Raw genomic sequence first — 59,633 nt, 5'->3', positions numbered from 1 at the left:
GGAAGTTTACTCTTTAATGTTACATGTTGACACAGTTGAATTAATATCTTTGATCAAGTACGCTTGTATGCCGACAGATTAGTGGTTGAGTCAGAATGTTATATCCACCTTCCTGACAGGTATATACCTCACAGAACCTCTTATGAAATGTTCTTTAAACTAACAGAAAAAGGATCCAAGCACGCAGTTCACAACTTCATTATCCACCACGGTAAGAGATCACGAGTGCAGCACCTGGCCAAACTCCTTTTAATGCACCTAGAAAGCCGAATTTCAAATCTTATGCATCACTTGCCAATAATGCACTACAGATACCTTCAGAAGCTAACAGGTATCTGAAACCTGGCAAACCAACAGCATACAGAGACAGAGAGAAATAAACCATATTGAGCTAGAGCATCAGATATTAACCTGCACATTTAAGCAGTGTATCATTAACGATGCCTAAGGGGCACTGGGTATTACACAGAGCACACCTAAGCAGCAGCCAGGTAATCTGAACATCAAAGAGACCTGTACTCTATTGCCCAAAGCCTCCAATCACCCTCAACAGAGACGGCACACAACAAATCCCCTGCATTCTTAATCCACCTGCCTGCATCATCGACTCCTAGCTCTACCGGCAGTCGTCATGGATATTGTTATAGTCATTATTAGCGTCCACCAAGCATATGTTGGCTGTGTGCATGCGCCTGTAGGGTTTAAACTGCAGTCCAAGTGGTTGAGAGACCAATTTGCACAATAGGGGGGCAAGACAATGAGACAAAAGGTCGAGAGAGTGAGATAATGAGGGACAACAGAGAAGCTAAGACAATGAGACAAAGAGAACTCAAGATAATTATGAGACAAAAGGTACCGAAGGTGAGACAATGAGGCAAAGGGGACAATGAGACAAAAGAGAACCTTAGGACAATGCAACAAAACCCAGCTCAGTATTATGGAGAATACTTGTATGAATAGAGAACTAGGCTGTATTTACATATTGGAACGGGAGAAGGGCAGGGTTGGAGAGACTAATGAACTGCAAATGAACATAATTCCCCAACATTTAATTTCACATATTTAAGAGTACTTTTAGCGTGATTTCGGCACCTTTTCAGTGAGGTTTTGATTGAGACTGGTTGGGTTGAAGAATTTCAGGGCTTCACAAAAAGTGTAGGTTTAGCAGCTTATACATAGAATAATGCCCTCCGAATAAAACACCTTGCAAAACATACAAAAATGATGTGTTGTAATTCTTCATCTCTTGTCTGATGGCAACGAGATTACTAACACATATTCTGAAGGCATTGTTCTTTACAGACTGCTAAAAAATTACACTTTTTGTGAAGCACTGACATTGTCCAATCCAACCAATGTAGTTTTGTCTCCAAAATCAAGTTAAATTTCTGTATACATTGCACTGAAATTTGCTCCTTCATATGGAAAAAGGTTGAGGAAATAGGTTAACATTCTAATTCAACAGCTCAGAGAAAATGTATTGGTGGTCGGTGCAAACAAAAATTGATCGTAGATGCCGAGTATTGATGGTTGGATTCGAGATTTGTCCCGGCACTGATCGATCTAACCACAAAAAACACATGATATGCATGTATCATTGTACAAGCCCTACAAGTCACAAGAAAATTAATTTTGAACTACATCAAATTTATATGTGTATCCATACGAAATAAGATATTCCATGCATATTCGTCTGGTTTAGAACTGACAACTGGCTGCTTATCAAACCTTTATGATTTAATGTACCTGTAAATGTATATATAAACACACGGTCCCGGTTGTTTAAAACTTGTTTAAGACTTGATACCAGATTTAACTTCATGCCAAGTCTTGAATTTCATATTTAGCCTACCAAATATTGTGTAACCTTACATTAAATATGAACCAAAACTGCTGCTCTTATACTTTGACTTCGGAGAACTACCAAATATTGTGAAACAGTATATTAAATATGAACTAAAACTGCTGCTGTTATACTTTGACTTCGGAGAACTACCAAATATTGTGTAACATTATATTAAATATGAACTAAAACTGCTGCTGTTATACTTTGACTTCGGAGAACTACCAAATATTGTGTAACATTATATTAAATATGAACCAAAACTGCTGCTCTTATACTTTGACTTCGGAGAACTACCAAATATTGTGTAACATTATATTAAATATGAACCAAAACTGTTGCACTTATACTTTGACTTCGGAGAACTACCAAATATTGTGTAACAGTATATTAAATATGAACTAAAACTGCTGCTCCTATACTTTAACTTCGGAGAACTACCAAATATTGTGTAACATTATATTAAATATGAACCAAAACTGTTGCACTTATACTTTGACTTCGGAAACTACCAAATATTGTGTAACATTATATTAAATATAAACTAAAACTGCTGCTCTTATACTTTGACTTCGGAGAACTACCAAATATTGTGTAACATTATATTAAATATGAACTAAAACTGCTGCTCTTATACTTTGACTTCGGAGAACTACCAAATATTGTGTAACATTATATTAAACATGAACTAAAACTGCTGCTCTTATACTTTGACTTCGGAGAAACTACCAAATATTGTGTAACATTATATTAAATATGAACTAAAACTGCTGCTCTTATACTTTGACTTCGGAGAACTACCAAATATTGTGTAACATTCTATTAAATATGAACTAAAACTGCTGCTTCCTATACTTTGACTTCGGAGACCTGCACTGGCTGGAGAGTTTGGCCAAAAACTTAAATATTAAATACGACTTGATACCAGTATTATATAGCTGATACACTTTTGAACAACTGGGCCCAGGTGGTTTGGATGGAAAAATGACTAAACAGAGACACATATCATTCTGCTGAAGGAGTCATCCATGTACTGTGTGCAAAGCTGCTAAAGGTTGTCAATTAAAACCAGGTGTGGATGCATGTAAAGATCAAATTATACACACAGGTAATGCAAAAGATAAAGCCTGGCATGGCCGTCAAATTCCGGGTAATCAATGCATGGAGTAGAGATTGTATAGCTGATATATACCCTCAGTATCCAGTGTCCTCTCCCCACCCTCACCCCGTGTTTGGTTAGCACCCAAAGTCAGCCTGTGCTAAAACCACATTTCCCCAATCAATGAGCATATATCAATACAACAACAACAACTTAACCTCAGCACGCCTGTCTTAATACACCACAGGCAGAGCAAGAGGGAGGGGCGTCAAGGAAATTGGCGAACTCAATTTGAAAAGGATCGACATATAGGTGTTAATTTTTTTGTGTTTGGACGAGCAGATTTTTGTTAGTTTATAGAAATGTGTTGAAGGATGGCAGCCATTTGAAAAACCAATCCTGAAGCTGTTTTTTGAGTACAAGCCAACATATATTAGGCTTTATTTGTCTGCTAGCCAACATATATTAGCCTTTATTTGTCTGCTACACAAAAATGCCTGTGCACTGCAGCCTCAACATTGTGAAATTCTTGCACCTGTACATATTCTGAACTTGAAAATATATAGACAAATCTACTGGATCCATTTACAGGCTTAAAATAGAGATTTAAGGTGCTATGATGAAGATTAGTGTCACAATAGTGACATCCTGCGAACTTCTGCACATAGCAGACATCTTTTCATCAAGGACAAAACTTTTCAGAAAAGTTTGAAAGCAAGCGATATTGTAAAGTGATAGCAAAATACTATCAACTGATTTGGAAAAGTCATTACATAACTGTGCAATGTCAGCAACGAAATCATCAACAAAAAATGGAAGGTAAGTATTAAGAAAGAGTTATAAGCATTATTAGAAGGTAACTTTATTCATAATAGGAATGTTCATTTATTTTATTGGTGTTTTACTCCGTACTCATGAATATTTCACTTACATGACAGCAGTAGGAATATTTATTTTTTAAAAAAAAGGAGAAAAAAGTTTTGGTTATCAAACAGCCAAACATGCTCCAAATTTCTAGAACATTTCAGTCATTAAAAAACCCAAATACGACATGCGAATGAAAACTGTTACACCATGTGACTAACTGAGTGAAAAATTTTACACATTCAACAACAAGAAAAAGCATGCTGGGAATTCTAAATACATGTACAGGATAAAAATACAGATCTGGGATACTGTGCCTCCAAAGACTCACAAATTCTCAGAAATTCAGTGAGCAACTATCTTCACATGAAAAAAAAGAGTCATTTACTACTCAGAACAGAGTTTTAAATTCCCAGAATGCCAGCTAAAACACAGTCAGACCAATTGTATTCGAGAGAGAGCACATTCTCAGATGGTTGTGTCAATTTACCTGGAAATATATGCCTCATTAAACTCTGTCCATTTCAGTTTTCAAGGCAGAGCGTCAATACTTAACCTGCGGAAAGTTTGCGGCCGAGTTTTTTCTGCAGGGAAGGTTTTTATGTGCTGTTGAAACAATGTTGTATTTGTTGCAGTAGGGCTCCACGTGTGTTCCGTGATTTTGTCTGTGTGGTTTTTGTCCGTTTTAACCACTGACTCAACATGAGGTTGGGGACAACGTCAACCCCGGCCACGAGGTGGACCTTTCCTGGCCAGTCTGGTCAACCGCTCACCTATACACAGCCTTGCCCTGCTAATTAATCAAGGCCAGGCAGGAACAACAGTTTCACAGGAAAACCAACATCACCTCACAAACAACTATTGTTTTCTGACCATGAAAAAGCAACCGTCCCTAATTTTTGGCACCATTTTTGTGAACAACTTGTTAAAGGATTAAGAATGAAAAAGGCTGGGTCAAAAAGCCTAAAAGCCTTTAAACGCTCATCTAAAAGTCATTAACTTACATGCCTAATGAAATTTAAGAGTTGTTCAAATAGCGTTTGGCAGTTGAGCAGACGAGTTCAAAGTGCTGTTATTGTAGATTATATAGATGACATAAGCAGCTACTGTATTCCACGTATAAAGCAACAAAATGTCAGTTACATTTCAGCAAACATAAAATTTATTTATTAATTTGATTGGTGTTTCATGATGTTTTCATGAATATATCAGTTAATTATATGACGGCAGCCAGTGTTATGGCGAGAGGAAGCCGGGCAGAGCCTGGAGGAAACCACTGACCATCCGCAGATTGCTGAATGTAAGAAATTTCTTTTCTGCCTATGTGTTAAATGTGTAATGTTTTACCCTAATTCTTCAACCTTTTTGCACATGAAAGAGCAACTTTCAATGCACTTGTAATTTGATTTTGAGGACAAAACTGCATCAGTTGGAATGGTCAATTTCAATTCTTCACAAAAAGTATAGTTTTACCAGTCAACACAGAATAATGAATTCAAAATATACTTGAATAAACACCTTGCAGACATGCAATAAGTTTGAAGTATTACAGTCATTCATTTAACCAAGATCCTTGTGCTGAAATTAATAGATATGAACAAAAATGAATGGGGTCAATGGTCTGAGGAAAGCACTCAAATGATGGCAATACTGGTTATCTCACAACCACGACAACATGAAGGTAGATGTATACCAGTACTTGAGCACTAGCCAGTACAGAAGATGTTTCCATGGAAACGATCCTGAACAATTACATTCCCTAAAAATCTATGGATTATATACTGCTTAAGGCTCCTTGTTGTACCTGAGTCCAATAATAATAATACTGATAAAGCCGAGACATCACCACGTATTAAATGTTTAAGGTTTCACAATCTTTTGATCCACACGCTGTTAAGTCACTTGATAATGATCCCGGCATGTGAAAGCTTGTGAAACCTTTACATTTAATATGTGGTGATGCCTTGACTTCATTATTAATCTATGGGTTATATTTTTTTTTATAATCAGAAACAACACGGACACAACAGAATAACAAAAATTGTAAGCATCTGTTTACATTTCTAAGAAAAGGTGAATTAAATGTCCCATCCTGATAATTAAAATCTGTCTTGTCTTAAGAATTGTTTTTACACAAAAGAGTCATTTCTCAAACAACTAAAAACGCATCTGGCTCAGGTCCTTGAAACTGCTTATGATTGTCTTCTCTCTGACTCAAGATACTTAATTAATTAATTTAAATGAAAAAAATTTTTTTTTTTAAATTGTACTCCACTTTGTGATATACTGTAACAAAGGTAGACATTTACAAAGGTAGACGTTTAACAAACCTACAAATTTCAACTGTTTATTGGCCTACATGTCTGGGCATCACTTCACAGGCCTGTGGCAAGCCCACATATGTGATTTCAAAACTGTCACCATTTTTGCATCATGCAGCGACAGATTCACAGAGCTCACATATATGTCTCTGTCTTCACCACAACACATGCAAACAGTTATATCGGGATCGCATAACAATAGGGGTAACTGATGCAATCAGTCAGCATGTTCCTCCACATATAAATCATTCTTAAGACAAAGCAGATTTCATCATCATGTAGACTTAAATTCCTCAACCTTTTCACAGATGAAAGAAGAACAGTTTTCACTGCTATTTGTGCACATTTTTTAATCTGATTTTGCAGATAAAACAATGTTGGCTGAATTAGCCAGGTTCGGTGCTTCACAAAAAGTATACCGTTAATATTATCTGTCAACCCAGAATAATGCCTTCGGAATATGCTTGAATAAACACCTTGCGAACATGCGAAAAGGTTGAACAATTACAGTTAAAGGTGTCACATCCACTCGGTAGTTGTACAGGTCCAGGAACATGCAATCACGATTTATGCAATTTATACAATTTGTACAATTGAGAACATGTCTTTACACATGCTGATATCTTGCACTGAATTTTGTTTTTCAAATATCGGGATGTCGGATGTTCATGTGACCTGTTAATGGTATTTTCACTGAATTCCGGTCGTTATCACAGATTTCAGAAGATTCAGCGTATAATCTCTATGAAATCAAACCAGCATTGTGTCCATGTAATTTCATGCTTATTTAACAATACAAATTATACACCTGTATAATAATTAATTCAGGTATGTTATTTTACATTTTGTACCTTCAATTTTACATCATGTGATGAAAGTCCAATAACACTTACAACTCAATTAAAAAAAATTCTCTTTTGTTACAACAACGTCAGAAATTCATAAAGGTTTGTTCTAAATTAGAAAAGAACTAAATACACGTAAAGGGAAAAAACACAGACATAAAGGCGGTGACGATGTAACTCTCAAAAGGAAGTGGGGGTTCTCATTGTTAGAGAACAGAGTTGACAGACCCCAGAGGGGCAAACCAATCCCGGGTGTCTGGTGCAAATTGGCTGCGTTTAGCGCCCTCAGGGAATGGTGGACGTGCGACATGTAGAAAGCCCCATTCATCACTCTTGTCATCTACAGCCTGCGGTGTACAGCAGAGGTACAGGGAGTTGATTTCAACAGTCAGGTGAACTACACAACAACACAACTATTATGCAGACAACAATGGCTTGTCTAAATGGTTCTGTAAAAACCCATTTGTTTTTCCTACTGGCAGTAACATGCTGTGTCCAGGCTTTTGTACTGCATCAACTGATTTGCTGCACAGATGCGCCGGATTCTGGCATATTGCAGAAAAAGTACAGTTAAAAAGACTAATATTTGATTCGAATTAAGATATCTTGCCTAAATGACAACAGCTGGATCAACAAAATGAGTTCTTGCATATTACACTGTATGAACCGTTTGTCATAATTCTTTAGTTACATAAGGTAACAAAACATGATTAACCCCCAATGACTGACAAAAAAAATCATTTGCAACTTTAACTGTATGGGACAAATAACATCCTTGAAAACATGCCCTTTATCGTGAAACTATTACAGGAACATTCATGTCCCAAAAAGGGTAACAATAGTGGGAAAAAAATCAGAAAGACAATGTGACACCCCAAGCTTATAAATAAACAATAACCAGTTGAGCTTAACTGTTATACCTGATTACCAATTCAGACATAATGTAATCTAATTTAATGTACATTACATTAACACAATAAATGAGTAAACAAGGGTAAATTAACATACATATATGTGCAAATGAAAGTAAGTGTGTGTGCATGTATGTATGTATGTATGTTTGGGGTTTATTATCGTACTCAACAATTTTTTCAGTCATATGATGATGAGGATTTGTTATAAAGTTTGTGTACACATATTATGTCTTAATTCTTTTGGCAGGGTGAGTCCATGCTGGCAAAGTGCTGCCGCCACTGAAGTATCATGCCAAAGACACCAGACAGGACATCCCATACAGTCAAATTATACTGATACTGGTTCAGTGTGTGATGCTTCCTTGCTCCAACCTCTCAGTGCTGAGCACCAAGTGAGGCAGCAACAAGTACCAGTTTTAAAGTCTTTGGTGCGACCTGGGCTGGGTTTGCTACCAGGGCCTCTCAACTTTGAGGCAGACGCTCTAACCATTAGGTCACCAGAGAAGAGGAACTCTTCCAAAGCCAAGTAAAAAGTTACAGGCATAAATTTGTAAATGTAGTCTTTATATAACATAAGCTGATAACTTGCAGAAAACACCTATAAAAGTCAACTCAAATTTATTTATGTGATTAAAGTTTTATGCTATACTCAGGAAGAGGCCAGCCAGATGGGAGGAAACTAGGCAGAGTGGAAAACTCCTCGACTGACCATCTGCCCATTGCTGGTAGGCCTTCTCATGTCCTACCAGAGAGGAAGCCAACATAAGCTGGACAGGAGCTCACAGTGATCACAATGGTGAGAGGCTCCTGGGTCATTGTGCTGGACTAGAACGCTAACCACAAGGCCATGGAGGCCCCTGACTTCAGTTTTATAGCCCAGGCACATAAACTACTGTAGATTTCAAGCACCGGGCCCATACTTTGTAATTAAGCACTGGGCCCATACTTGGTAATCAAGCACTGGTCCCATACTATGTAATCAAGCACTGGGCCCATACTTTGTAATCAAGCACTGGGCCCATACTATGTAATCAAACACTGGGCCCGTACTTGGTAATCAAGCACTGGGCCCATACATTGTAATCAAGCACTGGGCCCATACTTGGTAATCAAGCACTGGGCCCATACTGTGTAATCAAGCACTGGGCCCATACTTTGTAATCAAGCACTGGTCCCATACTATGTAATCAAGCACTAGTCCCATACTGTGTAATCAAGCACTGGGCCCATACTTTGTAATCAAGCATTGGGCCCATACTTTGTAATCAAGCACTGGGCCCATACTATGTAATCAAGCACTGGGCCCATACTTGGTAATCAAGCACTGGGCCCATACATTGTAATCAAGCACTGGGCCCATACTTGGTGATCAAGCACTGGGCCCATACTTGGCAATCAAGCCCTGGGCCCGTACTTTGTAATCAAGCACTGGGCCCATACGTTGTAATCAGGCACTGGACCCATACTTCGTAATCAAGTACTGGGCCTATACTTTGTAATCAAGTACTAGACCCCTACTTTGTAATCAAGCACTGGGCCCTAACTTTGTAATTAAGCACTGGGCCCATACTTTGTAATCAAGCACTGGGCCCATACTCTTTAATCAAGCACTCGGGCCATACTTTGTAATCAAGCATGGGGCCCATACTTTGTAATCAAGCACTGGGCCTTAAAGATGTTTTGAGGTTTGCTTGGAACATGGGGTAATATTGTACTGGAAAATTGGATTGATTTGATTTGATGGGAGGAAACCAGGGTAATATACAACTGGAAAATTGGAAATTTCAACACCAAATATTTAGTGACATTTACTGGCCTCCAGAAATACACTTTTGTGGGTGAAATTTAGTTCATTTAGGCTACCTGCACGATGCCGGTGACATGCCAGTGACATTCAGTGACGTGTGTGCAATGTACATTTATTATGTACATGCACCCGAACTTCAGTCATATAGACAATTATATTTGCATGTCATGATAGATAATAATTATAAACTACAAATTAGGCATGTAGTTACTGCTACATGCCTGAATGCTGAATAATGAATGAATGAATGATCACGGCTTAATGCCACCTCTGTAATATTTTAGCCATGTCGTGGAGACCCTTTAAAGGTTGAAGAAATCCTACCTGTATTTGCAACTTCTGCAACTATTTTTCTTTCCATAACACATAAAAAGTCATCTGCTGACAGGTAACTGTTCGATATCACATCTAATGGTCAACGTCAGTTTTTGAAACAGTACGTTTTAAGATCATAAGCATGTAAGCTGATGTAATAGCCATGTTATTCTCTTAATAGTTGGAAATCGGCGGGGCAGGATCAAGATGACCATGAGAGTTATCCCCCTTGAACATCACTGAACCGGGATAAGGGCTGCTACGAACTGATAGTGATTTGTTAAACATTCAGTGAAATGGTTTTCAACCACAGACTAAAATCCCATATTAAATCTGATCTGCTAACAAGGTAAATATCAAAGCTGTTATAAATATAATCCAAATAGTTTGAAACCAACAGAGGAAAAATATTAATAAACACATTCTCCAGCGGTCTCAAATAACATTTTTAAAAGGCTAGGATAATTTTTCTTTAACTTTTTGCAGTTATAAGCCACTCTAAACCTGAACTGTTTTAACACTTTAATTTGCGATTTAGTGTGAATTTTGATTTGCCTTTATTCTGTTTTGTAACTGATGTCAAACTTACCCACACAATACATTTGCCTTAAAATATCATTCTAGTCACCACAAGCCTTAACAAATCTGAAGTAGACCTTCTCGGTCAGTAGGTTTATGTACCTGTGCCACTTAGCTCTTCAGGTGTGGTCAGAAATTCCAGGTGAGTTTATGATGGAACACCTGAGCAGGTGGGTTATAACACCTGAATAGAACCAGTCAACTGGGTAATGAGGACAATAAAAGAGTCAGCGCCCTGGGTAATCACAGAATCTACAGACCGGATAAAAAGCTTTCCTGCTTCTAACCCCCCTTTATGCGAAGCCCAGCTCCAAGATGCGCTTCAAGTAGTCTTCAAACTCACACAATGGGTATAAAGCTCAATTGCTCTTAACCTAATTCTTCAATATGTTCATTCTTACTACCAAAATTAAAGTGTAAATGAATGGATACTTTGAAATTTTCCTTTAAAATGCGCTAAAAAGAAAAATATGTCTGAATGCAGCAATTTGGTCACGTACACACACATGTACAGGTACATGTGATGACACGTAAAAACATGTGAAGAGCTAAACTTGAAATATAAATGTTATCTTTTTAGACAGGCTAAAATTGACTTTCTAAACTTATCTATATAGTTATAACTGCTAAAATAAGCCAGATGGGAAAATCTGCGAGTAATAAAAGAAAACAACTATTCTGCATTTAAGTTATAAGCACTGAACTTGCAGAACAGCAAGAATAATTCATACGCATTAAATACATAACTTCATATATAGAAATATTTTCATACAGAAAATGCTTTTTTTCTTTAAATTTATTTCTTTTTATTCCTGCCTTTTACAGTTAATTTATTTATTTGATTCGTGTTTTAGTATTTCACTTATATGACGACGGCCAGCATTATGGTGAGAGAAAACCAGGCTCTCATCCGCAGGTTGCTGGCAGACCTTCCCACTTATTGTCCTGCCTTTTACTAATTCCTTTCCCATTTATTCCCTTTGAACTACTCCTAATACTTGTATTTTTAAACTATAGCAAGTTTTTTTTATAAGAAATAAATGTCAGTATTGTTCAAATGCACAGTAAATATGTAACACATTATTCATGTGCCTTGATTTAGCTGTTTACAAAACTAAGGAAACCAAAAACATCGCTATCATCCAGCATCTTTGAAAACAAAGCCTTCTTAATTAACCTATTTCATCAGTCTGTCCATTTTACTATCAAAATGCAGGTGTAAATGTATGGATGCTTGATGTTATTTTTTATTTATTTGTTTGGTATTTTACGCGGTACAGAGGCCAGCATTATGATGGGAGGAAACCTGGGGAAACCCATGACCATCTGCATTTGCTGGCAGACCTTCTCACATACAGCTGGACATGAAGCCAGCACAAGCTGGACTTCAACTCACAGCGACCGCTATGAATGCTTGAACTTCATACTCCTACATGTACATGTACCATTCCTTTCTCAGTTAAAATGCACTGAGAGAAAAGTCAGTCTGAATGCAGTAATTTGTTGACGGCCCACCCTTCATGGTGCATCAATGTAATTAAAATAGCCAACAGCTACATGTACAAGTACGACTGAAATGTGAGGGGCCTCTGTGACCAAGGTGGTAAATGTGCCAGTGAAGTATAATGACCCAGAAGACTTAGCTCATGCTGACTTCCTCCCCGACTGTACGTGAAAATGTCTGCCAGCAACTTGTGGATGGTCGTGGCTTTCCTCCCGGCTCCGGAGGGCTATCTATTGCTGGCTGCGTCGTGTAAGTAAAACATTCTTGAGTATGGCATGAAACACCAATCAAATATGGATGCTCTTTCTGTAATATTTGTTTATTTATTTGATTGGTGTTTCACGCCGTGCTCAACAATATTTCACTTATACGATGGCAGCCAGCATTATGGTGGGTGGAAACCGGGCACAGCCGGGGGAAACCCACGACCATCCGCAGGTTGCTGGCAGACCTTCCCACGTACAGCCGGAGAGAAAGCCAGCATGAACTGGACTTGAACGCACACCGACCGCATTGGTGAGAGACTCCTGAGTCATTACGCTGCGCTAGCGCGCTAACCGACTGAGCCACGGAGGCCCCCTTCCTGTAATATAACTGTATTCAACAGTTTGAAGTTGATATTTCTAAATTTGTGTGTAACATGTTTATATGTACATGAAGCTAGAACTTCTCACCTAGACGAAAATAGCTGCAGGTAAAGCTATTCTGACTTGACATGAATAAAAATAACCGCTGTGCATGCATTTAACTTAATTGCAAAACAGCAAAAACAATTACATTTTCCCACACCTTAAATACACACACAAGAACTGGATATAGAAATAGTTTAATACAGGAAATACGTTTTTCTTTTTTTTTGGGGGGGGGGGGGGGCATTGTTTTTTGTTCCTTTCATTGTGAAAAATTAATTCCTTTTGTTTAATTAATTACCCCTGTTTATTTACTCTCTCAACTTAATTGCACATTTTTGTTGTTTTACTTAAGAAATGGATCTCTGGAGTATTCAAGATCTACAGTTACTATGTAGTAGATGGCCAAGTGCTAATGTTTACACATTTTCAAAACTAAGGATACCAAACCACTGTTAACCAGCGTCTTTGAAAATGATTAGAGCTGATGAAATTCTTTTTTTTGACGTAATATTTAAACTTGTACACATCAATGCACAAGTGTATCAAGTCCCAAAACCTCTCAGGCCTCTAACTAAGCCTTGAAAAGAAATTTATTTATTTATTTGGTTGGTGTTTTACACTGTACTCCAGAATATTTCCCTTATACAGGGGCCAGCATTATAGTGGTAGAGCCCGGAGGAAACCCATGATCATCAGCAGGTCGATGACAGACCTGTTTATGAGAATTATGCACTTTGTGTATGCCCACTGAAGCAGCATGTATGTGTTACTTGCACATTATATGCTGTATGCAGGTAATAAAAAGATCATTGGAACAGTTAAGAATGTAAAATCCAAACAGCACCACCACTTTCTCCTTCACGATATCTAAAAAAAAGAACTGTCTATTCATTTCTGATTTTAGCTTACATGTGTAATGGTTGAAGGATTTCACTACGTGTGTCACACAAGGATTTGAACTCGGGTCTCTGCAGCCGTAGTTCAGCACTCTACCAGCTAAAGGGAAATTCCCCGCTAGCCACTGTTAGTTTAAGCACTGGAAAGCTGCTCCTGTTACACATGAATACATATAGTGATGCATTAATGAATGTTTTATTTCATGTTTCAAAGAACAGATTTTTATATATACTGTTTGTACTTGTTTGTGTATTGTTAAAGAGGGCTTCTTGGAAGAGCAAACTGTACAATTTGACAGAGTTATAATACAGATATAAATAAAGACTTCATTCATTCATTCATTTTCTGGAATTCCCACCCAGCATTTCATCATAGGCTCAAGGTTAAGATGTATACAGTACCCTGTTGTTAAAAACCGAGGAGACATACGTTTAGAAGTTTTACACCTTGAGTCACAGGTGAGTTGCTGTCACTTAACCCCCAGGGTCAGAGAGCTTAGGGTTCTCTCAGGTAGAAAGAGGTCCCTCAAGCGAAAGGTAATGCTGCCATTGACAAGAGCTTGTTTGATAGCGACACCAAATCTACCAGCAGACATCCAAACCCACTCTCAACTACAGTATACAGTTAGTGTCCCAGCGCTTTAATTACAACGTGTCACCTCGCATTTGTCAACTCATGTCTAACAGCTGTTTTCACCTAAGAAACTAACCCGCAGATAGGTCAGAAAAAAAAAAAGAAAAGATAAGAATAAAACAACTCTCATAAATAATAAACATTTACATTCATGTATCAGATATGCAAGGATTAGATATCATCCTAAAAGAAAAAAAACCCCAAAAATATGTGTATGCTGTTTATTTTTTAAGGTAACAAATCTTTCTCTCGAATTGAATCAAGTTTTTATGTACTCCATGGTATAATAGGGCTCACAGGTCACAATCTTATCACTATTATAAAGCTCGATCTCTACTGTTACATATCACCTTACCTGTACAGGTATTTATAATAACATAAAGGTTAAGACCACAAACAGGTACACCGGTGTACATTTTCACCTCCTGGTCTAGACTTGTCCAACCTTGCTCGTGCAAACTGCACACTTTTCAAAATTAATTGCATAATTTTCAAATTAACTGCACAAGTTTCAAATTAATGCCTAAGCTGGATGTACACGTATTTATATGTATGTGACAATTAATATTTCGAGTAATATTACTTATTTGCTTATTACAATAGTATATCATAGTCTGTCTGTTCTACCGACATTTTATATCACATTTTATATCACATGTTACGAAGACTGTCTCAGGAATTTTCCACCAGAGCAATGAAAGCCCCTGTCCAATTTTAATATCTGGGAAAGCAAACATTTGAAGTGCTTGGGCAGTGCTGGGTGTAATGTTATTTAATTGGTGTTTGATGTCGTACTCAAGAATATTTCACTAAAACGACAGCGGCCAGCAATAGATGGGAGGAAACCAGGCAGAGCCCATGGGAAACCCACAACCCTCCGAACGGTGTAATTTAGAGAAGCACCTGTACCTATAAGTAGCCAGGTATGAGTGCTATATGTAAGTACTTAAAACTGACCTATATATATAGCAATTGTCAAACATATGAAAAGAATGCTGAAATTAACCATGTCTGGCCAATCAAATGAGTATCTCTGTATGGGTCTATTCTGTAGGTTTTGTAGTGCCTCAGACGGCTGTATGTTGTGTGTGTAAGGAGAGAAGAGACCTAACACAACTTCCTATACCTCTATCTATTATAACAGGTAACTCCGCCATCAGGTGAAAAATGGAGACCTAAAGGTATTAAAGCACGGCAGATCAGCCAGGCGAGGGTACCACATATCTTGATCTTATCACACACCCAGGGGGGTAGTTTGGTCAGGTAAGTATCGCAGGACACTTCTGTCTTTTGTGCAGGTAACTCTTTTTACCTGTCAGGTAAGCTGTATTCTAATAGCCAGGTGTTAGAATCAACAGGGGACAAGCACAAGCTGGGAATGAAGGTGTCCTTATATATCACACAGGAAAATCCCTCACCCATTGCCCTAGCCTGCGCAGGTACGCATTCTCCAGCAAAGGTTAACGATGCAATTACACCTGGGCAAAAAAAAAACAACACCACGGGCAGATGTAGGCTATGAGAAATTCTTTCAGCATCTGCATCAATAGATCCCATTGTGTTTTAAGAGAGGAAATGAGCATGTTTGTGTTGATCTGGTGATATAGAGCAGCTGCTCAAAGAATGTGCACTGTGAGTAAGTAATCTATTAATGTCCACAATGAATCAGGTAAATCATATAAAAAAAAAACCCAAAAGAACAAAACTCAGAAACTTTACATATCTCCCACACAAGCAATTCAGGTTAACTGTTGACTTTTGCACTTGTGGTTTTCTCAGACCGCTCTAATCAATAAGTGATTGATCATCTTGACAATCTATACATCATGTGTCCATCGTCCACCTGAGGATTTTCAGTGAAGTTAACAGTGACTGTTTGTCATCTAAAGTTTAGCATCTTTCAAGTGGCATATTATGCCTGTTCTTGACAAATTCATCGACCCTTTTGTGGGGCAACTCGAAAACATTTTTGTAAAAAGTCTGATTGATTTATTATCAGGTAAACTTAACCTTCAATGCATCATTTTCAGGCCTTTCCATGCATCTGAAAATACATTTTACATGTACATACTGTAACGGCATGTTATATCGTAATGATGAGCGCTCTTTGAGTTATCGCCCTTTTGGTGGACTTCTAGCCCTTCTGTGTGCTCTGTTGTTTCTTACACTATCAGAAGAAGGAACAGTGTATTTCAGCATCACAAAGTTCGAAAGTTTCCAAAACTGTACTGGAACACAATAGAAATACATGTACCTTGACACATGTATAAAAATCCATAACCTATGTACTGTCGTTGAGCTACACTGAAATAAGAATCTAAAAATTATTATCTGGTGTTGAGCTACACTGAAATAAGAATCTAAAAAACTAATAACTGGTGTTGAGCTATACTGAAATAAGAATCTAAAAAACTAGTAACTAGTGTTGAGCTATACTGAAATAAGAATCTAAAAACTAGTAACTGGTGTTGAGCTATACTGAAATAAGAATCTAAAAACTAGTAACTAGTGTTGAGCTACACTGAAATAAGAATCTAAAAACTAGTGTTTTAAAAAGTGAAAAACTTCCAATGATATGTATAGAATCTGTTCATGGTATATTTCTCCCAACAACCTTGTCTGTCACCTTCAATGTCAAACTACAGATTAAATCAAACAGATCACCTGACCTCACCACCCATTCAACAACAAGCAGCACTATTCCCAACACGTCTCACACAAACTTCCCAAAAGGCTTTTATTCTGGCCCGCTTAAATATTTAAATCATATCGATTATCTTAAAGATGGCATTTTGATCTAATGCCCGGATTATCAGTTTGATTTGTCACTTCCGTTCCTTTGAGAATCAATCACTAGAATTAATGACAAATATACATAAAAAAAATCTTGAAGCTACAGATTGTAGGTATGTAAGAATGATAAGAATATGTGCTTTCCAAGGCCCGTTCTGTGATGTTTAAAAAGATATCTGTCAATTTACATATACAAAACCCATTAATCTGTTCAACATCAAGTCAGAGGTCTGTTTCACACAGCCATTTAGGGACTACATCCCAGGACTTTAACTTTCTTTCCAAAACAAAATATTTGAAGCCTAATGCTCAGATCTGGCTGAAATTGTTCTATCACAGCGTAAAAATCAGCATTTAAAATTTTATTGATTTGATGCATCTGTTTAAGAGTTTTTATTTGCATTACAACTTTATGCTAAGACCCCCAAAAAATCGCTTTTGAAATGGGCTTATGGATAGCAGTATATACATGTAGCAAAAGAGTAATCTTTGAACAACTTATAACTTGACAGGTAACTAACTATATTCCATTAGAATTATGAATTTTACGAGATTATGATGCTAATTTAATTAATGAAACTCTGATCTTTGGGAATTTTGACGGCCTGAATTTTGATTCAGATATCCGTCGGGTTATTCACAAACTTTAGAGTAAACAATAAAAAACAAAAACTGTCAGAAGTACAAAGTTAAATCTTCTTCAGTTTTACCAAGGAGAATATTTTTCTGGGTAATTTGTCAAAATAGGTTCCTTTTCCATGGTATCTTTGCACATGCGAAAAGCTTTTCAAAATTAACCCAGCTAAAACCAACAGCATATGATAGCTGTTAAAATGTCCAGTCAAATAACCACAAATCATTAACTGTGAGCATTGCCGAAGGCAGACTGCTCAAGGTAAAGTCTGCAAACTTCATCCCAGACTGGAGCTACATGTGTAGCCTATTGCCCTCAGTTGACTGCATCCAGGAATTTCTCATTAAACACGTAATAATTCATGGACCGACATGGCAAAGCCTTGTTGTTCAGGGGATTCTCGTGCTTCACAAAAACCACAATATCTTACTGTTCAATATGGCACATGTAATTCCTTCCTTACAACATCTCTGTCGGCCAAACCTTCGTGATGTCGTCTTATCCAGGACTAGCCATTCTGGATATCCATAGGCTGTCACATAATGGGGGGAAAAGAGGAATGCAGACAAGCTCCAAACCTCATCGCTTCTTAACTTCAAGGTCATACCCATCTTCAGTGTTCCACAAAGTCTTTTCAGCACCAAGATTATGTTAACTAATGGCAAGACGTCTAAGCACAAAATCATGCCAGAGTTTAAGGTAATTATGAGTGCACCTGCACCCAGCTTCCTGTATCCCTTTTAAACTACGATCTCAATGACTAACGACGAGAGGAACTCTCCTTCTGATATTAAGATAATTCTGATAAAGTACACGCGACTGTAAGATGATAAAGTACACACGACTTTGATATGACAAAGTACACATGACTGTGAGATGATAAAGTACACACGACTTTGAGATGATAAAGTACACACGACTTTGAGATGATAAAGTACACACGACTGTAAGATGATAACGTACACATGACTTAAGATGATAAAATACAGACCACAGTAAGATGGTAAAGTACACATGACTGTAAGATGATAAAGTACACACGTCTTTAACATGATAAGTACACACGACTGTGAGATGATAAAGTACACACGACTATGAGATGATAAAGTACACACGACTATGAGATGATAAAGTACACACGACTTTAAGATGAAAAATTGCTGAGCTAACCCATGTTTTCCATAAATTAGATGACTTTTTTGGATGTTTTTTATTTATTTTATTCCCTCCTCCCACACTGAAGAAAAAAAAAAAAAGATTCATTTTGGTCGTAAAACATCTGCGTGGCTTGGTTAGCTTATGGCAAAAGAAAAACCCTGGCCAAATAACACCCAGTAAAATAATAATTACCCTGTACACATACAGACACACATCAATGTGTTGTACAAATAAGTCATCCCAATATGCAAGGTTACATCAAACATACATGTAGCGTATGCACGTATATCTATATTTAGCATGTATACAAGCATACAGGACAAAGCTATTAGCCCTTGGAGGCTTTAATGACTTTAGGCATTCTTTGATATATAAAAACCGTGTGTGTCAATAAGAATCAATGTTCCCCAATTTTCTGATTCCTGGTATTATTGGAAGCTCCAGTCTACAATAAAGCAAACAATTCACTGAGTAGTAATCTTGTGCTAACTTTGTAGCCTTAATTAATTACAATTTATACAGGTACATCACATCCACAATGGCTGAAGACATACATTAATTCTTCAGCCTTTTCAACTTCCCCTGCAACCAATATTGTGGAACATTCTGACAAGAACTATGTGGTGTAGAGAAATAAATAGCACCACTGTATGGAGTTCGCATCTTTAATGACTTCAACAATTTTGGAGCCATTTTCATAATAATTGTATGCATGAAATCCACTGAAGAAGTGTTTTAATGGTTGAAAAGGTTGAAATTTACAGTAAGCTCTCTGCACATTAACTGCAATCAAGACGATGCTGTTCTCAGGCAATAAAAGTATTCAAGTCATGTCTGGGGATATGACATGGCATTGCAAGTGCTCTCGCTGGCAGTGCAGCACGTGGTAAATTTAAAATGTGCAGTCACGGTATGGCCTGGGGTTTAATATGAGCTAATCTGACAGCATTGTATTAGCTGATAGCATGAAGACAGAATACAGTGTACAAGCATATCATACTGAACACACATGAATGGATTACGCTGGTAAATTTAGGAAAACCATCATGTAGATTGCATAGTAGATACTACGTGTAAGATTACACCAAATTTCGTGACACCAATTTATATGTGTACATGTGTGTATAAATTTATGCATGTAGGTGAGGCCATGTATTACCCAGACATACAATGTACGTGTTACATATGCCAACATCACCTTCACATGTCTTTTACTGGAAATATCAAAGTAATCTCTGACTGGGTTTTGCAATATACATGTACATGTGAACTAAATATTCAACATATGGATATGAACAATTATGCTATGTTGCGGCACATGGAACTATCAAAGGTTAAAAACTTCACACATACTTAAACATTCGTGTATATCACATTCAGTGCACAGAAAATAAATTTCTCAGGGATGGAGTCACTATTAAAGCTAGATAAATTTAAATCTGTCAAGATTTGCCACATTTAAATTGTCCTACAGGAGATTTCGTCCGGAAATCATTGGTACTGTTTATGCCTGTATACTATATATGTCCTATATTGTAACCCGTCTTCTGCCAGAGCATTCTAATGACATGACAATAAGCAGAAGCCTAGATATTGTCTTGCTGCAGTGGGGTTAGCATACTAGCCTCAACAAAAAAGATTTATCTTCCAAACACCTTGCTAGAACAAAGACTTTTTGTGGAAGAAAACCTGAATCAAATATTTTCTAAATTTATCCATATGAAATGTGATCATCAATGTCAAACAGAAAATTATTTTTTTCTCCACAGTGACAAAAAGAATTTCAGCTCCCCAAAACTGTCTTGACTAACAGCAAATAACCTTTGTCCAAGCATCTGTCACATAAAATAACAGTTTTTGAGCTCCTTTGTTTTCTTGGCAAAACACTTTGAAGTCTTTTTTGATTTTTCTTATTGATCACAAAAAGTTTAGTCTACAGTAATTGAATGTGACAATAAGATGAATTGGTTGTTTAATCCTAAAAGACAAAACAGGCAAATTTTTGGCGGGAAATGAAAGCGTCGCTAATTTCGCACGAACCAATCACCAATATGACACATAACAACAACAACAACAACAACAGGTGCATAGTCATGCACTGGCCAATGGGTTTCGCTAGTCCTCTACAAAGGGAGGAAAATCTTGTAAAACCACGGAACAAGCAGTGTCATCTACCAATCTGAATAACAATACTATCACTACGATTTTTTTACTGAAGAACAGGTAGAGGACACTATACAATTCCTTGAAGTCCAAGATCTTTCCTTTGTTGATGGATGAAAAACCACATTATTTTGATGCCATTAACAAGCAACACATTACACTCTCTATAAAGAGTTCTAATGTTCAGTGAAACAAATGGCTCACGTTGCCAGCACAAGTTTGTAATCATAATCAATCATTCACATAACAACAGTTCAGTTTTTTCTAAGTTTCCATGGTTTTAGTACTAAACCCTAAAACACCCTGTGTTACATTTCACAAGTTATGTACATGTATGTGTGATATCATCACAAGCATATCAAGGGGGACAACTTACCTTGCTCCACCTTGGGTTTAAGTCTCGTGACTTCTGCGCATCTTCCAGACCCTTCTTATATTGGTGAAGTTTAATGTATGCTGCAGAGCGGTTGCTGTAGAGAATGTGATTGGTGGGATCCAGCTGGATGGCCTCCGTGTAGAGTTTAACGGCTGTCTGGAAATCACCGGATTGGATCGCCTCGTTGCTGTGCTGGATTTTTTCCAGGAAGAGAGCGCGGTGTCTTGCACCTGGCCCTAACTCCTCCAACTCCATCTGAGTGGACAGAAAACAATGATGTGGTCCAAGGAGCAGAAAAATCACTACTACAGAGTAACAACATAATTTTAGATATTTCCGCCTTTAAAGTTCGCTCAAAAAAGGTACATTTTTAGGAAGGGATATGGGAGCCTTTCTGAGATCAACAGAGATTTCAGAATCAAGTACTTCAGTTTTGGGCAAAAGTTTAGATAAAATACAAAACTGTATATATTATTTAATATACGTGCGTGTACAGACTATAGATAAAATACAAAACTGTATATTTACTTAATATACGTGCGTGTACAGAGTATAGATAAAATACAAAACTGTACATTTACTTAATATATGTGCGTGTACAGAGTATAGATAAAATACAAAACTGTACATGCACTTAATATATGTGCGTGTACAGAGTATAGATAAAATACAAAACTGTATATTTACTTAATATGTGCGTGTACAGAAGTATAGATAAAATACAAAACTGTACATTTACTTAATATACGTGCGTGTACAGAGTTTAGATAAAATACAAAACTGTACATTTACTTAATATATGTGCGTGTAGAGAGTATGTCTGGGTTTTTACGTGTACTTATGACCATGTTTCAGTCATGTCACAACCAGGAGTCATAAGGTGTGAACACATATACTGCGTCTTCTTGTGGCAGGACGAGTCTATGCCGACAAAGTGCTGCCGCACTGAACTATCATGCTGACTACACCACACATGACACTTCACCCAGTTACATTATACTAGGTGACACCAGGCCAACCAGTCCTGTTCCCTTGCTCTAACCTCTCAAGGCCTGGGCACCAAGCGATGCTGCAACAACTACCATTTTTTAGGTCTTTGGCATAACCCAACCTGGGTTAGATTCCTGACTTAGAAGTGTGGCTGCTCTGTAACCATTGGGCCACAGAAGTTGTTCAGTACTGTCATGATTGTACTTAAGCTTAGCCATGCCATCAGGTGCTGGATTTGAACCAGCGACCTCAGATAAAATCAGTTGAGGTTCAACGGAAGTACCATTGCTATGTGTACACGTACATGATACGCATGATTAAACACCTGTGTAAGATTCCACCTTTATTTTTCAACCCATGCTGCCCAACTGAACTAGTATTCTCATGACTGTAGACAAAAGTGATAAAAACACTGGCTGATGTTGATAAACAGACATGACAATTACAGATTTGATTGAGGTTTCTACAGTTGATTTTCCCCAAAAATAAATGTATGTAAAATTTTACAACAGAAGTTACAATGTGCTTTGATGTGCCTTACACTTACAGGTAAATAAACATTTAGACACAAATTGGAGAATAACTGGTCTAATCAAAGGCCACTGTGACAAAAGCGACAAAAATTCTGGCAGAAATTGTTTACCTAGCTTTGTTGATGAACTTTCCCACAACCATTCCAGACAAATGTGGGCAGTACTCCCCTTTAGGGGTGTCACAGGTAAAGGGTCAGGTATGCGGAGTAACAAGTGTAACCAGCCTTACCTGTCAGGGGTGACAACAGTCAGGACCTACCCGCATCCTCACACACATAAATTACACTGAGCTTACATAAATCATCAACTCACACGACAAACTCCTTAACAATCATACACAGCAGTTTCTACATTATAATTATTACCGTAATTTTTAAACCCCTTTCGCATGTTTGCAAAGTGTTTAATCAAGCAAATTCTGAGGGCATTATTGTCTGTAGGCTAATAAAACTATAGAAAAAATAGGTTGAGAAAATAGTGTTGATATTTTTGTCTCTTTCTGTACAGGTTCTGGTGGTTGTGAACATTGTTAATTTTAAAGGTGTACTATGAAGATTTACTATTTTACAAGGAATGCTTACTTGCTTGCTCAGGGTTTCATAAAGTTGCGTTTAACATTATCTGCATCACATGTGTATCACAACATTGTACCCTTACAGCAGGTCAATTCCTGCGCTGACATAAATGCATTTATGGTGATGCCTTATGCTTGAGAAATCATGCCGGGGACTCCATCAAGCCATCTTGTCACCGCATATAAATGTACATGTAAATAAATGTAAACACCACTGGCCCCCACCGTCACAGAATATACATGTATATTGCCTCCCCCCCCCCCCCCACCCCCACCTTCAGTCACAGAACATAATCACAATGGGCCCTCTGTCCAGAAACAGAATATATGTGTAGCAATATACTGCCTCTCCCCCCGCCCTCCACACCCCCTCTAGTCACAGAATGTAATCACACTGGGCCCCCCACTGTCACAGAATATACATGTAGCACCTGACTACATACCGATACACATACCAATTTAACTTTGCCCATTTAGCTACATATATCACAAAGATATATGTATATTCATATATATCCAGACAGTGATCCACTGAACTCCCGAGAATACGCCCAAGATCAAGTCCATTAAAGCCTCTACCTGAATGCCCTGCATTTGTTTACCATTCTGATCCCCTTCTTCCCTAACATCCTACAAACTGCCGGATACTTTTGTGTGATTTTGTCAACAGCCAACCCACCATACCTGAAAGCTTTGTACGGCCGGGAAAAAGCTGTATTTATATGAACCAGTTACGTTGTGCAAACTACTCTGGACAGAAGCCAGGGACATCATAATTCCTGAAGTAAATAGGACCGTCAAAGGTATGGGATAGTGCACATATGTACATTACCTGAATTAACTGTTATACACTACAGGTATGTGCTTATGTCATTAAGTCACCAGGTGCAAATCTACTGAAGATAGATCAGGTTTTAATAGTCGGTACTGACAACTGACATAACAACTCAGAGCAGAAAAGGAAATGTCAATCTCTTCACTCAGTATAAAACCTGTAAGCACTAAATTGTCAGTGCATGTATTACGTTAGCATTATAAGGACGAGTAAAAGGAAAAAGTATTAATTGTTACCATTAAAACGATTAGTAACAGAAACAAGTATTAAGTTGGTAAGGTAACAGTCAAAAGTAAATTTTAATTCTGAACATTTTTGAAACATGTGGACAGTCAACATTTAAAAGTACTGCATTTTACCTAAACTTAGCATTTCTCAGTGACATATCTTGCTTGATTCTGATTGCTTAATTCACCTTTGGAGGCCATTTAAAGAGTTCTTCTAGTCAGGAAAACTTAAGGGTTGGTGTTAAGTATCATTTTATGGCATTGCATGCTTCTTCAATTGCATTCATGCCAACTTTTTGTGAATACGGTCAACAAATTTTCAAAACACTTGTGATAATTTTAACACGAAATTATTCACAACAACAGACACGACTGAATGAACATTGAAATCACGATCAGAGAAGCATGAAGTAATCAAGTCCCCTTCAGGTGTGAAATGCTGCATGAAAATGCCATGGTGTTATTCATACGTGAACATCACATAATCCAACTTCACATCCTGTCCTTCTTCATCACATACACCTGTATAATACCTGTATAATACCTGTATTATTCGCACAGATACAATCTTCTCAAAACCATCAAAAAATTAATTAGAATGACCTTTCCTTGTGTTGTGACATTTTTTATGGGGTGACGATGCCATCACCGTAAAAACAATAGTGGCTGGCTCATCAGTGTGCATGGCTGAGTCAGTAATTAAATATCTACTCGTTCTTATCTACAAAGTCATCTGCAAACATCTACAGGTACAATACGTTGTGTTGTGTTGTTCACAGACTTAAGTGTACAATGTCAAGGAGTATAATGTGTCACCTTATACATGTATCTACACACACACCTGTAAATTTATTCCCACTGGCATATAAATTAAAAAATAAAAATAAAAAACACACTGCTATACATGTACATCTCATCTTTGAATAGGTTTAATGATATAGGTTTACCACTACGAACTGAACAAATTGAAACTTAACAAGTTTGACAACACCTACATGTAGACTGAGTGAGTGGGTGAGTGAGTTCGTGGGGTTTAACGTCATACTTGATAATTTTTCAGTCATGTGACAACGAAGGAATTTTTAGAGTGCATGTAATGTGCCGGATTTCCACCGCTCTTTTATCCAGTGCTGCTTCACTGAGACGCCTTACCGAAGGCAAGCAAGCCACCCTCTTTTAAGGCACATGTAGGTTGAATCCCATCCAGAAGTACACAATGTACACTGAGTGGCCCTACACAAAACATTCTGTAAGGAGTAAATTAGACGGTTTAAGCTTTATATCCTTGTACAGTATACAATGTGAAAGGCAAAAAAACATGAGTGAGTGACTGAGTGAGTGTTTCGGGTTTAACGTCGTACTTAGAATTTTTTAGTCATATGACATCAAAGGAATCCTTACAGAGCATGTGATGTGCCTTCTTGTGCAGGACGGTTTTCCACCACTCTTTTATCTAGTGCTGCTTCACTGAGACGACTTACCAAAGGTAAGCAAATCGCCCCACCCCAGCCATTATACTGACACGGGTCAACCAGTCGTTGCACTATCCCCTTCATGCTGAACACCAAGCGAGAAAAATACAACTTTTTACAACAACAAAAACAAAAAAAAAAAACATACAAGAGGACTGAATAAATTTGTATGTAATTTACCTTGAATATACATCCTGTCCATTTGTAGGGTACATGTATCTCAAATTATTTATTGCCCTTAAAAAACGTTTAAGTGTTTTTATCAAATCATACAAAGCTTTAGGCAAAACTCTGCTAACGGTTGAAAAAAAGACAGAAAAGAAATCAAACCGCAAAGGCAGTTACACGTAGTACACCTTTTCTCTCTGCTTTTTTCCTCTCTCTTTCATTTTTATGCTCTACCCATTCATATGGAGCCATTTTTTCCTTCTGCAATAGATTTTGAGTAAATTTTCAGTTGTATTTTGACTAGTATCTTAATTGTACAGACATTTTTACCAGTTTTTCTTGAATCTTATTTCATAAGTAACAGGGTAGTATATAAGCACTATCCTATAGCATGTCTGGCGTCAGTCTAGTGGTAGAAGTGCGGGACTCAAAGCCTAAAGATCGCTGGTTCAAACCCCCAGCTGGTAAACCCTATTACATTTAACTTATAAAGTTACTGTAAAGTGTATAGTGAATAAAAAAATTTGTGTTAAACTGTTTAGTGAAGAAAATGTAGAGCAAACAAATATCCAATCTGATGTTAATGTACATCAGGTAATCACAGGATGTACTATGTGGTACACGTATGTTTGAAGTTAATTACCAGAAGCTATCAGACAGGTAAAATGTGTACATGTACAGGTGACTGCTGGGTTAACATGGTTAAAACCTGGGGGCACACTGCCCTCATCAATCACAAATCTAAGGTGATCTAATCACAAATACCTGGTCAGGTACGCAAATGTGACCACCATTCTGATTTAAGACAAGAGAAGTGCAGGACTTTATAATATGGAGGGCACGTACGCTTATGTAAATTATGCTTCGGGTAATTTCATTCAAAAAATTTCAGATCATTAAAAAATATTATCACGAAACTTTCTTCCCTACATGTAGACGAATAATAATAATTAAAGGCTGTTAACAACTCCATTTGAAAAGGCATTCATGCCCAACAATAGTTGTGTATTGAGTACATGTACCTGTACATGTATGCCTGTACACAACACATGAAGACCACGTTATGTACACTTGAATACACTCATCATGTAGGCAGAACATTTGTATGTCTAATGTACACAAAGAAGCCATCACCAACCATGAATATGAGCATGTATCTCTACCGTAGTACTTCAATGTACTCCAATTTGTTAAAACTGTGACAAGCCACTGGTGTACAATAGTTTTAGTTTAGAGTTAAAACTAGGAATACTGTAATTCTTCAACCTTTTCACATGTTCGCAAGGTGCTTATTCAAGCATATTCTGAGGGCAATATTCTGTGTTGACTGATACATTTATACTTTTAAGTCCTGAAACTAACCAATCCAACCAATGTAGATTTGTCTCCAAAATCAAATCAACAATATGCATAAACTGCACTGAAAGTTACTCTTTCATATGCGAAAAGGTTGAGGGATAGTGATGTCACATACATGACAAAACATAATCGATTAAATACCCTTTTAGATTAAATAATATGAACACCTGAAATTAAATCTTAATGCATTTTTGAACAAATGCAAGAACAGATGCCGTCATCCTGTTGTCAAATATGTACATGTACTCCAGCATCATCTAGGTCCAGTTATTCAAAATTGGTTGATCAAGACTTAATACCAGATTTACCTTTGAGACACGTCTTTAATTTTGTACTTCATAGCTTAAAAGAATTATGTAACATTATATAAAATAGGAACTAAAACTGCTGCTGTTACACTTTGACTTTAGCTGCAGAGTTTGGCTAAAACTTTAAATATAAAAAATGACTTAATACCAGTATTACCTAATGCACTTTCAAACAACTGGGCCCTGTATAATATTTGGGAACTTCAGATGAATTAAACAGTCTTCATAAATTTTAAAAATTTAAAAATACACCACAGATGTATGGAACTGAAATACATATGCTGTACAATAGTGAAATGGTCTATTGTTTTAATTTTATTGAACCCTTTTTGATTTTTTTATTTATTTGATTGGAGTTTTACGCCGTACTCAAGAATATTTCACTTTATACCACAGCGGCCAGCATTAAGGTGGGCGGAACCCAGGCATAGACCAGTGGAAACCCCCGACAATCCGCAGGTTGCTGCAGACCTTCCCAGATACAGCCGAAGGCAGCATGAGCTGGACTTAAACTCACAGTGACTACCCCTATTTGTATGGTGTCTTAATCAACTTACATATAAATGTACCTGGCCAAAATTCTGATGTAGGAAAAACCAGGTCCCCTAACATACATGTACAAATACTGTCACATTATTACATAAATATTATAATGTGCATTTAGCTACTGTATGCTTTTATTTCGTGATGCAGCACTGCAGTACTTCTATATATGTATATGTCCATGTATATATGTATGCAAACTTGTATGTCTGAATATACTTGTGGAGTTCTTCAACTGGACGAGGCAAGCATAGAAATGTCAACCTGGGACATAATACATATATATCCAGGTATGATAAAAAAAATTGCAAGTAAAACTTAAGATCCAGGTGTGTCAGGTAGAGGCATATGAAAGGAATGTCCGTCAGAGCCTGTACAAAACCCTGCACAATCAACAGAGGGATAAAGCTGCCAAACATCAGCTGTATGTCCATACCCAACACAGCGGCATGGTGAATGTCACAAGCTCAGGGGTAATAATCAACTTAGGAATTTGTCTGCTGCAAAGTAAGTGAGGGAGCACAGAGATAGGTGAACTCAACCGCAGAAGAAACATGAAGTGAAGAGAACAAGAAGTACAGGTGTAACACAAACTGAGGTGAACAGAAAAAATTCAAGTGTAACACAAACTGAGGTGAACAGGAAAAATTCAGGTGTAACACAAAGTAAACTAAACTGAACAGCAAAAGGAGGAAAAGTACAGATGTAACAAAGTGTGGTGAACAACGAAAGTAACAAAAAGTACAGGTGAAAAGTAAAAGTACAGGTATAACACAACATAAGGTGAGCACTAAAAGTAACATAACGTTACGTGATCAAAATTATAGCTATGGCACAAGTAAGAAGAACAGCCAAGGTGAGGATTTAAACAAAAGGGGAGGTGAACTGCAAAATTACAGGTTTCCTCCTTTTCCAAAACTCAGAAAATGTCCAACACTTTCTCCATAATATGAAAATATCCCGACAGGCCTTATATTTCATTTTACTAGACAACAGAGCCTCACCATTAACCATAATAACCATATACAAGGAACAACATCCACCTGTCCAGCAGAAGGATGTCTCACACAGCCGGAATTGCAGAACTTTATTGTACCCCATCCAGTTTCTGTATCACTCGTCCTTCATGGTACATGACATCAAGAGATTATTCAAATATAGAACATGTAGAAATGACAACTATATGTACCAAGACTCAACTTTTGACCAGTCTATCAAAAAAAGTTGAACCTGTAAAGCCACTCTGTAAATCCAGGTGCTATAATTCTTCAACCTTTTCGCATGTTCGCGAGGTGCTTATTCAAGCATATCCTGAAGGCATTATTCTGTGTAAACTAATAAAATTACACATTTTGTGCCTCCAAAATCAACATGAAAATATGCAAAAAAGTTCACTGAAAGTTCCTCTTTCAAATGCAAACTGTTGACGAATTAGGGTATAGATAATTTTTTCTCTGGTTCAATCCAACAACTGATTCAGAAATAAAATTCAAATCTATATAATGGATTTCAAGGTTGTAATGAATGAACATTAAGCATATTAAAAATGGCCAACGTTTCCTTGTGCTTTGGTCCAGTATTTTTGCACAGAACATGACATTATGTAACTGAGTAGGGTTAAATTATAAACGTACACCTGTCTAGAGATAAATGCTAGGAATTCAGCTTAAGTATACTGTTTGCACACCTAAATGCCTACAGGTACATGGTGCGTTTTTCTCAGAGTAATTGTGTGTACTGATGCCGGCCTTTCACACCTATGGCCAGGTAAGCCTATTACCTGACAAAACAGCCCCATTACGCAGAGAATGAAAGCTTTTAATGATCTGTTAGCCCAGCTGAAAAGACAGGTAACACTGTTGGGTAATCAACTTCCCAACAAAAGGTATGTGTGGTATGCAAAAAATAGAACCACTACACAGCAAGCACCTTATCAATAAAACAGGTACCAGATATGTGTCTCTACCCTGTCATTATTAAAGGTAGGATTTATGTGTTGAGTAAGATTAAGGCTTGTACAGCTGATCTGGAGAGGAATTTGCCTCCTGTATATGATAATGTACAGGAGTAACAACAGTCAGTGAACACGATCGGTGCATGTACATTACTACATGCACCTGTACGTTTGTACTAAGTGGTAATAATAGCTAATATAAACTACTGATATTGCAATGGTATACTATTAGTCTTAGCATATTATTTTAAATCTGAGAAGGTAGAACCATGCAAGTACATGGGTCTTCAGCATCAGAAAGTCCAGAAACATACATGTACACTACTGTTTGATACGATTTTACCCTAAAAATCTAGCAAAATAGTAATGTTTAAAGGTGTAACGGTATATATCGTACAGGTATACGAACATTTACATGTACATTTGCATCTGACTAATAAAAAGTCAAAATAAATAAATAATTCATAGGTTTATACTAGACAATGACCACTCCAAAATTTCATTGCAAGAAAGTTAACTGTACAGTTTACTACTTTACTATATCTCATATAAATCTACTCTGCTTTCCTTTTTCTTTAGGAACCTTACACCTTCACGTACACAGTGAAATAAGAAGCTATTCTGTCTAATTATGGATTAGAGCATTTCTCACATTTTTGTATATCAGTCAGAACTGGTTTTTTAACGTTCATTTCATTTAACTTAACTTAAAGGTGAATGATTATACTGTATTAAGAACGATACCACAGCAACTGAGTCAAACACACTGTGATATGTCTACAGTACAATTATCCTACGGTCAAGTACTGAGGCCCACTGATCATTTGGAGCTCACCACCTTAGTAGCTATAAATTTATAAACATCCTTTACCTGACTTAAAGATACAAATTCATGTATGGCAACAAACTTAGAAGTTGCATTGTAACCATTTATTTATTTGATTATTCTTAAATGCCATACTTGTAATTCCCCCCCCCCCCCTCCCCTGTCATCATTGTATAGGATTGCGGTCAGCATGAACTGATGACTGGAGGATTGAAATAATAGCTGATTCACTTAATACTTAGAAGTTTAACATTAATTTCTGTTGAAACAAATAAAATAAATAAACCGAGTTGTCTTGTATTATAATCCGACGAAATTTACTTATTTGGTGTATACAGGTGATGAAAAGGGCTTTGCATGACTGCAACAACAACAGCAGCAAACTGTACTCAGTGTAATATTCATCTACCGCTACAAATACAAAAAAAAAAACAAAAAAAAAACAAATGTTTTTTGGTAAACATGTTAAATTGTTAACCGCGTAGTTTAGACCACAACTTCTACAAATGGCCTGATACAATGAGAGAGTACATAGCCAAATACGCGTCACATCATGTTCTGCGGTGTCACTGCACAACGTCGCCAGTACAATTACAGGTGATCCGACAAAGTTTGGCGACGCTGTCTGAATTCGATCTTACTCACCTGTCCAGCGGTTTGCATCGCTCCCACCTCCATGGTAATTTGTTTAGACTCAATGGTGTCCACACTCACAGTATCTCCCGTGGACACAAGGTCGCTGAGCCTTCTCCAATCGTACAAATCCACATTATAACCCTCTGGTATCACACTGTCCCGTACATAGTGCCGCTGTTTAGCACCGCCATCTTGTATCTGGGCCCGTTATTTAGATAGCCTCAAACCAAACGGCCCAAAGGGCTCGCCCACTTTCTCATCGACTTACTTCACTCGTATATTCCCACTTGTTTTAACACACTAGCAGTTAGCTTCACATTTAACAACTGTTTTGAGTCATAATCCTTGTGTAAAGTCCTCAGGTAAGCCTCACTAATGAACCTATCACATTGTTTACCTGGACAGCGTACAGGTGTAAACGGCGCTGGGTTGTGGCCGTGAATCAACAACACTGCAGATACCACAAGGGCAAGGGAGGTAACCTTGTCATCCCAGTCACGATCAGGTGGCTTAATTGACCACCTGGGATTATTTTCAGTTCATTACCAGCACTGTAATTCACGGCATATAAAAATAGTGGTGTTAAAAAGTGTTGAGAAATATTTATTGGTTTGTAATACCTGTATGTTAAAATGTCATGCATTTGAATCTTTTACCTGCCAAAGAAATATATTGGCATGAGTTACAGTATCGACTTTTTTGTTAGGCTTTTTATTGATCAGGTAGCCAACCCATGTATATCTATATATACGGCTGTCAAGCACTATTTACGTTTGCCTGACTAGTATAAATAGGCCTAGTCGGTACATATAATCATGACCGACTATAAATTGCCACGTACCCTCAGGCCCGGCCGTGTCCGCCGACATCTGTTGTCTTATTTAGTTGGCCTGCTGATATTCATGTACTTATTGCATAGCTCAACGCTTGTATAGGGTCTACTGTAGGTCTACATCTGTCGTATACCGCACATGTATATGCCTACGACTGTATACATACATGCATGTGGACCATTTCCTTAAAACACTGTCACTGATAATTTAGTTGCACGTACATACTGCTATACACTGTATATATGTCTTACTATTAAATAATAACAAAAATAAAAAAAACTGAAAATTTTTTTTTATGTATTTATAATATATACAATAAAACTGTAGGCTTGATTGAACTTGGCTGAAAACTTCGAACGCCATTTGTAGATCTGTCTATAAGTTCAAGAGTACAGGATCCTGGGGCTTACATTATTTGAAATATTTCAAACTGATGAACAGTTTTACATTAAAACAGGTTTCCGTGTCAGATCCGAATTTTATGTTCAGCGGCCTTCATACAACGTCTTATGCAATTGTTTTGAAAATATATGTTAAATGCAGTGCACGTATACACATATGCTTGAAGACATCAAAAGAATTAGTTTATTCGCAAAAAACCCAAACACCTGTTATTTTATTTATTTATTTTATTTTTTAAATATATGCATAGGTCAAACCGGTTTTCTTCTTTTCTGTGTGCAGGCGAATCTTATTTATTCATCGAATTGTAATGTCTGGTCTGTATGTATCTATGCTTGGGTTTTTACGTTGCTCTTAACAATTTTTCAGTTTTTAATGTGACGACGAGGAGACATTAGGTGTGTGTACATATATTGCGTCTTCTTGTGGCATGGCGAGTTCATGTCGCCAAAGTTCTATCGCCACTAAAGTATCATACCGAAGACACCACACATGACACCCCACCCAGTCTCATTTTACTGACACCAAGTCAACCAGTCCTGTTTCCTTGCTCTAATCCTTCAGAGCTGAGCGACAAGCTAGGCAGCAACAAGTATCATTTATAAAGTCTTTTGTATGACCCATCCCAAGTTTGAACTAACACATCTCATATAGGGCCTGCATGTAATCTGCACAAACGCACTTGCTCCGCGGGACAATCGTGTCCTTGATCAGCGTGGTCGCGTGTTCGACTCCTTCTCTTGCTGCGTAAGGTGTAAAAGGCTTTAAAGGGTACATGGAAAGGTACTTTTAAAAGAAGAGCACGTTTCAAGCAAAATAAGGACAAACTTTGTTCACTTTGAGGCATATGTCATATTTCTTAATAACCCCAGTGTTTTATGCATGTTTTTTGGTCAATGGTGGGAAATATTCGGAAATGCATGACGCCATCGCTGAACTCGGGGACCAGATTAGATTAGAAGCCTACATTGTTAAATCAGGTGTCAGCTTCGCCCAATGGAGCTAATACTACGTATTAAGAAATACAGGTAAAAACCAAGCGTTTCAAGTATTCTGCATGACGAACGTCCGTGGTTTTCTTCACAGAACTCCATGCACCTCATAAATTTAATAAATTAAAAATAAATCTTCAGCACGACAACACCAATGAAATAAATAGATAAATAAATAATTCGCATAAACAATGACGTCCAAGCATATTCTTTTGACGTGAAGAAACCATTTTGTCACGCTGATGCTCATATCGATATATTTAATGTGTATATACGCATGGGCAGATGTATTTAAAATAGAATACAAGCTGACTAAAGAGCTGCACCCAAGCAAAACTATTTGATAAAGAAGCGATGTGTCTATGTATATAAATCCATGGATGAAAGACCAGTGGATACATAAAGAGTCTGTAAAAGGATTTCAATACTTGGCTGCATGATATACCTGGCTACATAGCTCCTGTAAGATACACTAGCTAGAGATGCTGCTTTGTGTAGACTTTATACCGACTTACAGATCACCGCTATTTTGTCTTTCTTTTGATGTGGTTTTGTTTGAAAAATATATCTGAGTTGCAAAGGTGTGGTATTTTTGTGGCATACCCTTTTATCGTCAAAAGCCTCTTTTATAGACCCTCGTTATATTGACTGATACCTTTAAGATGCTTCCGTATTCAGACGTTTCATCTCTATAGGCTTTAATGTGTATATGTCTTATTCACAAAGTTGCCTCCCTAGCTCTGTGCTGTAGTAGTTGGCTGTCACTTAATGTTGACAGGTATCAGAGTGAGGTTGACGGCGACATCAAAGGCTTCAAGCCTTTGTCCAGGTATGCTGTCTGGCTCAAGCCGTAACGCCAGATTGTAAAGCCGCTGTGCTCGCTGTGTTACGTTGTACATAGCGAGAAAGTCTCCACCATGCCCTGCAGCTATTTACCCCTTATTTATGCCCCTTTTAGCGAAGAGGAGCCCGGCCACATCTATATATCATTCCACTGACTCTGTACATACCGTATACAAGCCCATAGTGACATGTGTCCATAGGTTTAAAGTTTTTCCGACAATCTTACACGGTCTATCTGGGTGCAAGTAGAGAGAAAATTCATTCTCTCTTGTCCACAATTAACGACCAGGTATGTTTTCCTTTAGAAGGGAAATCTAAGAGTTCGACAGTGATATAGGTCGACGTGATAATACTACAATCACATGCATGATAACAGAAAATTGGTAACATATACGGTGTATATGTATGTATGTATGTATGCTTGGGACTGAAGACAGCATGCATTATACCCCACCCAGTCACATTATACAGGGTGTCCCAGAAGTCACGCAGCATCCAGGTTGAGGTTGAATGCTTGAGCTACAGAGCGGTATGTTGCCCCATCTCTTCCAAACATAAAAACCAATTCAACTCTTTCTTGTACTATTAGTTTATTAGTTATAATTAACTCTAAAAGACAGAAAAACTCAGTACTAAATCTGAAACATAGAAAAAAAAAAATGAAAATCAGGATGGTGCACGACTTCTGCGACACCCTGTATACTGACACAATGCCAGCCAGTCCTGCTCCTTGCTCTAACCTCTCAATGCTTAGCGTGAAGCGAGGCAGCAACAAGTACCATTTTTCAGTCTTGGCATGACTTGTTTTTATTAACAAACTTCTGATCACTTTGAAACATTAGAAACCTGCAAACTTTTTGTTTTGATAGAGATATCCACAGATTTAATTGCCTGCCCCATATTTCCAAATTTCCTGAGTCCTATATATCCAATGACGTAACGCGATGGACGGCCGGGAGCTTTGATTTGGCCTACGTGGATTCAACCTTTTATTTACTATTGAATGGAGAGATTAGAGAAGGATTAACTCCACTCTTATCTTAATTTATTCAAGTTACGGACACCATGTGTAATTGTGCACGCCAGGGGCAATAATATGAAGCAGTTCTACTCGATCTTGCCTGCCGTTTCCCACGGTCACCAGTCCAGCTTCGATTTTCACATGCTGCTTTGTAGCACACGTTATATTTTTTAGCGGTGGCAATGAGTGAAAGTTGTACACTTCTTTTCTATGGTCATGATGGTGGCATACACACAGTAGTCTCATTCTTGTGAGTGAGTGAGTGAGTGTTACTTGTTGCTGCCTCGCTTGGCGTTCAGCACTCAGAGGTTACAGCAAGAAAACATGACTGGCTGGACTGGTGTCAGCATTATGAGTGGGGTGTCATGTTTGGTGTCTTTGACATGATACTTTAGTGGCTGCATCACTTGGGCGGCATGGACTGCCAGAAGAAGACACAGTTTATGTACACACAGCTAATCACTTCACGTTGTCATATGACTGAAAAATTGTTAAGTACGACGTTAAACCCCAGGCATACATACATACATACATACATACATACATGCATACAAGCATACAAGCATACAAGCATGCATACATTTACCATTGTATAAAGGGGACGAAAACGTAAAAAAAAAAAAGAAAACTAATTTTCTTCCTTCATGCTAAAGATTAAATTACCCCGACATTAACACTTTCTCGAAGAGTTCCTAGGAATGCGGGAAACAGAACAATCTTAACCGCATAAAAAATACGTTTGCACGTTGGATGTATTAACAGTTGTGATCAAAGCGCGACTGAGGACTGAGGTTCATATCTTAATTATCGATGACTGATAACTTGAGAGTGGCATTCGATTTTGACACTGATTTCATTCATTCGCCTGGGACATTCCTTACGTCTTTCCAACATCACCGAAAAAGTGTTGATTGCTTATCTTTGCAAGAACCCGTTTTAATTTCGTACTTAATATACTTTTTTAGTTCTTTTGTCGTTTGTGTTGAACATTGATTTAGAACGTCCATTTTGGTTAAGGGCTGGTGTACGAAAGTCTGTTTTGATGCACTGATTCCGGAGCATATGTATAGCGCTCCATATCCCACAGTGCTGTAGGACGTATCCCGACTCGCATGACTTGGTACACGCATGGCCGTTCACAATAGGGATTATTTTCTTCTGAATACTGGGAGTTTAAGATAGATTAAGCTGTAGGATCTGGTATTAGCTGGGAACCGGGTGTTAGTGATGACCGTCCATTCACTCAGGCACGTCTCCGCTAAATGAGACTTTAAGGATCAACCGCCCTTGTATTCAGACCTTCCTAACCCACCGTGACTAATGGACTACCCCCTAGCTGTATTTAACCTAGGAGTTGCATAGAGTGTCGACAGGGACAACGTGTCCTCATTACTAAGTCTGCAGCTATGGCAGGGGGACCATTTTCCCACCTATAACAAACCGGATAAGTACAAACTTTGTAAATCTATGCGTCGAAACAGACATTCGTATGCCTGCCGTCAACCAAAATGGGCGTTACAGGTCAATAATCGCATTGTGAATTCCCAAAACAAGTTTCAACACAAACCAACAAAGATCTAAGAAATACGAATTTAAGACGCATTCCACAGAGATGCGCACAGCTTTCAGTGCTATTGGAAAGACGCAATGGATGTTCTACGCGAGTGAATAAAGTCAGTATCGAAATCGAGAAAGCTGGAAGTCACTATTCTTGCTTGGATCATTAAAATCATTCTTTTTGGGCAGTATTTTTTTGTTTAGTCGCCTTTCTCGGAAACTGCAAGTCGCAACTGTTTGAAATTTAACAGCACAATTATTGAGGATATTATCTGTCAGTGTTTTTGAAGTTTGTTCTCCTGGTTACTTAGTTTCGAGACCATATTGAACTTCGAGCAAAATGATTTGTCCGCTTAAGACCACTTCGGTGGACTTACTGTTAGAGCGTCCGCCTCGGGGTCGGAAGATCGGAATCTAACTCGGGTCGGGTAATACCAAAGATCTAATAAATGATAATTGTGGCTGCCTCGCTTGGCGCTTAGCATTGAGAGGTTAGAGAAAGTAAACATGACTGGTTGGCCCGGTGTCAGTAAAATGTGACTGGGTGGGATGTCATGTCTGGTGTCGTCGGGATGATACCTCAGTGGCGGCAGCGCTTTGGCGGCATGGACCCGTCCTGTCACAAGAAGACACGATATATGTAAACACACATGGCGACTCCTCGTGGTCTTATGACTGACAAATTGTTAAGTATGACGTTAAACCCCAAGCACACATACATACTGGTCTCTGGTTCTTTGGTGTACATATTTTAATTTAAGCTATATGCTAGTATAAGGGCCGTATTCATGTTTCCAGGTTTACTCTGTCAACGTGTTGTTTGGACGAAAAGTTGCAATCAAAGCAAGACTGATGTTCCCATAACTGAGTTGAGCCTGGAAATGATGCACCGACTACACGTTTGAAATTTGATGTGGATGTGATGCCTAGAATATCCACTGTCTTCTGATGAATGACTCTCTTTTATATGTTCTCAGCTGTATTTGTTACTTGGACATTTCTTCTTACACATACGTTTGGGAACTGCAGTTTCAGCTTATTTTGGAAATGTGCCACGCGAATATAGAAATGGAACGCCCCTTCATGGTCTATGACTGGTAAACGAATGTTGGGCTTGACTTACGTTTAACTCATCCTTAAGAGATTGATCTGTTTTACGTACAATGTGTCCCCAAGGCCGATAACTTACACACAAGGGTATCTTTCGATTCCTAGATGAGTTGTCTCCCTTCGCCTCCCTTCGTCGACCCCGGCACAAGGAAAGAGCAAATCGTGCGCGAATAGTACCATTCTCGTGCCGCGATTCGCGACCCTCGGGGCGCGACACAAGAGGTCGAGGACGAAGACCGTCCCCGTCCTCTCGCCACGCGTCCCGCCGGTCGCGGCCCTCGCCACGAGTACAGAGCAAATCGAGCGCGAATGGTACCGTCACCGTGCCGCGGGCCGCTACTCGCGGGTCGAGGGCCGCAGCACGAGAACGATCACGTGATGTAGACCTACGTGCTATAAATCAATAGTAGTCATCTGGACTGAAGCCTGCTGAAACAAATTGACGTGTTTTCACATTCTTAAATCTTGCACTTCACTCATGAAATGGACAACTTCCTCCCCCGTTGTATATACGTCGGCAGATATGGCAGCAACCTGCGGATGTTAATGCGTTTCTCCCGGGATCTGCCCGATTTTATCCCACCATAATGATGACCACCGAAAAAAAGGTGAAGCATTCTTGAGTACAACGTGAAACATCAATAAAATAAATAAATAACTTAAAATAATAATTCGATGAGACAACGTGGGATGGCCACTGAGCTACAGTTATGATATATCTGTGTGAGTACATGCGTGCATTGTTCACATGAGGTTCGTGGTCAGAAATTTTTCATCTGATGTTCACGTAGTGTTTTTTGTCAGCCACCGTTCATCCAGTGTCACTGACGAGGAACATTAGCACAGGGTTTACTAAACTGTGTGAACTTTGATGTAATGTCCACCAATTCTTAGCACTGATTCCCCTCGTGACATAGTGTGTGTTCTGCATCTTTCTATACCCTCCTGTCTATGATTCAATGTGATATCTTTCCATCTGCACCTACAATGTATGTTAATAATGAGACAAACCTCAGTGTTTTCCCCTCATCTTTCTATACCCTCATATATCTACGTAATATCTATCCATCCGTGCCAATGAGTCTATGTGATATCTTTCCATCTGCACCTACAATGTACGTTAATAATGAGACAAACCCAGTGTTTGTTTTGCATCTTTCTATACCTTCCTATATCTACGTAATATCTATCCATCCGTGTCAATGAGTCCATGTGATATCTTTCCATCTGCACCTACAATGTATGTTAATAATGAGACAAACCCAGTGTTTGTTCTGCATCTTTCTATACCTTCCTATATCTACGTAATATCTATCCATCCGTGTCAATGAGTCTGTGTGATATCTTTCCATCTGCACCTACAATGTATGTTAATAATGAGACAAACCTCAGTGTTTGTTCTGCATCTTTCTATACCCTCCTATATCTACGTAATATCTATCCATCCGTGTCAATGAATCCATGTGATATCTTTCCATCAGCACCTACAATGTATGTTAATAATGAGACAAACCTCAGTGTTTGTTCTGCATCTTTCTATACCCTCCTATATCTACGTAATATCTATCCATCCGTGTCAATGAGTCTATGTGATATCTTTCCATCTGCACCTACAATGTATGTTAAAAATGAGACAAACCCAGAATCATAATCTGTAAAAAACAAATTGTAGCCTATGTGTTTTCCTCTCTGTATTTTCTAATATGGAATTACATATGATCACTTCACTGTGTTCATTTCATTGTCCTAAGGATGTACATTGCACATCACAGGCACACTTCCGAGCTCTAGGCGAAATGAACAAGTCTAAATTTAGGTTGGTTCACAAACACTCCGCACATCTTGTGTAACTTACACCTAACGTAATGGAGACACAGGAAACACCTGGCTGCGTTAAGTGTCATACAAATATTGGTAGAATTACGGGTAAGCTACACATACTGACATCCAGCTATCCCTCCAACCTCCGCGCGTCACTTAACTTTATCATAATACACTCCATTCCTCACCTAGAGCTGGTCAACATAATTTTTACCGAACATACTTATACCTTAATGATTTAAACAAAATGTTATTATTGTGCTTTACAATGTAACGCTTACCTCCATGTTTGTGCATGAAGGGACACATATTGAGACACACGCCCACGATCAAAGCATCCAAATCAAAGTGCAATTTATCCCATCTTTAAATCTGCAGAGAACTACCTAAACGTATTCAAACGTATGCTGTGTGCAAGTACTAATTGTAAAACCGCGATAATATCTAAAAGTGCGACTTGCGTGATGGCTCAGTTGTTAGAGAGTCTGCTTCGGGAGCGGTAGATTCAGGATCAGGTCGGGTCACACATAAGACCTTAAAAGCTTCCTCGCTTGGCGTTCAGCATTAGGGGAAAGTGCAACGACTGGTTGAACCATATCATTATAATGTCTCGGGTTATACTTGCCTTTGGTAAGTCGTCAGTGAAGCAGCACTAGATAAACGAGCGGTGGAAATCCGCCCTGCAAAAAGGAGGCACATCAGCGAACATGTCCTATAAGGACTCCTTCATCACCATACGGCTAGAAAATTGACAAGCACGGCATTAAACCCAAAGCCGTCACACACTCTTAAAGGGCGCTAGAACATATGTAAAATTTTAAAAACTAGTCCGCATGTTCGTAATGCACAGGTTACTAACTTTGACAAAAGGTATCAGAGCAATTATCCGATGCTTTTGGCATTTGGAAGCACCAGTATGATGGAATTGAATCAACCACAATGATTAACTGTGACCAATGCACCTCTGTAATTTCTGGTAAGGTTAACTACTTTTGAATCATTGCAATTCGATTATGTGCAAAGTTTAGGGCAGTATTTACATAGCCCATATGCGTTAATACTGTTGCAAAGGACAGATACCTGATGTCAAGAGAGAAATCCTTGAAAAGGGAAGTAACCTTGTATTACGAAAATACGGAATTCCTTGCTTGATTAAATTCAATCACACTGGTACTTCCTGGTGCTAAAAGCACTGGATAATTGCCCTGAAACCTTTCGTGAAGGGAGGTAACCTATGCATTGAAAAAATACGTAATGATGCTGAAAGGAAGCGCAAATTGGTATTTCATATTGATAATTGTGGAAACAACTGCTGGAATGAGTTCCTCCTCCCATTGTAACCCGGTTGGGTAATTAAACTTGTTGTTTTTCTTGAAGAGACATATTGCCGTCGGCGAGAACAATGTGCTGTTATTTTAGACGTCATTTACATACAGCTGAGACGGTATTGCGTTATAATTATGCGCCCTACCATGTAACTTCCGCTCTGTCGCACAGATCTGTGGGAATTACGAGTACGTTATAAGACATTATCAACAGGTAGGGAGCTTCCAGCCTATTGCATTGTTTACATTTGCGATCCAAACGCAAGCGTAGGAGCAGGAGAATCTAATCGCTGCCTCATTTGCATGTTATTAGCTCCTGGGAACGGTTTACCCTAGTAGGGGATTCACCATTATAGTTCTCCTAATTGACATATTTCGGAAAATACAGGCAATTTATTTTTGTATTTAACTGAACCAGCTCAAGAATTCTGAATTTCTTTCGGCGGTATGTCTCTTTAACATATACATTAAGATCTCACAGGCCTGCATTAATACGACTGAAAAATTATGACATAAAACCCCAGGCACTCAGGTACATACATATTCTTTCCTACTTTCGTTTGAATACGAATATTAAAGAACAATTCCTCCCAGGCTCTGACAGTACTCCAGTGTTGTAATAATTCTTGCCATCCATATTTAAACAAATAATTAAGTCAAGGTAGATATAAGCCAGAGAAAATTTGTTTTTTTTTCTTTTGAGTGGTGCTAGAATGTATTCTGTTACTGCAACAGATTATTCTGTTAAATATAACACACATACATGTATTCTGTTAACTCAACATAAAGATTCAGCTGGACTAACAGGTGTTATGTCGAATACGACAAAAAATTGCATTATAACAATAGAATGCATTCTAGCATCACTCAGACAACAAACATTAGACTGGCCCCCGTCGTATAGGTGCAATATTCTTGAGTACGGAGTAGATCAGCAATCAACATAAACATTAATGGAAAACACAAACATTTGAAGCGTTGATTCCGAATCAGTGCATGTGAAGAGTGAAGCAACAGCACGAAGGGTTGTTAGGTGTGTAGGTGATTTAAAAATTTAAATTAATGTAACTGTGCGGAGAATACACAGCAAAAACTGATAGGTGTTAAAATAAAAAACGGCTATGTGACCACTTTAATGAACATTTCAAATGTTTCCTGTAAAACACCAGTGTTTCGGAAGAAAACGTTGAAATGATTTACTGAAAACGTCAGTGTTATAAACATGATGCCAGCGTATGTTTTAACAAAAATGTATGGGTGTATAGCCCCACCATATACATATAACGTGTTTATGGATACGACGTCTGCGTTCAAATGAAAACAGTTAGGCGTTTGCACATTAATGTGTGTGTTTTTATGAATATATGGCATGCGTCGTTAATCTTTGTGTAATCTGTGCGCTGACGGTGTCTGTATATGCCGATTTGCCCTCTTCTTCCGCGGAGGCTGTCGTTAAGATAAACGTGGAAAGAAAATACTGACGTAAATATTTTCCTGCATTTAATTTAGCTTATAACGATATCTGAATAAAATATTTTGGATCTTCTCAACTGTAGTTATTTGTCATACACGTATATGAATTTACAAGTATTCTATCGGAGGCTACTCGTCATCAGAGGAGTGAAGTTACGCAGTAGTTGGAGAGCGGAATCCTATCAAACTCAAGTCTGTCCGATTCAATACAACCAGGCTCATGCTCGTGAAAAACTCGGGATTTCCTTAAATCGGTATCATTCTAGAACCAGTCTATGAAAAGCGATATTTCAGTTGACAAGCCGTGAGGTACTGAATACTTAGAGGCATGTGGCTTATACATCGAGAATTTTGGCAAAAATACTTCAGTTGGGCGAAATCCACTCGGCGATCGACAGTTCGTTCTCATTTAGATGATCTATTACCTTATCTGAACTGATGAAATCCTAATGGCAGATACTACGATCGTTCAGATTGGTCGAAGGCCCCTCACCTGCTGTGCTTTTCAGAACTGTCCGGTGGGTCACATGACCATTGTGGAGATTTTCATCGGTCGAAGTTCCCCATAGAATACGGTATTGTTTTCTCGTGAGTAAACACAGACTAAGTTTCAAGAATCGCTCGGCTCCATGATTGTGTCTAATTCCTCCACGTTGGATATATGGACAAATACGATCAAGCTAAGACTGAGACAGTGTTTTGAAAAACGACATGATTTAATGATTTCGTGATCTAGCATGGTACACATGAGAACAACAAGTGAACACTGCCTGCGTATTTCCTTCGTCACAGGACACAGTTTATTGTTTCTCAATGCATGAATCTGTCCTAAGGCTTGGTAGGAGGCTCCTGGGTCATTGCGCCTCGCTGGCGAGCTAATCACTTCGGTGACGAAGACCCGGTTGATGCATGTGATGATAGATCTATGCGTCGAAACAGACACTGGCACCACAGCGGCTAATCATTATGCACGTTTCATATCAATAATCGCAAGAGTAGTTCACAGAACAAAGCTGAACACAAATCAGCAAAGATAGTTATATAAATATTTTATTTATTTATCTGATTGGTGTTCTACGCTGTACTCAAAAATATTTCACTGATACGACGGTGGCCACGACCATCGGTATAGGTGGCTGCCAGATCTTCCCAGGTACGACCAGAGAGGAAGCCAGTCTCAGCTGGATTTGAATTCACAGCGACCACAGTGGTGAGGGACTCCTGGGTCAGGGCGGCGTGCTACCCCACTCGGCCAGGTAGACCCCCAATAAGATGCATAGTGAAATTAGGATATATACACATATATACGTAAAAATAAGCAGTCATCAATAGTGACGGATTAAATTATTCAGGAAATCAAAATGCTATGCTTGTAAATAAGTCATCTGTAATATAAATATTATCTAAGTTGCGCAATGATTGCAAACGTACATGTATCCAACTTGACCATTTAATTCTACACGATGAATTACGATCACTAGCTCCGGAATATGCGAAATCAGACATAATTATAAAGCAGAGTACCAGAGATGCTCAGACCCATATTTACTTAAAAGAATGAATAAATGCTTGGGGTGTAACGTTGTACTTTCAATTTTCAATTTTCAGTCATATGACGATGAGGAGTCATTAAGTGTGTCTTCTTGTGGCAGGGTGTCCATGCCACAAAGTGCCGCCGCCACTGAAGGATCATGCCGAAGACACCAGACATGACACCTCACCCAGTCACGTTATACTGACACCGGGCTTAGTGCTGAGTACCAAGCGAGACAACAGCATTTTAAAGTCTTTAAAGTCTTAACTCGACTTATGACTTACATGTATGAACGTCTGTTCAGCATTATGAATATACTGCCCCTAGCCCCGGATTAGCTGGCATTGGACATAATTATCCATCATTCTGCCATAGATTCTGGACACAGTCCATATTTCCTTACAAAAGAATTGTAATCCATGAAAATTCAAGAAACTTGAGTCGAATTAATATGACTGAAACATCGGGTATAATGAACTAACTCTGGTTAACTGGTTAACTAACGGAAATTGTCACATTTTGTCGCAACACCCAGTCTTTGGAACTCTCTTAGCAGTGGGACGTGAAAATAACCCATCACACCGAAAATGACATGAGTAAAACAGATGGTGATGTATTATAATTGCCTTAATTCAAAAAATTTTGCCGTGCGCATGGTACTACGGATCTGGAGTGACTGCCTGTGTTATCTTGTAACAGGTAATTATTTCTATCAACACACTGAAAAAGTTAACAACCATCCTATTTGTTTTATTAATAAGGTGTACTGTTCCCCAGTAACTGAAGCATAAAAACATTAAAAGCTGTGGTATGCAGAATGAAGCTTCTGATGTCAGATTTAGGTAAGCTAGTGTAACGAAGCTTGTCACCATGACCCAAAGGTATATAGGCCCACATCCACGGGGCTTTCAAGAAAAGTATACTCCAGAAACAATAATTTTTCAGCTTTGTAAACTAGGCGTTAACGAATAACAACATCCTGAGCAGAACAAGATTATGATTAAATACTGTGAGAAAGTGATGTACAGACACTTTTAATTGCGTAAAAGACACAGCTTTCTTTGAGATGTACTTCACAAATGGTGTAGTGGGTTCTTTTCCCTTTCTGTCTACCACCTCTCACTGCTTGCGGACGGGTGACCCGTCGCACGGTCTAACATTTCTTGAAGACTACCTGCCATCCACAGATATGGTCTGCATATCTGTGAATCACCTGTGGGAAAGTTTGTCAGTAACTTCCCAAAGGTCAGTGGTTTTCCCCTAGCACTATGGGCTCCTCAAGCCGTAACTGATCGCAACCGTGTAACTGATCAATTTTTGAGTTTGACGTTAAACCAGCATAAAATAAATAAATAAATAAATAAATAAATAATGTAGCCGGGAAAAAATAACAAGAAAAAATCTGTGTTCAGTAACGTTTAAAGCGACTGTATTTGGTGGGTTCTGGAAAGGGATTGGTGTTATGACCTTCCTGTATTTGGTGGCTTCTGAAGAGAGATTGGTGGTATGACCTTCCTGTATTTGGTGGGTTCTGGAGAGGGATTGGTGTTATGACCTTCCTGTATTTGGTGGGTTCTGGAGAGGACTGGTGTTATGACCTTCCTGTATTTGGTGGGTTCTGGAGAGGGATTGGTGTTATGACCTTCCTGTATTTGGTGGGTTCTGGAGAGGGATTGGTGTTATGACCTTCCTGTATTTGGTGGGTTCTGGAGAGGGATTGGCGTTATGACCTTCCTGTATTTGGTGGGTTCTGGAGAGGGATTGGTGTTATGACCTTCCTGTATTTGGTGGGTTCCGGAGAGGGACTGGTGGTATGACCTTCCTGTATTTGGTGGGTTCTGGAGAGGGATTGGTGTTATGACCTTCCTGTATTTGATGGGTTCTGGAGAGGGATTGGTGTTATGACCTTCCTGTATTTGGTGGGTTCTGGAGAGGGATTGGTGTTATGACCTTCCTGTATTTGGTGGGTTCTGGAGAGGGACTGGTGGTATGACCTTCCTGTATTTGGTGGGTTCTGGAGAGGGATTGGTGTTATGACCTTCCTGTATTTGGTGGGTTCTGGAGAGGGATTGGTGTTATGACCTTCCTGTATTTGGTGGGTTCTGGAGAGGGACTGGTGTTATGACCTTCCTGTATTTGGTGGGTTCTGGAGAGGGACTGGTGTTATGACCTTCCTGTATTTGGTGGGTTCTGTAGAGGAACTGGTGTTATGACCTTCCTGTATTTGGTAGGTTTTGGAGAGGGACTGGTGTTATGACCTTCCTGTATTTGGTGGGTTCTGGAGAGGGGTTGGTGTTATGACCTTCTTGTATTTGGTGGGTTCTGGAGAGGTACTGGGGGTATGACCTTCCTCTTTACGATCTCCCGCAGAGAATCGGTACGGAGAGTTAATCTATGACTTGTCAGTTATTACACATGCTTGTCATTGGGACATCAGTGGAAACAGTTGACTACTTTTACTTCCAGGTAACTATCTTCCTTTACAATTTTTATAGGTTGTGATGCTAATTATCTTAACTAGACTGCTCTATGGCGATCTAATTTTGGATCTGTATTACCAACTGATGGTCTGGCAGCTGGGATCACGAAGCGAGCTTGGACTTAAGTCAAAACTTTAATCATAAAATTTGGTATGTTCCATGTATATTATTTTATCTGAATTTGTTGTACACCAACTTATCAAGAATTTACATTGTCATTCAAAATCTGGATCTTAAAACATAAGAAACAACAATTTTGAAGTCATTTGAAACTTTGACTTAAGTCGAAAATTGCTTCGTGATTCCGGGGCCTGAACTGTGATCTGAACTGTATACTTCACTTACTATTAGGGATTTGCGTGACTCCGTCGTGTCAACGATGATCGGACAACTACTGGAGGACGCTGTTACCCCTTTAAACTTGGAAAGTGTTATGACACGAACGGGAGAGCATTTGGGCATAACGTTTTGGGCATAACAACATTTTGAGCTATTAAAAATGTGCGTAAAACGATATAACCACCGCGGCCATCTTGGATGCGTAAAACAAAATAGCCGCATGACGTGTACATATTGATCCCCCTGATGGAATGTCAACGGATAACGGGACACACATTTACTTTTATCACAATACAGAGAAAATTCTAGGCTTCTGATTGGTCAATCTGCCTTGGAAAATTTGCCTTGAGAAATACTGCCTTAAGCGTTGTGTATTTTTTTTTGGCATACCTACGTACGTGCCGGGCCATAGCAGCGCTTGTCGTCAAACTTCTCATAACATCATTTTAAAACAATTAATTTGCATGTTTTTGTAAAATGAACTGAAAATGATAATTTGGCTGTACATATAAGGCAAGTATTTTCTTTCATCTGTCCCTAGCCGAGTGACATGTGAGTATGTGTTCCTATCTTCATCACCTGATTCGTGGCTTCGGCTAAACTACAAGAAGCGACCATGCCTTTACGTGAAGTACACATTCTCTGATTTCGTGATATCTCAAAGCTAGTATGGTTTTCATGATTTTTTTAAACATTTTGTTAAAGTGAATAAAATGTAAAAAAAAAAGTTTGTGCTTCTATGGTGGCATTTGTAGACCATATTTAACAAGATTAACCACAGTGACGTCACTGATTCATTAAACACTTAAATATCCACTGATTGCTATGTTTCTGCATTTATCATTATCATATGCTATTAGTACTACCAGAAGTCCATTACCAAAGTAAGTATGAAACTTTCCTATATCTAGTCTCCACGGCACTTTGCACTTTTCTTCGATATCTATAAGACATTATGTGGCGTATCTGTGCAGTCACCAAGGAGCGTCCCACCAACGCGGTTGCTGTGTCCAGCTCATGCGCGCTTCCTCTCCGGAAGGTATTACAGCCACCTGCAGATGGTCGAGGGTTTTTGCCCGGGGCTCGGCCCGGTTTTCTCTCACCATAATGCTGACCGCCGTCGTACAAGTGAAATATTCCTGAGTATGGGGTAAAACACCAATCGAATAAATAAATAAACACTATTTAAGAATTTCATACGTTTACAGTAATAAACACATCTCGTTAAAAACTAAACATAGTCTTTGTGAAAAAGATCCTTCTGGTTGGTGTTGTTTTCTATAAAGTGTAGTGGCCAACAAACGATTCTTATGAGATCATGTAATCGAATGAATTTCGTTTGACCGTTTTCGTCTAGGGGGGTAAAATCCTTTCTCGGAAACTCTCTAGACATGTGCATGACCAACGGAGAAGTGTTCCTATTCCACTGCAGCTTCTTGATCAAAGTTCAACACTCCTGGAGCATCCGTGTCAACACTCTTTTGCGCTACATTTGAACTATGGTGATAGGGGGCGTGTAATTTGCTCCTTTTTATGTATTTACATGAAGAGTTACAATGAAACCCTGACTGAGGTAAATTGACAAGAGGCCGTATTTCAGCGGTTTCGTGTGACCAATTTTCAGCTATCATGCGATCGTCGCTGCCCTGGTTTTATTCCCAATGCTGCACATCTTTAATGATAATGTATATGTGGAGCAATTCCCTGTGTAAAGTATTTTGACGGAAAAACATACTGAAGATCAAACTTTTATTAGTTGTTTAGAATTGTGCATGAAGCTTTAATAGTGTGTTTCCAAATCACACTTTTTTTTATCGGTGACCAAGTTTTGCTCGAGGGTTTGTCGCATGGTTAGATCTTTTATACCCCAGTTTGTCTACATTTCGAGAAGAAATACAAGAGGCCAGATTTCAACGATTAAGTGTGACCATTTGTCGTCACACTGTCGTCGCTGCTCTGGTTTTTCTTTTTATGCTATTCGTCTTAATTATATTAAAACACCATATAGTTCACTGTAGATATATCACTATATAAATCGGCTGTATACACAGATAGAAGGTTTATTTCATTTCCTGTCTTTTTTGTCTTTGCTAACACATTGACTATTTGGGTCGTTGCAGCAAGGTTTGAGTTCAGTGATCGAGTTCACACTGCAGCAATTTATAGTGCATCTTGGACACACGCTGAGTGAGTGAGTGAGTGCTTGGGGTTTAACGTCGTTCTCAACAATTTTTCAGTCATATGACGACGAAGGAATCATTAGGGTGCATGTACGTGTAATGTGCCTCCTTGTTGCAGGACGGATTTCCACCGCTCTTTTATTTAGTGCTGCCTCACTGAGACGACTTACCGAAGGCAAGCAAGCCGCCCCTCCCGAGCCATTATACTGATACGGGTCAACCAGTCGTTGCACTATCCCCTTCATGCTGAACGCCAAGCGAGGAAGTTACAACTTCCTCTTTTAAAGTCTTAGGTGTGACTCGATCAAGGATTGATCCTGGATCTACCGGTCCCGAAGCGGACGCTCTACCGACATACGCTGATGATGTACATATGTATGTATGTTTAGGTTTTACATCGTACGTACTGATTTTTATTCCTATGACAAGGAGAAGTCATTATGGGTGTGCGTAAACACATGCTATGTCTTCTTGTGGTTAAGCTCATGTCGCCAGTTCTACCGACACTGAAGTATCATGCCGAAGACACCAGACATGGCACCCCACTCAGTCAAGGTCCAGAAGGCTCTAGAAGAACTTTCCGTGTTCAACATAGATACTACGCAAATTCAGACTCGAAATTAGACACAAACTTAAGGCCGAAGCTTTACCCTCGAGTGCATGCTGTCAAAGTTACTTGAGTTTTGCCAAAATTAATAGACGCTAATTACAGTTTGCAAGTAAAGCGTGGAAGATGTATGGCCTTATGCTTTGTATGTATGTAACTATCTCCGCATAACCCGAGGCTAGGGGCTGTATAAAAATTACGCAGACCTGATATTTGTTTTTCAAAAGCAGATGTGAAAAATAATGACAGATACTTGTTATCTTTAAAGATACATTTTATACCCTTGCTAACACTTGTATTAATTATAGCACACGCTGTAGTCGCTGCTCTGGTTTTGCTTACCCATAATCCTGTACACCCATAATCATACTGAGACGGATCTTTCAATATTCACAAAGTTATGTGGGCTACGTGCTCAAAATGACGCACCCCACATTTATATGGTACATCCTTTCGACATTGGTGGACACTTTTGAGCACTTACTTACTTATTTATTTATTTGGTTGGTGTTTTACACCATACTCAAGAATATTTCACCTATACGACGGCAGCCATCATTATGGTGGGATCTATTTATTTATTCATTTATTTGATTGATGTTTTACGCCATACTCAAGAATATTTCACCTATACGATTGCAGCCATCATTATGATGGGATTTATTTATTTATTCATTTATTTGATTGATGTTTTACGCCATACTCAAGAATATTTCACCTATACGACGGCAGCCATCATTATGATGGGATTTATTTATTTATTCATTTATTTGATTGATGTTTTACGCCGTACTCAAGAATATTCCATTTACACAACGGTGGCCAGCATTATGGTGGGAGGAATCCGGGCACAGCCCAGGGGAGAACAATGGTAATCAACATTGGCTGACTTTTGATCACTGTACTTCCAGTTAACTGTTTTGCATATTTCTGAGAGATTCTGATGCTGATTTTTACCAATGAAACTCCTCTTTAGTTTGACTTCGGATATTACTTTTTCTGCTGACTGCCTAAACAGTGACTTGGATAATGTCTTCACTTTGTCTTTCGCCTAATGCAATTCTTCGATATGAAAAGATGTCTGACAATCAGTCTTCACCAATTTTCTTGTTATACTATTCAAAAGTTCATCGATATTTCCAATGAACTTCGCCTCTATTGTATTTGCATTCTGACTACGCAACAAGACACAAACTCAAGGTCGAACTTCGCCTCTATTGTATTTGCATTCTGACTACGCAACAAGACACAAACTCAAGGTCGAACTTCGGCTCTATTGTATTTGCATTCTGACTACGCAACAAGACACAAACTCAAGGTGGAACTTCGGCTCTATTGTATTTGCATTCTGACTACGCAATAAGACACAAACTCAAGGTCGAACTTCGCCTCTATTGTATTTGCATTCTGACTACGCAATAAGACACAAACTCAAGGTGGAACTTCGCCTCTATTGTATTTGCATTCTGACTACGCAACAAGACACAAACTCAAGGTCGAACTTCGCCTCTATTGTATTTGCATTCTGACTACGCAACAAGACACAAACTCAAGGTCGAACTTCGCCTCTATTGTATTTGCATTCTGACTACGCAACAAGACACAAACTCAAGGTCGAACTTCGCCTCTATTGTATTTGCATTCTGACTACGCAACAAGACACAAACTCAAGGTCGAACTTCGCTTCTATTGTATTTGCATTCTGACTACGCAATAAGACACAAACTCAAAATTGAACTTCGGCTCTATTGTATTTGCATTCTGACTACGCAATAAGACACAAACTCAAAATTGAACTTCGGCTCTATTGTATTTGCATTCTGACTACGGAATAAGACACAAACTCAAGGTCGAACTTCGGCTCTATTGTATTTGCATTCTTTATTTGTATTACACATCTGGGTGTTTTGAGTTAATTCTTAAAGCAAAGTTACATCAGTAACAGCTACTCCTGCACTGAAGTTATTGAGGGGCATTAGTTCTGAAAGCCTGGTTAAATCATTCTGACTATTACTTAAATGAAAGCTGAGCTTGGCTTTTTTATTGTCTTTAATGGTTTAGAGGCAGTCGTTGTGGAACACGAGTTTTCTTCGTTTTCGTTCTAATAACTTTAAATATTAATTATTATTAAAATTTATTTTCCATATAGTGATGCCTGACTCACAGGACGTCTCACATGGCTCTCGTCGATAACATCATCAAACATTTTTCAGGACAAAAATCAGGAAGAAATGACTTATCTGTGGTTGTGGGATACACAGCAGGTGTGATATACACCCACAACCACATAAGATGGGATACAGCAGGTGGGATACACAGCAGGTCGTGTACACAGTAGGTGAGTGGAATATACAGCAGGTGGTACAAACAACAGGTGGTTTTCACATCAGGCGGTATACACAGCAGGTGGGATACGCAGCATGTGGTGTGCACAGCAGGTGGGATACATATAAGATGAGATACCCAGCAGGCGGGGTATGCAGCAGGTGGTGTACACAACATGTTGGATATACAGCAGGTGGGATACACTGCAGATGGGATATAAAGCAGGTGGGATACACAACAGGCGGTTTACACAGTAGGTGGGATGCACAGCAGGTGGTGTACACAGCATGTGGGATATGCAGCAGGTGGGATACACTGCAGGTGGGATATACAGCAGGTGGGATACACAGCAGCGGGGTGGAATCAGATGGGAAAAGGGGGTATGAAAGATGCGGCCAAACAACATTACTTCATATTGCAGACTTATACACCCAAAACGAAATGTCGACCTACATCGAAAAGAAATGTAGGGCAGACATAGTATGATGTTAAATTTTGGTAGTTTTAAAGGCTGACAACATCTACACTACATCACTTTTTCACTGTATAAAGTAATAGACATTAAATTTATGGAATTCTGCCGTTGATTGTATCGGCTGTCACTAAAACATGTGAAATTTGACATTAACGTCAAAAGTACCGAAACCTTCTTCGTGTCTACTGTTTATAAACGTTACAATTTATAGGATGTTTTATTGTTCAGTAAATTTCTGGAAAGTATTGATTTGAGACTCGGTGATTCCATTTGCCAATAATAGATACCAATTCCACATCTCCTGTAACAGACATATACCTGTTTTCATATCAAATACGGCTGTATGCAGAAATTGCTAAATAGCGCCATCCCTTATATTTATCAGGTGGTATACTGATGGCAACAAATAATCCCCATATTGCTAAGTCATTGAAAGAAATCTATGCAATCTTGTCGGATTTGAACAGATAGCCCTGATGATAAAATCCTATATAGATCTGTACAAGAATAGCCAGGTCTCTTCTAAAGCGGTCTGGAAATCAAAAGACATTATTTCAATTCTGAAGACGGAAATTAGCCGTCCTGCCAAGCTTATACAATTTACTGTCAGTACATTATCAGGCTTGTTGGCAAATATGGACATAGCGTTCTGGATCTCTGTCGATCTGTGTTACAGAAGTATCTCACTCCCCTCCACTGGGTTGATGTATGTCTATTTACAATAATGTTCGAATATTTACAAGGATAGCCAATATTTTTGTATTCAATAATTCTGAAATGGATTTCATGCCCAGAAAACTCGGCTGTCTTCCTTCTGTCATTGAATACTGTTGACTGTTTTTTCTCTTGCATTTACTTATTAGCGAGTAAAGCAGTGGTAGCAATTAGAATAAAACTCTACCTGAGGTAAATTAACGTATTTGACCGTATTTGACTGGTTACTTGTGGCCTTTTGCCAGCTATGACATTGTCGTCGCTGCTCTGGTCTTTTTCCCTATTCTGTCTTTGATTAGGTTGTGATTGTCGTCTTGGGACGAGAGAGTGGTACCAGTATACGAATATTGGAATTGCTGTTTAAATCCGCCACGTATCTCTTATCACCTGTATTCTCCTGTGCGGTTTTGTATGGGGCTACATATCGTTATTCAACGACTATGATTGACCACCACTTTTGCGATAATTGATTGAGGGATAAGTAGTTGTTCTTCTAATCATGTAACTAGGGAATTGACCAAACAGATTTGTGTACATGTATGCATTGAATAACAGCCATTGCTTTAAATATCCAATCACGATCGGCTACACTTGGAAGTTCGGAGCCCAGAACATTGAGACTGTAGATAATACTATTATAGATGAAGATCGAGGAGCTGCCACAACCTCACTTAACATGTTTAAAAGAGTGAAAAGTGTATTAACATTTTTATTAATTAATTTTGTTGTTTTGTATTTGTCAGTTTCCTTAAAGGCAGAGAAAACATAAAAATTAAATAAAGTTAAGATGAAAGACTTGTAAATTTGTAAATGTGATCTTCAATATTTTTTTAATTTTTCTTTAAAGGTAAACGGAAACTTGGAAATAATTTTTGTATGATGGGTATTTGGGACCACCTTTTGGTATATATAGTTTTTGTGTAATAATGTTTTAAAGTAGGATCTGGCATATGTTTAATAATTATATTTGCACTAGAATTTGGTATTTTCAGCTAATAAATGTGTTCAACCTGGATTTTGTTCATATTTATATTTTTAATATATTCGTAAATATTATCATAATTCAGACTAAGTCATATGTTTGGATGTAAACAACTGATTTACATTCAAAAAAATTTATTAGACCTGCATCAAATCATGACTTTGAATGTTATTATTCAACGACAATAAATAGCAAAAGGTGATCTCAAATAACCACCATACAAAAACATTTTCAAATACACTTTTCTTCTGTCAAAAAAAGAAATTCGAAGAAAAAATTAAAGACCATATATGCAGATAAGTTTTGATGCTCTTTTATCTGATTATGACATCATTTTCTGTTTTTTTCTCCTTTAGGACAAAGTTAGATTTAATTTAGAAATTGAAATAGGTTTGTAATGTCAGTGAAAAAAACACGTTATCCTTCACCATTTCAACGTTATTGGGGGAGACGTGTAGGAAATTCATGTTTGGGCCCAGGACGATCTATCCTTGGAAGTCTCCGCTAAATTATGATAATATTTGTGAACGCATTAAAAATATAAATATGATCCAAATTGAGGTTTAATACATTTGTTAGTTGAAAAGAACAAATTCTAGTGCAAAGATATTTTTTTAAACCTGTGTTACATCCTCATATATATAACATTAAGAACCAAAGACTTTAAATACCAAAAGGTGGCCCCCAATACCCAGCATACAAAAATTATTTTCAAGTGTCTTTCTCTCCATAAGGAAAAATCGGAAAAAATATTAAAGACCACATGTAGGAATAGCTTTTCGCACTCTTTCATCTGAACTTTATGGCATTTTTATAATTTTCTCCACCTTGAACAATTCCCAGAAACCAATGCAGTTGTGCATAGATCAAATGAAACAGCTGCATGTTCAGGTCATATTTTATATACTGTTATATAATAATCTTGGTGCCGGGGCCTCCGTGGCTCAGTTGGTTAGCGCGCTAGCACAGCGCAATGCCAAAGGAGTCTCTCACCAATGCGGTCGCTGTGAGTTCAAGTCCAGCTCATGCTGGCTTCCTCTCCGGCCGTACGTGGGAAGGTCTGTGCAGCAACCTGCGGATGGTCGTGGGTTTCCCCTCGGGTTCTGCCCGGTTTCCTCCCACCATAATGCTGGTTGCCGTCGTATAAGTGAAATATTCTTGAGTACGGCCTAAAACACCAATCAAATAAATAAATGACAGCACGTTATTAACGTGGCCCTAGGAACAAGTTAAACCATTTCAGAATAAAACCGCAAATGGTATAAGTTTGTAGTTTACACAGTATAAAACGTGCCTGAAGAACACCGCCAAAAGTCATGTTAGTGTTTTAATTGTTTTAACTGCACTGTTGTCGCTACTCTCCGTGTCGTAGTCCGTTACATTGTATACATTTGCTTGTATACCTGGTGACACCTTACATATTACTGATAAACTAAGAGTCCTCCAGGCCTACTCCATTTGCATTGTTTTCATATTAATGTTTATTAAGTGTGGCGACACGTTGTCTAAGACACAGTGCGTCTAAGAAATTGTAATTAACATCACTTGTTTTTTTTTTTAACCTAATTCTGTTTAAGTTCGGGAAGTATAAACTGGTGCTTTAAGCATTTCTGTGATTCGTTTGAATAGATCCCTGGATGGAGTAAATTTGCATTAGACCAGATTTCACAGGTTACTTGTGATCATTTGCCAAATATAACTCTGTTGTATATAGTCATTTATATTGGAAAAATAGCTATGTCAAAGTTCACAACAAGACAAAACTGGCCAAATTTAGCTCAAATTTGTTCAAAAAACACAAAACTTGTTATGGTGAAGCCATGCACAATGTTTCAGTTCAGTACGCTGAACTGTTCTGAAAAAAAATACCCAGAAAATTCTCACAATTCCAAAACGGTTATAATTTTGTCCAAATTTAACGTTAAAAGGTATCCAAACCTTCCCTTATCAGAATTTGTTTTCAAATTCTCGATTTCGCTTTCAGCCGAAATTCATTTACTTATCCCCAATCAGCAAGAAGTAGAAGAAACCTCGGTGACTTTCTCGTTTGTTTCAGTGATTCATGAAAGATGAATAATAACCTTGAAGTATCTTTTATTAGGTAACGGAACTGATTTTTTTCTTTCCAAATGCAAAGCTTGAGAAAGAACAGTCGTGTGAGATAATAAATTCGTCATTGAGATTTTAACCAGGGTTTATGACATGCTTTGACCATGATTAAAGTTATGTATTTACTCTCATTATTGGGATTTATGTTCTTGTAAAAATCATAAGATGGAATCATATTTACATGGTCACTAATTTTGTGAACGTTTACAAGAGAAGCCCTGAGGAAAAAGAGGCAAAGCAATGCCCAAACAAATTTTATCCATAGAAGTGCGATGCACTGAGGTTTTACTTAATTTGCATTAACACTTTCAAATAAAATAATTTTACCGCTCTGCGCGGTACTCAAACGTCAGGTGTTGCATCTGATTGACGTTTTACGCAGTATTCAAGTATTTGATCGATGTTTTACGTCGCATTCAAGCATTTAGCATCTGACTGGTGTTTTACTACGCACTCAAGCATTTCATTGGTGTTTTATGCAGTACTCCAATACTTGATTGGTGTTTTACGCCTTACGCAAGCATTTATACATGTAGTTACGTGCAGAGTGATTTTTGAATACATCATGATACATACATGAAATCCATATTTGAAATTTAGTACCGCTTTTCCCCGGTTTAATCGCTCATCTGGGATTTAATAACCTCAAACCTTTGTCTACGCCTTAATCCGTAATCTTCACGTCTTTGTTATTATTACTTCGCCTAGTTGCATCGAAGCGTAACTGTAACGCCACGGTGCAAAAACACAAAGTCGTAAGTATCACCTAACTAGCAAAATTACTTTGGTAATGACGTCGGTGAATTCAGCTAAATTTTTAATTCACTTGTCCTTGACAACGTCTGATAATTTTTTTCACTTAGTCGATCCATATGTAAGTCCAACGACCTGGGGTGAAGGTTCATATCACCCCCTACGCTCGCTGAGAAAAAGACGCAAAGATCAAACCTGACGGCAGACGATTAAAAGGTCTTTTCACGCAAGGTTTAAAGTAAGTTGTTTTAGTTGTCTAATGAATATGATTGTCCTTCCCCTGTTGCATCGATGTGTCAGCCTTTCATGCTGAAAACCTCGCGCACTGCCTGGTTTGACGGATACAAGATCCTTATGAACCGATTCTGTGTGCATGTAAGTTTTTTGGGGGTTTGACCTAAGCAAGAACCACGAAAACCAAGACAAAGAGTTCCTGCTTGACCTTTGGCGTATTTAGGAACTGTATACACCGAATGTGGGCGTGATTGTTTTAGGATTTATACAATTAAGAACAATGTGAATCGATGCTGGATGTGACTGCTTTAGCTTTGGTACAGGCTTGTGAAATTACATGTAAATGTATTCTTTACCTGAACGACTGTTCTTTTACCAAGTAACGTTAATCAGCTTTTGTTTTCACGAAATGAGAGTATGCAGCTAAAGTATGTATGGAACGCTTGACTTTTATTTCTTAATACAAAGTATATGGCGAGGTCTAACTTATAATAGTATAAACTTCTCAACTTGCTTCTTAGGACCTAAAAAAGTAGCCTGCTGTGGTGACGTCAACGGCGATAGTTGTCGAAGCAATCTTGTTGGGGGGAGAGTTTGAATTAGGGGGTGGGAGGGGGAGGGGGGGTAAGATGGTACCGCGTTGTCTGAATATTTCCGAAAACCGACGGAAAAAAATGAATAAGACAGGGGGGTTACTAGGAAATTTGGCTCAATTTTTCATGCCAATATTCATTTTTCTTAAAATCATGCTATTCGTCTTAGAGCACTTTTGGATGTATCCTTTAAGCAAACAACGAAATTTATCATTTTCTTACAGTCGCCTCCCAGATCCAGTTATGAACAAGTTTGTCCTGCTGGCAGTCCTTCTGGTCGTCCTTTGTGGCCATTTTGGGGACACTCTGAGTATTGAGGCGAACATGGACCGTGCTGAAAACCAGGGTTACAGGGGGATACATAACGTTGTGAAGCGAAGTAAGTAATGTATTTCCGTGTAACGTGTTTCCCATAAGATGACGACAGATTCTTATGCTACAAACGTAATATAATAGAAAAAAGATAGAAAAAAATTAATTCTTTGGGAAATATTAACTTCCCATGTAAAATACTTGTATTTTCCTATTTGTATATTTATTTCCCTACATGAAAACAATATTTCCAAGTATTAAAACGCTTTTAGGTAAAAGAACATCGACAGTTCAAACCAAGAATATTTCGTGCATAAAAATATTTTAGGTGCAAATTCCGGTGATCTGTTTTATGGTTGTCCTGGTGTATCTAATTCCGCTTAACCAACAGCCAGGGATGGTCTTAGCATCCATGCTTACTGCATCAGTGTATATATTGGTATCTGCATTCGATTTGAAAATTCACGGTCACCAGTGGACTTGAGTTCAAGTCCAGATCATGCTGGTTTCCTCTCCTCTTCGCACGTGGGAACGTCTTCCAGCAACTTGCGTATTGTCGTGGGGTTTCCCCCGGGCTCTGTCCGGTTTCCTCTCACCATAATGCAGGCCGCCGTGGTATAAGTGAAATAATCTTGAGTAGGACTTAAACCCCAGGGAAATGGATACATAAAAATTATTCATGGACTACGAGTTTTGAAAATTGATTGGAACTTCGTGTGCAAGTAAAATATCGATTTGAAACTGTCCTTAGGTGTTACCCGAATGTCGTACATGACGCTTAGATTTAGCCTACTCTCACTGATAAATGAGTCTTTTC

The 59,633-nt window shown here is 38.4% G+C and overlaps 1 protein-coding gene across 1 annotated transcript; it reads right to left on the bottom strand.

The window, feature by feature from the left end:
• Positions 1–17,995: 17,995 nt before the first annotated feature.
• On the bottom strand, positions 17,996–58,798 carry LOC135477004 (uncharacterized). Its single transcript, XM_064757152.1, has 4 exons — positions 58,727–58,798; positions 31,812–32,000; positions 21,378–21,632; positions 17,996–18,085 (listed from the first exon to the last, which is right to left on the bottom strand). The coding sequence occupies exons 1-4, from the start codon at positions 58,796–58,798 to the stop codon at positions 17,996–17,998; spliced, it is 606 nt and encodes a 201-aa protein (XP_064613222.1).
• Between the last annotated feature and the right edge of the window lie 835 nt (positions 58,799–59,633).

Source organism: Liolophura sinensis, chromosome 10 (assembly GCF_032854445.1).
Source record: "Liolophura sinensis isolate JHLJ2023 chromosome 10, CUHK_Ljap_v2, whole genome shotgun sequence".
NCBI classification, from domain to species: domain Eukaryota; kingdom Metazoa; phylum Mollusca; class Polyplacophora; order Chitonida; family Chitonidae; genus Liolophura; species Liolophura sinensis.
The sequence above is the reverse complement of the archived record's forward strand: the minus strand, read 5'-3'. Positions and strand labels throughout refer to the sequence as shown.

Bases quoted from the DNA above. Each gene is read 5' to 3' on its own strand.
- LOC135477004 (XM_064757152.1), bottom strand. From the start codon at position 58,798: ATGGCCACAAAGGACGACCAGAAGGACTGCCAGCAGGACAAACTTGTT. The intron at 21,633-31,811 runs GTGAGTAAGATC...CTGTCCACTCAG, and splicing joins CGATGCAAACCGCTGGACAG to ATGGAGTTGGAGGAGTTAGG. The intron at 18,086-21,377 runs GTAAGTTGTCCC...GTTTTTGTGAAG, and splicing joins TAAACCCAAGGTGGAGCAAG to CACGAGAATCCCCTGAACAA.